Genomic DNA, 60948 nt, shown 5'->3' with positions numbered 1-60948 from the left:
GCCGTGGGCATTGCTCCCTTGTTTGCAGTATGGGGCTCCCTGGGTGGCTCCTTGCTGTGGGGAGCGGTGTATGGGGCAGGGCTCCTGGCTCATTGTTGTGGGGCGGTGTGTGGGGATGGCATGTGGGGCGGGGCTGGTGGCTCACTGCCGTGGGGTGGCGTGCGGGGCGGGGCTGCTGGCTCGTTGTGGGGGCAGGGGCTGGTGACTCATTGCTGTGCGGGACGGCATGTGGGATGGGGCTGGTGGCGCATTGCTGTGGGGTGGTGTGTGGGGCGGGGCTGCTGGGGAGTTCTGCAGGGGGTCGGTGCTAATGCCAGCAACATGTCCTGGCAGTGCCCGCTGCAGCGTCTGGGTAGGTGTGTGTGTGCGCCGGGCGAATGACACGCTCCAGTGTCCTCTGTCTTGGGAGAACCCCATGGACCAGAACCGCAGATGGGTCAGGACATGGGGGGCTCCCTCCTGATGGGCAGCTGCCTCACGGTGTCACCGCTGGCCCCAGGCTGGGACAGGGCAGCCGGTACTGGCTGGGGCTCGGTCCCTCCCGGGGTCGCCCCAGCCTCTCTCGCGGCTCCCCGTGCGGCCTGGCTCTGCCCGCAGCCCTGGGGCCCAGCACTGCCCTCCCTGCTGCGGCCTGGCTCCCAATGTGGCCGTGAGCGAGCTGGGGCGAAGGCCTAGGCTGCCTCGCTCTCCCCCAGCCAGCGTCTGCCCTCCTGGGGAGCTGCTTGGTGTGAGGCCGGTCCCAGGCCTGGGCCGTGGCCCCTCCGCCCTGTGTTGCTGGACCTGGGGGCTCCTCTGGGCACTGGCTCTGCTGCGCTGCCAGCCCCTGCTCAGTACGACAGGTGCAGGTTTGTGCTTCCATCCCCTGCCGGGAGCTGGCTGCAGTCCGGCACTGGCCCCGAGGCTGCTTGGCTGCCCGCCCTGGCGGCAGCCTCCTTTCATGGCTCCCCTGGGGTTTCCATGAGCCCAGCAGGGCCCGTGGGATCAGTCACTGCCCTTGTTTCCATGATTATTGTTTATGCAGGAGGATAGTTCCACACCAGGGGACCAGAAATGCCTTATTCAGCCAGGGGCCAAATGCTCTCGTGGCTCAAAACCCGCTGGAAAAGCCTAAGTAACCAGGCAGTGAGTGAGACTACCCCAGAGCGCAACAAACCCTTCTCACCTGTGACCGAGGTACGGCCAAAGCGGCTAACCCAGGGGTGCTGCACCCCTCTTGGGGGGCTCCAGCAGGCTCCGGCACGTGGAGCAAAGGACCCTCTCAGCGTTTGCTTCATCTGGCCCCTGCTGTAGCCGAGGTCCGATAATTGGTAATGACCCACTTGTTTGTTACAGGGTATGAAAAAGGAGTTCCTTATGGAGCCAATTCCTGACCGCACCTGTGGTTTAGTTCTGTTACGTCAGCCCACAGCTCAGCCAGCAGTGACATTTCACAGGGTCACTCCACAGGTAACACAATAACTCGGTGTGCTCATGAGCTCATCCTGTTTGGTCGCAAGCTTTGGACCCGTTCCTCGCCATAACGTGGCCTGTATTCTTCCAGCCCTCCTCGCTGGGCTCCAGGGGCTTGTGACCAGAGTCCCGGTGACTGGGCTCTTTGATATCAGCTGTCGGCCTCCCGGGGTGGGGCGCGGGCCTGTATCCTGGCCTCTGGGGCACCTCTGGCATTGGCCTCTTGGTTCTCGGATGTGAACAGCTGTGACGAAGTGGGACTGTTCTTAATGGTTCCTCTGAATAGTGTGAGGGTGCCTCAGTTTCCCCTCTGCAGTTCTTAAGTATCTAGGTGATGGGATAGGGGTGTATGATCATTGCAGAGCCCTAGAGGGCAGGTGTGTGCAGGGGTCTGGACACAGAGAATGGCCGACACCCTGTTTCCTGGCCACTGATGGCCTGGGCCCTTCCCCCCTGCAAGGTGAGAGCTAAAGGGTTGGAGAACAAAGGGATCAGGTGCCCTCCTGGCCCGGGAAAGGGACAGAGCCCAGAGGAGGAGGGGCTGGAGAGAGTTTCAGTTTGGGGCTGGCTGGGGACATGGAGTGAAGTGCAGAGGGGGTTGTCTGGCTCACTGCCCCCCAAAATGGACCCAGCTGAGGGGTCCTGTTCTCTGCACCTACAAGCTCTGGTTTAGACCATGTTCCTGTCGTCTAATAAACCTTCTGTTTCCCCGGCTGGCTGAGAGTCCCGTCTGACTGCGGAGTTGGGGGCAGGACCCTCTGGCTTCCCCAGGACCCCGCCTGGGCGGACTCGCTGTGAGAAGCGCACGGAGGGGCAGAGGAGGCTGAATGCTCCGAGGTCAGACCCAGGAAGGTGGAGCCGGGTGAGCTGTGTGTCCTGCAGACAGGCTGCTCCCAGAGAGGAGACTTCCCCAGAGTCCTGCCTGGCTTCGTAGGGAGCCCTTCCAGAGCATCGCCCGGGGACGCCGTGACAACAGCCCAGTGAAATCCCCTGGCGCAGGTCGCTGGGGCTGGGCCCGGGGCAGCAGAGGTGGAGGGTATGTTGTTAAATCCATCCAGGCAGCGGCTCTGGCTGGGTTCTGGGTTCTGCCCCAAGGCCCAGGAGAGCTGGAATCACTTTAAAGAGCCTGAAACAGCGAGTTGAACGGACCTGGAAAGGCCTCTTGTCCTCCAGGGCTGCACCCTCCTTGGTGGTAGCGCCGAGTTGGCCCGGCCTGACCGTGCAGGGGCAGGGTCTCTGCGGCGGGAATACAGGCCTGGCTGCAGGGCCCATTAGACAGTCCCATGGAGCAGTGTGGGGCATGCCTGGGGAGAGGGGGCCCATGTGGGATTCTGTGAGCAGCCAACCGCGCCCGGTGCAGTTGGGGATCCCCAGCTGGTCAGTAATCTCCAGGAACTACCTGTGCCAAGGTCATCCGCACGGGTACAACCAGCTGTGGCTGGAGTCTGAGGCAGTGGGGTGGGGGAGGGATTCCCTCCCACAGCCATTTCACACTAGACCTGGGGTCGCAACATACAGATCCTGGCACAGCCCAGTCCCGACTCCCAACCAAGCCTGGTTCCCAACTGACCCCAGTTCCCACGGTTCTTGCTCCTCTCGGATCCCAGCTCCGTACAGCTCCTGTGGTCTCCAGCCCCGTATGGCACGCTGCGCTGGGTGCCCGAGCGTGAGCCACGTGTCTCGGCTGCGGTGGGGGGTGAGCACGGCTCTGCCAGGCCAGACAACAGCCCAGCAGCCTTCGGGATGGACGGGCCGGGATCCCTCGTAACCGCCCCGGCTCCCACGTGCTGCGGGATGTGTGGGACACGCCATGTGCACAGAGCTCCGCTAGCGGCCGGGGGCTTGTTGCTCCAAGGGGTTTCTCCGGCACAGGGCCGTACGTTTCCAGAAACGTACTGCCAGGAATGGGGTGAGGGCTGGCTGGGTCGGCAGGGACTGGGAACACGCTGAGGCTGGATCGGTGACTGGCGCTGGGGCGGGGCCCGTGGCCTGGGATGTAGCAACAGCGTGGGGAGCTATGGCCTCTTCTCTGATGTGTCCAGCATGGCTGGCCGCTGCTGGAGCCAGGGCAGGGGCTCCCTGGGCCAGGCCTGGCAGGCTGCAGCCTGGTCCCTGGCATTGTGTGTGGGGCCAGGGAACAGCTCCTCGCTTGCGTCGCCTGAACAGACGCCTGCCAGATGTGGCGTCGGCTCCGGGGGCTCTGGGGAGCAGCAGGGGGGAGGCACCGTCCGTGGGCAGGGGGGCTCCAGCACCACAATGTCTGTGGGTCAGAATCCGATGTCCAGCCTCCAGCTCGGGCCCCGGCTCAGCAACATGGGCACTCCCCAGGCCCTGGAGCCGACGCGTGGCACGTCCCTCACTGCAGGGCCCTGCCAGCCGCGCCAGGCCCGCTCACGCTGTGAGGTTCCCCAGGGCAGTGCCCTGTTGGCAGCCGCGCCTGGTGGTGGCTGGCCAGCAGTGCAAGGGTTAAGGTGGTGAGTGTGGTTCAGGTCCGGTTACTTCCCCTGGAGCATCGGGAGGAAACTTTCTTTTGCTGCTGGTTTGGGGCCAGCCGAGGGGAGGCGGAGGCAGATTCCGCAGCCCTGTGGCTCCACATCCCTGCTCAGGGGCTGGGACTGGCGGCAGCAGCCCCTGCGGAGTCCGGAGCGCGCACCCTGGGGATGAAGCCACAAAGGTGAGTGGGAGCCTCCTGCTCTGGCTGGGTTTGCTGCATCCCCAGCACCGCCCCCGCTTCCCCACACCCCCTGCACAGCCCCTGTGCACCCCACACCCTGCACCCCCCCACAATCCATCTCCCCTGCACACCCCCTATGCACACCCCACCGACACCCTGCACACCCCCTATGTACACCCCACTGGCACCCTGCACACCCCCCACAATCCGTCTCCCCTGCACACCCCCTATGCACACCCCACCGACACCCTGCACCCTCCACACAATCCATCTCCCCTGCACACCCCCTATGCACACCCCACCGACACCCTGCACACCCCCCACAATCCATCTCCCCTGCACACCCCACCGACACCCTGCACCCTCCACACAATCCGTCTCCCCTGCACACCCCCTATGCACACCCCACCGACACCCTGCACACCCCCACAATCCATCTCCCCTGCACACCCTCTGTGCACACCCCACCGACACCCTGCACACCCCCACAATCCATCTCCCCTGCACACCCTCTGTGCACACCCCACCGACACCCTGCACCCTCCACACAATCCATCTCCCCTGCACACCCTCTATGCACACCCCACTGGCACCCTGCACACCCCCCACAATCCATCTCCCCTGCACACCCCCTGTGCACACCCCACCGACACCCTGCACACCCCCCACAATCCGTCTCCCCTGCACACCCCCGTGCACACCCCATTGACACCCTGCACACCCCCCACAATCCATCTCCCCTGCACACCCCCTATGGACACCCCACCGACACCCTGCACACCCCCCACAATCCATCTCCCCGGCACACCCCATTGACACCCTGCACACCCCCCACAATCCATCTCCCCTGCACACCCCCATGTACACCCCACCGACACCCTGCACACCCCCCACAATCCGTCTCCCCTGCACACCCCCTGTGCACACCCCACCGACACCCTGCACACCCCCCACAATCCGTCTCCCCTGCACACCCCCTGTGCACATCCCACCGACACCCTGCACACCCCCCACAATCCGTCTCCCCTGCACACCCCCTATGCACACCCCACTGGCACCCTGCACACCCCCCACAATCCATCTCCCCTGCACACCCCCTGTGCACACCCCACCGACACCCTGCACACCCCCCACAATTCGTCTCCCCTGCACACCCCCTGTGCACATCCCACCGACACCCTGCACACCCCCCACAATCCGTCTCCCCTGCACACCCCCTATGCACACCCCACTGGCACCCTGCACACCCCCCACAATCCGTCTCCCCTGCACACCCCCTATGCACACCCCACTGGCACCCTGCACACCCCCCACAATCCGTCTCCCTGCACACCCCCTGTGCACACCCCACCGACACCCTGCACCCTCCACACAATCCGTCTCCCCTGCACACCCCCTGTGCACACCCCACCGACACCCTGCACCCTCCACACAATCAGTCTCCCCTGCACACCCCATCGACACCCTGCACACCCTCCACAATCCATCTCCCCTGCACACCCCCTGTGCACACCCCACCGACACCCTGCACCCCCCACACAATCCATCTCCCCTGCACACCCCCGTGCACACCCCACCGACACCCTGCACACCCCCCACACAATCCATCTCCCCTTCACACCCCATCAACACCCTGCACACCCCCACAATCCATCTCCCCCGCACACCCCCTATGCACACCCCACCGACTCCCTGCACACCCCCCACAATCCATCTCCCCCACACACCCCCTATGCACACCCCACCTACACCCTGCACACCTCCCACAATCCATCTCCCCTGCACACCCCCTGTGCACACCCCACCAACACCCTGCACACCCCTATGCACACCCTGCACACCCTCCTACACACACACCATGCACCCTGCGCAGCCTGTAAATTCCCTACACTCTCCGTACACCCTCTTACACACACATCATATCCCCTGCACAGCCCATACACCCTTACATGCACCATATACCCTGTGCACACACCCTGTACATCCCCCATACACACCCCTACACACCCATAGGCTCCTTACTCCCCCCGCATATCCCCTACAGACATACATCCTGCATACCCTGTACATACCTCCTTCACACACACCATACACTTTGCACACCCCATATGCCCCCGTACATCCCTACACACATGCCCCACACCACACATACATTCTGTTACACACAGCCACACACCATATACCCCACATATTCCATACCTTCCTCTATACCCTACCTACCCACCCCATGCCCTGCGCACCCCCCCCCCCCACACACACACACCATAACCCCACACAGTCCTACGCACCCTACACGCACCTTGTACACCCCCTACAGCCTGGACACATGCTTACACCCCATCCACTCTACCCACCTCCCTACACCTTGCCCCCACATATGCTCTCCCTACACACACACAGCCTACACAACTCAGTCTCTTCCCCTCCTAACCCCTGCACACACTTGTTTTCACCTAGCATGACCAAGTACCTTCTCCCTTTGAAAGCCTGGAGTAAATTAGGGTCAAGTGTTTGGGGCTGATGGGGGGTGGGTGTCACGGAGTCCCCGGGCGATGCTCTGGAACTGCTCCCCATGAAGCCAGTCAGGACTCTGGGGCAGTCGCCTTCCTGGGAGCAGCCTGTCTGCAGGACCCACAGCTCACCCGGCTTCCACCTTCCTGGGTCTGACCTCGGAGCATTCAGCCTCCTCTGCCCCTCCGTGCGCTTCCCACAGCCAGTCCACCCAGGCGGGGTCCTGGGCGGGCCAGAGGGTCCTGCCCCCCAACTCCGCAGGCAGACGGGACTCTCAGCCAGCCAGTAAAACAGAAGGTTTATTAGACGACAGGAACATGGTCTAACACAGAGCTCGCAGGTGCAGAGAACAGGACCCCTCAGCCGGGTCCATTTTGGGGGGGCAGGGAGCCAGACAACCACGTCTGCCCTTCACTCCATGTCCCCAGCCAGCCCCAAACTGAAACTCTCTCCAGCCCCCCCTCCTCTGGGCTTTGTCCCTTTCCAGGGCCAGGAGGTCACCAGATTCCTTTGTTCTCCAACCCTTTAGCTCTCACCTTGCAGGGGGGAAGGGCCCAGGCCATCAGTTGCCAGGAAACAGGGTGTTGGCCATTCTCTGTGTCCAGACCCCTGCACACATCTGCCCTCTAGGGCTCTGCAATGATAATACACCCCTACCCCACCCCCTAGATACTTAAGAACTGCATGGGGGAAACTGAGGCACCCCCACACTATTCAGAGGAAGCCTTAAGAACAGTCCCGCTTTGTCACCGGGGGGCAACCCCCAAACAACAAGTGATCTGTGGGTGTGGAGGTGTCCTTGCCCCTGACACAGACCACAGGGTTGGGCTTTTCCCTGCACTTTGGCAACACTTGTTGAATTCATCCTGCCAGTAAAGTTTCTTTGAATGGAACTGAACTGACTGGGTGCACATGGGGGAAGTGGGGAGTGGGTGCATATGGCTATGGGGTGTGTGACCTGGGTTGCTGTGCATGGGGCACATGGCAGTGAGTCCATGGCATGCATGGATTGTAGGGCAGCGTGTGCACGGTGGTGAGGTGTGTGTGTCAGGTGTGTGTGTGAGGCGGGGCGGAAGGGGTGTGATGGGTGGAAGGGAGAGTGTGTGTGACGTTGGGGGTATGGCGCAGTGGAGACATGTGCGGGGTGGGCAGCGAGGGTGTGTGTGACAGAGGGGTGGGGATTATTCTGTGTGAACAAGTTGTGGGAGGTGTTTATGTGTGTTAGCTGGCTGGGAGGGCTGGGGGTGGTGTGAGCTGAGCGGGGTCGGGGGCTGGCCTCGGTGTGCGAGCTGGGACAGTGTGTGGGGCTGGCCTGGGCATGTGAGCTGGGAGGTGGAGCTTGGCCTGGGCATGCAAGCTGGGGGGTGAGCCTGTGGGTCCCCACCCTTCCCAGCCCCAGAAATCGACTCCAGAGATAGCTCTGGCCAGGGTTATTTGCAGCCTAACCTTGCTTCTGTCCCCCCAGCTAATCTCTGGCGTGAGCTCCACGCCTGCGGAAACATCTGGGGCTGGTTCCCGGGCTGGGGGGTCTGGGGCAGCAGCAGGGGGGCAGAGAGCTGCTTCCCAGCTGGGGATGGGGTCATGATATTTTGCTTTTGGAAACTGTCAGTGTCTTTTGCCAAAGCAAATCTTCCCCTATCTGAACACATCCTTCCAGCCTGCGCCCAGCTCCTGCCGTGGGAACCGCTGCAGGCCCTTGAGCCCAGCCCGAGTGCTGGGAACGGCCCCGCTCCCCAGCTGAGCCAGGCAGGAGAGAGCCTGGCAGAGGGGAAGGCCATGGGTGTGGCTCCACCACGCAGCAAATAACCAGGGGAAGCTGGGAAGGTTCCCCCCCAGCGTTCACTGGCTCATTCGCAGAGCTGCCGAGTGCCCGAGCCAAGCTGCAGGCCGGGGGCGGCCCAGGAGGGCTGAGGCTGCATGGGTTTGCCATGTGCTATAAGGTGCGACGTTTGCTCCGCACGACACCCTCTCCCGAGTCCTGCTGGCCCTGCACTGAGGTCTGGCGCCACTTGCTCCCCCCTGCTGCCCTCTGCCCCATGCCAGCTGGGGCAGGTGGCAGCCCCAGGACCTCAGTGCACTCCCTGGGGTGGCTCCCAGCAGGGCCCAGAATGGGGGTGTGCCTCCGGCTGCCTGGCTCGAGGGGCCATGGCCCCATGGCCTGCACTGTCGTGCTGCTGTCCTAGAGCTCGGAGAGGGTCGCTAAGCGCCCCGGCTTCCCAGTGCAGAGCTGCCTGGCAGACACCTGACTTCCCAGCTCCTGCACCCGGGGGTCCGGCGATGCAGGCTCACAACTCTGCACGGACTCAGGATGTGGGGCACCAGGAACCCAGCACTTCCTGCTGAGGAGATGGCTGTCCCAGCGTCCCCGGGCGATGCTCTGGACCTGCTCCCTGCGAAGCCAGTCAGGACTCTGGGGAAGTCTCCTCTCTGGGAGCAGCCTGTCTGCAGGACACACAGCTCACCCGGCTTCCACCTTCCTGGGTCTGACCCCAGAGCCTCCAGCCTCCTCTGCCCCTCCGTGCGCTTCCCACAGCGAGTCCACCCAGGCAGGGTCCTGGGGAAGCCAGAGGGTCCTGCCCCCCACTCCACAGTCAGATGTGACTCTCAGCCAGCCAGTAAAACAGAAGGTTGATTAGACGACAGGAACATGGTCTAACACAGAGCTTGTAGGTGCAGAGAACAGGACCCCTCAGCCAGGTCCATTTTGGGGGGCAGTGAGCCAGACAACCCTGTCTGCACTTCACTCCATGTCCCCAGCCAGCCCCAAACTGAAAACTCTCCAGCCCCTCCTCCTCTGGGCTTTGTTCCTTTCCCTCCTGGGCCAGGAGGCCACCTGATCTCTTTGTTCCCCAACGCTTTCAGTCGGCACCTTTGCAGGGGAAGGCCCAGGCCACCAGTTGCCAGGAAACAGGGTGTCGGCCATTCTCTGTGTCCAGACCCCTGCACACACCTGCCCTCTAGGACTCTGTGACAATCATACACCATTACCCCACCCCCTAGATACTTAAGAACTGCATAGGGGAAACTGAGGCACCCCCACACTATTCAGAGGAACCATTAAGAACAGTCCTGCTTCGTCACAGGGCCTGCACAGCAACAGTCACTCAAGGTCCTTCACCTACAGACCAGCCTAGGCTTGCTCTGGGCACTGCCCAGGGCCCCTGAGCCTGCGAGCATGCCCCTTGGCGTGGCTTCTCTCTGCCTAGGCCCCTGACTGGCACTGGCATGCGGGAAGTGAGAACGCACTTCCAGGAGCCCTTGTTCAAGGCCTCTGCAAGTTATTCGCTCCCCCAATAAGCTGATAAACTTTATTACACGATGGAGCAGATCATGGACTTTGGAAGCCTCACAGGTGGCTGGCAGAGCCCACAACCACCCCAGCCTGTCTTGAGCGCTCCCACACCTGTCCAGCTCCACAGCAGCCTGCAGATGCTGGACCCCCAGGATCCCACGTCAGGGCTGCCAGAGCAGGCAAGGGCTCCTGGTGTCGTGGTGGGTGACACTGGCCTGAGCCTGCCCCTCAGTGTGGGCAGGTGCGCGCACACAGATGCACACCAGCCAGGGAGCTGCACACACTGACATCCTGACAATGCATTGTGCTTTCCCTGGGCCTCCCCCCGGGAGCGCGAGGTACTTTGCAGGCAGCCAGGTGGTGGCCTCAGCACTGCCGAGGTAGGTGTCTGTGGCACCGCAGGGCTGGAAGGCCCCCGAGAAGTCACCACGTACATCTCCCTGCGCTGAGGCTGGACCAAGTGACCCTAGACCAGCCCTGACGGGGGTTTGTCCAACCTGCTCTTCAAACCCTCCCCTGACGGGGATTCCACCACCGCCCTTGGCAGCCTGTTCCGGAGCTGAGCTACCTCTACAATTCCAAAGTTTTTCCTAATGTCCAACCTAAATCTCCCTGGCTGCAGATTAAGCCCATCGCTTCTGACCCTACCTTAGGCAACATGGAGAGCAAACGATCCCCAGCCTCTTTAGAGCAGCCCTTCACAGCTGTGCAGGCTGTTCCTAGCTCCCCTCTCAGCTTCTTTTCTCAGGACAAAACATGCCCAGGGTTTTAACCACTCCTCACAGGGCAGATTTTCCAAACCATGTGTCATGTTCATTGCTCTCCTCTGGACTTGCTCCACTTTCTCCACATCTTCCCTAAAGCCTGGGACACAGCACTCCAACTGAGGCCTCACTAGTGCCGAATAGAGTGGGCCAGTTACCTCCTGTGTCTTCTATATGACACTATGGAGGTGACTGTAAGCATGTCACATGGGGGAAACTGAGGCACAGAGAGGTTAATGGGACCCAGGGTCCCAGAACAAGCCAGACATGGGTCTAGAACCCCGGAGTTCCGATGCCCAGTCCTTCCTGCTTTATCCACTAGCACCCACTCCCCTCCCAGCACTGAGGATAGAAGCCAGGAGTCCTGACTCCAGTCCCCTGCTCTAACCATTAGCACACATTTTCACATGTGGTGGGAGACCTGTGCTGGTCCTGTTGGAAGGAGACTGATCCTGCAGGTGCTGTGCACAGATGCCCTGTTTCCCATTAACTTCCTCTTGGAGCGGGTAGGGCAGGTGGGGGGGTGGGGGGGGTGCTTGTCCCAGATGCTGCGAAGCTGCAGTGACCTTTGTGAGCCTCCCAGCCAATTAATACTTCATCCATTAACCTGAAGAGCAGAGAGCCCCCAGGGAGCGCAGGATAAAAGGCTGCTGTGAACCTGGCCCTGTGACTGCCCTGCCTCTCCCTCCCCAGCAGCGCACCATGGCAGCCGGCTTCTTCATCAGCAAGACCCTGGGCATCGTGAGCATCGTCCTGGGCGTGGGCGCCGTGGCCACCATCATCGCCCTCTCTGTCGTGTACTCGCAGGAGAAGGAGAGAAATGCAGCATCCCTGCCCAGCGTCACTTTCCCGCCGGCCAACGTGATCACCACCACCCTGGCCACCCCGGCCAACGTGACCACCACCCCCCTGGCCCCACCGGCCAACGTGACCACCACCCCCCTGGCCACCACGGCCAACGTGACCACCACCCCCCTGGCCACCACGGCTGGCCCTGCCAACCCCTGGAACAACTTCAGACTCCCCCAGTCCTTGGTCCCAGAGCACTACGCCGTGACCCTGCAGCCCTTCCTGACCCTGAGCGCCTCCAGCCTCTACATCTTCAAAGGGAACAGCACCGTGCGCTTCTCCTGCCAGAATGCCACCAACCTCATCCTGATCCACAGCAAGAAGCTTAACTACACGCTGCAGGGCACCTTCCTTGTCTCGCTGCAGGGGGTGAATGGCTCCAGCCCCCCGCCCATCACAAATACCCGGCTGGAGACCGAGACAGAGTATCTGGTGGTGCAGCTCCAGGGGCAGCTGGAGAAAGGCAAGAGCTATGAGCTAGTCAGCAGCTTCACGGGGGAGCTGGCCGATGACCTGGCTGGCTTCTACCGCAGCGAGTATGTGGAGGATGGAGAGACCAGGTATGGCCCCTGGGTGCCCCCACAGTAGGAGGTGGGCAGCCGGCTAGTGGGGGCAAGGGAAGGGGCAAGACTGCAGCAGAATTTGGGGTGACCTGCAGCACCGGGGGTGTGCCAGCTGTCCAGGGTTCCCTAGGCACGGGGCTGGCTGCAGGCTCCGGGTCACTCGCTTCCCATTGTGATGATTCTGCAGGCTGCAGCTGAGGGGGTAGAATCAATGTAAATGCCTGAGGGGCAGGGTGTCCCCACGCCCCCCCCAGTCCAGCTTCCCCCCATACGCTGCCACGGACCTGTGCCATGTCCAGGAGGAGAGTTGCAAGGTATTTCGGGGCTGGGCACCCCCATCCTACAGACCGAGTATGCCAGCCTGACAGCAGCTGCTGGTGCCAGCTAAAGCCTGGTGAAATTTGGAAACAAAAATCCTACAAGCTACAGCTGGCAGCCTGGGGCCCCAGGACTCCTCCCCCCACCATCCCTAATGTCACTGGGGGGAGCTCTTTGGGGTAGGGTCGCCTCTCCTGCTGTCTGTGCCCTTCCTCTCATCCCCCCTGGGCTGGGTCCTTCCTCCCGCCATTGCTCCCCCCTGGGCCCAGCCTGCCTGGCCAGGTCCTTCCTCCCCCCATTCCCCCTCCCCGGGCCCAGCCTGCCTGGCCAGGTCCTTCCTCCCCCCATTCCCTCTCCCCAGGCCCAGCCTGGCTGGCTGGGCACCTCCCCCACATTGCTCCCCCGGCCCGGGTGCAGCCTGCCTAGCCGGGCTGTCTCTCCCTAGGTGGCTAATGCCCAGCCAACTTGACCGGGGCTAACAGTGGTGGCCAGGCCCAGTGCAGGGCAGGCAGGGTCTGCAGCTGCCCCCGTGGCTCTGCCATTGCCCTTCAGGCCTGGCTCCCCTCCCCAGCCCGCAGCGCTGTGTGGTTCCAGGCTGCGGCTCTCCTGTGCGGACAGACCCCGCCGGGGGCTCTGAGCCGGCCCAGGTGTGAGCAGCCCCCTTGGGGCGCCAGCGACAGGAGGTCAGGGGAGTCCTGGGCCTGCCTGCAGGACCCCCAAGCCGGGGCTGCAGAGGGTGGCAGGGCTGGCTGGGCTGAGCGGGCTGCCTTTGATTGCAGGATCGTGGCCACCACGCAGATGCAGGCGCCCGACGCGCGGAAAGCCTTCCCCTGCTTCGACGAGCCCGCCATGAAGGCCACCTTCAAGGTCACGCTGATCCACAGCCCCAGCCACACGGCGCTGTCCAACATGCCTGTGGAGAGTGAGTGAGCCGGGGCTCGGCAGCTTAGGAACCGTGTGCCCTGCGCCAGCAGCCTCCGCCCTGCCTCCTGCCCCTCCCCAGGGCTGCGCCCGCTGGGCTTCCTCAGCCCCCAAGGCTCCAGCAGGGCCCTGGGCTGAGTCTGCACCCCGGGACCCATGGGGATGTTCCCTGGCTAGGCCGGGTCACTGGGCGAGATGGAGCCGCCGGGAGATCAGCCAAGCACTGAATGCACCCAGGGTCCCAGAGCAGCTGGAGCCCCCGGGGGGCAGGGGGGAGCAGCCAGCAGAGAAGAGGAAGGGGCTGCTGGGGATGAACTCTCACGCAGGCTCAGCACCGGGCTGCCCACGGGCTCCCCTGAGCCTGATGCCCACGTGCAGGCCCCGGTGAGAGCCCCTCCTTGCTCATCACAGGCTTGGGGCCGTTCTGCTCTGAGCTCGGCAGCGTGGCGGGGCAGAGGGACCGGAGCACTCGTCCCCAGCAGTGGAGGGGTGAAGTGGGGTGTGGAGGGAGAAGCATGAGGGAAGCAAAGCAGGAAACCAAACTGGAGTCAGGGGGAGAGATCCCCCAGGGGTAGGGCAAGGAGAGGGCCATGCAAGGGGCCCACTCTCCAGCCATACTAGGGGACTGCAGCCCTGCTTCGGGGGCTGGAAGGGGCCTGCCCGCCGCGGAGTGAGCTACACACCCGCTATGGGGGAGGAAGGGGCTCCCAGGAGAGACTGCGCCCTGCTCCAGGGTGGGGATGGAGGCGCGTGAGCCTCGATGATGGAGCCGTGGCTCTTCTTTCAGGCTCCCGGCAGCAGACCATCGATGGCACCACCTGGAACGTCACTGAATTCCAGACCACCCCCAAGATGTCCACATACCTGCTGGCCTTCATCGTCAGCCAGTTCCAGGCAGTGGAGCGCATGCAGGAGAATGTGCTGGTAGGTTGCTGCACGTGGTGGGGGCGGCCTGGCTCGGCTGTGGGGTAGGGGAGCCTTGGCTGAGCCTCGAGTCTCCCCCTGCAGATCCGGATCTGGGGCCGTCCGAAGGCCATCGCAGCGGGGCAAGGGGACTATGCACTCCAACTGACCGGGCCCATCCTCAAGTTCTTCGAAAGGCATTACAACACGGCGTACCCACTGCCCAAGTCTGGTGAGTGCCCGGGCGACAAGCCAGCTGCTGTGCGCTCGGGGTGCGTGTGCCGGGTTCTGCTGGGCTCTCCCGTGGGGATGGGAAGGTGTCAAGCTGCCTGCAGGGACCCCAAGAGTGGGTACCAACCTCAGGGCAGGCTGGTAGGAACCAGGGCACAAACCCCAGGCTGGCGGGGAGTTCTGTACTTAGATTGCACCAGCCAGTTATCTCGTGTGAACCCCTCAGGCGCTGTGACAGCCTGAACATGGAGCCACGGACAGTCCCCTTGGGTGCGCCGATCCACCTCACCACCCAGGGGAGCTGCACTTTAGATGGCCCTTAAGCCAAGAATTACAGTAATATTACAGTAATATTCAGGACCAGACCAGACTTACCCCAGGGCAGCTGCATTTTAGATCTCACTCCAAAGACTGCGCTTGTAGCCAATTCAATAATAAATTCCATATCGACATATTAATAGGAAAAAGAAACCGGAGAGTTCTTTTCAAGGTTAAAGCAGGTAAACACAGAGACACCAATGAGTTACAATCTTAATTTTCAAAAGGTAATAGAAGCTTCTATAATGAGCAAGCTCTAGCTGGGCTTTAGGCCTAAGCAGCTGGGGATCCCTTGCTTATGCCTTATAAACCTTGCCCCCCAGAGTCCAAGCTGCACAGAGATCCAGTTCCTTCTTGTTGGTGGTTTTTAGTTCCCTTCTGTCTTGTGCTCTGGGCTGTGAACTCAGCGGATGGGAGGAATCCACTTGCACGACTCGTTTTCATGGGGGGATAAGAGGGACAGCAACCAACAGTCTTTTGTCCTTTTTAATGTTCCACTCTAGTCCGTCTGGTGTCAACGGCCCGTCCCTGCTGGGGACGACGTGACGCCTGCTGTGGGGGGTCAGCCCTGCGCTCTGGTTCAGGTCTCTCTCCTGTCTGGTCATTCGCACAGTCACAGGTGCTCAGGTTGCAAACGCTCGGCTGCCCCTGTACAGGGACAGAATGGGACCATACTGCAGTAGCTCACAAGCCTACACACAATGCACATTCTGATCATTCTAGTGCCTGTTTTACAAAACACCCTGCTCAGCCCGACTGGTCCCAGCTTGGCACCTGGCAGCGTGAAGCTGAGACATGGGCACCGTGGCATGAGCTGGCATCTGGGCTGCCAGCATCACTCTCCCAATGCCCAAAGGGGCAGAAGGGGGGTCTCCGGCACTCCCTAATAAGCCTCAGGGTCCCCCTTTTCTTTACAAGGCATCAGGATGCAGAGCTAGGCTCCGGCGTAATAGTCTGGAATTGGTCTCTTTGGCTCGCTGCACCCATATTAGCAGGGAGTGGCCCGTTAAAACCTTAAATCTTCTCTTATACAGATAAGGCTTAAGTTGTTGAATAGCCCAAACAATGGCCTAGCATTTCCTCTCATTGCCAGCACAATCCTGTTCAATGGGGTCAGTTATTTACCCAGGAAAATAATGGGGGCCCCTTGCCCCCGCCCCAGCCTGCATTAGCATGTGCCTAGCTCAGTGTTACACGCCTCAGGGCGCAGCTGAAATCAGGGCTGGCTAAAACTGGCTCTTAAGACAACGCCTCTTTTATGTCCTTTAAGCCTTTCTCCCAGGCCTGGTCCATACCAGCCAGGCTGGCTGCCCCTTTTTGGTAAGGTCTGTTATGGGGGCCACGATACCCCTTTGCAAACCTCCGGTGATAGCTGGCCAGAGCAATAAAAGATTGGACCTGTTGCTTGGTTCGTAGGGCTGGCCAATTCTTAATGAGTTCTACTTAGAAAGGATCAGGATGAACAAACCCACTGCCCAACCTGTGTTCCAAATAAGTTACCTAAGAGGGCCCCATTTGCATTGGGACACCTTGACAGTGAGGCTGGCTTCTCCAAGCCTCTGCAGTACAATTCCCACCTGGCTCAGGTGGTCTTGCCAAGAGTCACTCAAAATAGCCAAGGCATCTCCAGAGGCTTTGGTAAAGGTCTGTAAGCCCTGCAGCACCTCATTGACAGGCCTCTGAAAGGGAGCCCAAAAGGTAGAACCTTACAGAGGCCAGATTCCCCTGGGAACACTGACTTTCCCTGGGCATCAGCATCTGCAGGAATTTGCCAGTATCCTTGAGTCAAATCTAGAGCACTTATGAATTTTGCACCCACCCCAATGGATCCAGTCAGCCCCTAGCTAGGCTGTCACGGAGTCCCTGGGAGATGCTCTGGAACTGCTCCCTACGAAGCCAGGCAGGACTCTGGGGAAGTCTCCTCTCTGGGAGCAGCCTGTCTGCAGGACACACAGCTCACCCGGCTTCCCCCTTCCTGGGTCTGACCTCGGAGCATTCAGCATCCTTTGCCCCTCCCTGCGCTTCCCACAGCGAGTCCGCTCAGGCGGGGTCCTGGGGAAGCCAGAGGGTCCTGCCCCCCAACTTCGCAGTCAGACATGACTCTCAGCCAGCCAGTAAAACAGAGGTTTATTAGACGACAGGAACATGGTCTAACACAGAGTTTGTAGGTGCAGAGAACAGGACCCCTCAGCCTGGTCCATTTTGGGAGGCAGGGAACCAGACAACCCCGTCTGTACTTCACTCCATGTCTCCAGCCAGCCCCAAATGGACTCATCCTCCACCCCCTCCTCCTCTGGGCTTTGTCCCTTTCCCGGCCAGGAGGTCACCTGATTCCTTTGTTCTCCAACCCTTTAACTCTCACCTTGCAGGGGGGAAGGGCCCAGGCCATCAGTGGCCAGGAGACAGAGTGTCACCATTTATGTACCCTGGCCCTTTGCTCTGCAACAATTACATCCCCTTATCCCACCACCTAGAGACTTAAGAAATGCCTAGGGGAAACTGAGGTACCCCTACATTATTCAGAGGAAACATTAAGAACAGTCCCACTTCGTCACACAGGGTCTGGGGTAAGGGTCAAGTTGGGTGATGGCATTGACCCTTCTAAAGTCCAGAGTAAATTTCATGGTTTTATCCCTCTTGGGTACCATTATAACAGGAGATGCTCCTGGGCTTTTTGACTTAGTATTCACCCCATCCCTAGCATGCTCTCCACCTCATCCTGACTCTGGCTGTATTTCTCCTGTAGCAGGATGTGCTCTGCTAGGAATGCCCATTTTTGTTCGTTGAACCTGGCACGTTGGAAAGTACCTGCCTGTGGTCTTTCAAGGGGGCCAACATCCAAACCCTCCCAGATACCCGTGCTTTCTAGAGGCGTTTCTTCCTTCCTCTGCCTTGCCAGATCAATTAAAGGAGCAGGAAATCGTCCTTCATCAGCCCAGCAAATTGTATTCACCCCCATTTCTCAGTTGTGGGAAGCTTTCAATCTATTGCTATGTGCTGTTTGCACAGCTCTCCTGCCATGGGGTGTCATTGAATCGTAAGTGACCTAATTCATTCACTCTCTCTGTCACCTCGAAAGGGCCCCCCCCAACAATCTCGCACCGTGTTCTTCCTCACGGGGATCAAAGCTAGCCCCAAGTCACTCTATGACAAGACCTTTCTCTACCACGCCCATCAAACTGAGCTGTCTGGGGCACCTGACTCTTGTCAAGGCTCTGAGGCACTAAGTCCACCATAGCCTTTCAATTCTCTTTAACAGGAGTGACAGACCCCCCCAGGCTGTCCTGCCTCCCCTGTCCCGCCCTCCAAAGAGCCTCGGATCAAATTTAGGGGTCCCCTCATTTGTCTCCCATAAAGAAGATCAAAAAGGGCAAGCCCTGAGACCCTGGGGCACACTCCTATATATGAATAACAAATAAGGGACCAACACATCCCGTTATACCCCTGCTGGGTAACACACATCCTCAGCATAGACGTCAGTGTCCCACTGAATCTTTCTGCCAGCCCGTCGGTCTCTGGATGATGGGGAGGGGGCGGAGGGCAGTCTTTATGTGTCCCACTCCACACAGCTCCCATCACTTTCTGAAAACTACAGACATGAAATTTGCACCATGGTCTGACAAGATTTCCCTGGGAAACCCTACTCTGCGAAAATGGTGATGAGGGCAGTAGCCACGGTTTCAGCTTCTGGGGTAGACGAAGCTGTGGCTTTGGGCTGCCTCGTGGCAGAACCCACCACAACCAGTAGATATGCCTCCCCATTTCTGGAAGGTCTGGGTAGGGGTCCCACAATGTCCGCAGACACTCTGGCAACACCTCGTTAATGATGGGCAGAGGCTGCAAAGGTGCCACGCAGGGTCCCTTTAACCTCTGATGCTTCTGACATAAGACACGACTCTTACAGTCATTTCTTACTGCCTCACACATGTGAGGCCAATAGCAATTCTGTCGGAGCCTCTCTCCGCTCCTAAGTGTCCAGCAAAGGGACAGTCGTGACCCACCTGAAGCACCTCTGCCCTGTGCTTATTGGGCACAGACACCTGTTTGCCAACCTCAGCAGGGCACCTCTTTTCCCTTGTGGAAGCCTCCCTGGACAACTAACCACCTCCTAGGAAAAAGGGACCCTTTCCTTCCCTGGTTGGGGTGTGATTCCTCTCCTGGGCCAGGGAAGGATCAGCCTGTTGAGCCTCCATAATGGCCTTTGGAGGCTCCCTGAAGTTAAGAACAAAGCAATGGTGTCTTCCAACCCCTCTGTGACACACCCAGGCTACAGTCCAGACTAGTGAGTAGCTGTGTTGCCCCTGCTCTCGGACCTGGGGTGCCCTGTCCACCACTTTGCTACTGTAGCTTCCAGTCCTGGGCTGCTCACAAACAGCCTCCAGCATGTAAGTCTCTCCCCACTTGGACTGTGTGCTGCAGCCAGCCACCCCTTGGCGCTTACCAGCCGGGTTTGTACTGCAGGGTGACCCCAACACATCCCCAGTCCTGGATTCCACCCAGAAATGTGTGTGCTGCACTGCCCAGCCCTCTCCTGGAAAGGACAAGCTTATACAAAGCCTGTCTTTTTATTAATAGCAATGACAATGCACAAATCCTAGGGCTGCCAAACCCCAAACTTGTCCTGGAGCCTCCAGGAATTAAAGATGAATCTTTAATTAAAGAGTAGGTCATGTGATGAAATTTCCAGGAATATGTCCAACCTAAATTGGCAACCCTACCAAATCCTGTTATCCCAAATGGACTTTGCCATACACTTCAGTTCAAACACACTGGATTAGCTAAAACAATAAAACAAGTTTATTATCTACAGAGTGGGCGATTTTAAGTGAATGAACCATACAAGTCAGAAATAGTTACAAGAAAAATAAAGATAAAGCACAGCTAAGGACTAACTCAACAAACTAGGTTAAATTCAAAGCCAAGGTTTTCTCACCACATGCTCTCAACAGTCTTGCTGGCCAAACTTTTTAGGCCAGGAGCCCTTTCCCAGCTGAATGGCTGCTTCCTTTTTCCCTTCTGGTGCAGTGAATCAGTGGGTAGAGAGAAAGCAGGGGGGTACACTGCCTTGTCTGCCCCTGTTTTTATAGTCCTTTCCCCCCTCTGAGAAGCATTTCCAGCTGGGAACGAGGTAACAGGCAGGCTGTGTGGATGGGAACTCCAGACTGTATCTTTGCTAAGATGTAGATTTTTCGCCCCTGCCCCCTGTCCTGCCAAAGAATGGCCAGGTAGCAGGTAAGGGCCCATTGGCCTTGTTTATACCTGGCTGAGGCACCACCTGGCCCTTTGTCTCTGAGGAACTGGTTTGGCTGCTCCCCAGCCTTGGAACATGTGTTAGGCCACGTCTACCCTGCACTTTCATCATTAAAACTTTTGTTGCTTATGGGTGTGAACGACAAAAGTTTTACCGACGAAAAGCACCGGTGTGGACAGCGCTGTGTCGGTGGAAGCTGCGCTCCCATCGATGGAACCACCAGCCCTCGTCGGGGGTGGTGTTATTTTGTCTCTGGGAGAGCTCTCTCCCCTTGACCGCGCACCTTACAATGGAGTGGCTGCACCGGGGTAAGGCGTGCAGTGTAGTAACAGCAGACAGTGGAATCTTCCCATATTTGACCAGGAAATTAGGAGTTTTCGAGTGATACCTCCCAGGGCATCCCTTGTACAAAGCTTATTACAACAGTGGACACACCCCCGTCACCAGGGCCAGCTCTAGGCACCAGCAAACCAAGCACGTGCTTGGGATGGCACTTTTCAAGGGGCGGCATTCCGGCCCTTTTTTTTTTTTTTTGCTTCGGTGACACTCCGCTTGGGACAGGAAAACACCTAGAGCCAGCCCTGCCTGTCACACCCCTTACTCCCGGCTGACAAAGGACTGAGGGCCCCCCCCCGCAGCCCTCCCTGCCGTCCACAGACAAGCCAGGCGAGGCAGAGCTGTGCTCTTCCTGGCTGTGAGTTACAATATGTCTGCTTGGGCAGGGCTAGAACCTCCTACCCTTGTCAAGCCTCAGCGGGCAGCAGATCCGAATGCCCACAGCACAATCTCCTTTACAACCCTCACGCTGCAGGTGGAGCTTGGCCAAAGGTCCAGTTCCTGGGGACTCAGCCAAAATTGGTTTACGTACATTTTTACCAGGAGGCCTGTCTTCCTCCCTTACCCAGCTCTCCTTGACCAAACTGACGTGGGACATGGGGTCCCTCCAGCCTGGGCAGGGTAGGCCATTGACCGTGGTGTTTTAATAAATTCTGCACCACCCTCCACAGGCTCAGTCCTAATCCAGCTCACCAGGGTTCCCTGCTGCTCACCGCTGCTGCTGGGGCACCGGGAGTGGTGTCCGCTGTGGCAGGTGGGGCGTGGATCGTGCAGTTACCTTGTTTTGGCAGGTTGGTTTTAGATGACTGGGAGGTCCACAGGGATGTCAGACTGCCTGCCTGCCTTCCCTTTTGCTCTGGGCTCTAAACCCTAGGCTCCCTTGGGGTTTTTATCGAAGTTGGGGATAGGTTTATTTCCAGTCCCCTCTTAAGCTGCGTGATGGGGATTTTCCTTCCCTGGGGTAACCCCTCCCCCACCTCTCATGGACCCTTGATTCAACATATTCATCCACAATTTCTGCAGCCTCTAAAACGTGGCCGGTTTTGGTCCCAGATGGCCACCTTTACCTCATCTGTGACTACCTTAACAATTGCTCTGGGGCCATCTGATCAAAGATTTTCTGTCATCACCTTCAGCCCCACCCCCATTGTCCATTTTCTCATGAAATTACACATTTTATGTGCATATGCCACGTGAGTGACATCGTCAAAGAGTCGGCGGTTTCTCCACTTCAGCCGACGGGGCTCAGGGGTGATCTTACACCTTTTCAGTGCTTTGCTTTACATTTCTGGTACACGTACATCACCCTCCTCCATCTCATAACCGACTTGTCTGGCTTCCCCAGCTCCCTGGTTCAGAGGAGAGGCGGCTGTTTATCTGCTGGGATATTGTGCATCCCACGTAGTCTCCCAAAGGCAGACAGGAACCCTTTTATGCATCTCTTTGGGTATCAGTTGGGCAGGCTTGCTCCCCTGCCCGTGTGTCATGGTGGGGGCGCTCCCCAGATGAGGACGAGCTTCTATCAGCCTCCTGTGCGCCGTCTGCTCAGCGTCTTCATTCGCTTTGCCTGCTGCTGTTTGTTCCATCTCCTTGGTGGCTGCAGTCTCTGACCCGCAGTTCTGCCAGCAGTCACTGGGGCTCGCTTTCTCCCTGGGCTCCCAGGTGCTGCAATCGGCCCGTTCCACTGCGGTGGTTCCTCTGTGGCACGTGGGTCTTCTCCTCCCCTGGGCACCAGATCAGGAGCGAAGCTCTCAGCTCGGGAACTGGGACTTTCTTTGGACAGGATATGCCCCTCTGCAGACTTGGCTGGCTAGGGGCTTTTCTCACAAGACCAGCGGAGCCTGGGGCTCACTCATTGTGTCTGTTCTTTAACCTCCAAAACTCTCACTGCTGAGTTTAAATTTTAACAGCGCTGGGGTTCTGGTCTATGAGCTTAATTGACCTCCAGTATGTGAATCCTGTCAAGCTGCCTGCAGGGACCCCAAGCGTGGGTACCAACCTCAGGGCAGGCTGGTAGGACCCAGGTCACAAAGCCCAGGCTGGTGGGGAGTTCTGTGCCTAGACTGCACCAGCCCGTTATCTAGTGCGAACCCCTCAGGCGCTGTGACAGCCTGAACATGGAGCCACGGACAGTCCCCTTGGGTGCTCCGATCTGTCTCACCACCCAGGGGAGCCTGCCTGTGTGGTAGATGGGCCCTTATGCCAAGGATCTCAGCAATACTCAGGCTACTCCCAGTCCCAAAGGACCAGTAATTTACCTTGGGCAAATGCACCTCAGGTCTCTCACCAAAGACAGAGCTTGTAGTTTATTATAGGACTGGCTATCTAAAGATTTATTAATAGGAAAAGGAAATCAGAGAGTTATTTTCAAGGTTAAAGCAGGTAAACATAGATACACAAATGAGTTATAATCTTAAATTCAAAAGGAAGTAGAAGCTTCTATAATCCACAAGCTGTATTTGTCCTTTAGAGCTAATCCCAGTTAAGAAGCTGGGTATCCCTTGCTTATGGCTAGAAACCTTGCCTCCCAGAGTCCAAGCAGCACAGAGATCCAGTTCCTTCTTGTTATGGTTTTCAACCCCTCCTGCCACACGCCCTGACCTGGGCAATCAGCTAATGGAAGGACTCCACTTGCATGACTCGTCTTCACAGGGGGCAGGGGGAGGGCAGAACAACACATGGCTGTTGTCCTCTTTATCGTCCCACAAGAGTCCATCTGGTGTCAATGGCCCGTCCCTGCTGGGCAGGATGCGAGACCTGCGGTTGGGGGTCAGCCCTTCGCACTGGTTAGTCTCTCCTGTCTGGTGATTTACACAGTCGCAGGGGCTCACCATGCACCCGCTCAAATATTCCCTGATGACATGGGAGCCAGCTGCTAGAAGTGAGATTAATGCTGCAGCCACTCACCAGCGATCCATAGTCTGAACCCCAAACACATCCTTATCGCTCTCATACCTGCTTTAACACCACTAACCCACAGCTGAGCCGGACTGATCCCAGCGATGTTATTTGTCCGTGTTCAGTGAGGCATGAGGACCTTGGCATGAGCTGGTCCCTCATGGGACAGTATTACAGGGGGTCCTGTGGTCTTCCAAGGGGGTGGGAGGGGGTGTTCCGTGCTCTCCCATGGGGTGGGGGGTTCCGTGCCCTCCCACAGGGGCAGGGGGTTCTGGGCTGTCCCACGGAGGTGGGGGTTTTCATGCTTTCCCGGGGTGAGGGTGCAACCCTGCTAACGAGGCCTGTCCCTCTCCCAGACCAGGTTGGCCTTCCAGACTTCAACGCAGGTGCCATGGAGAACTGGGGGCTGGTGACGTACCGGGAGAACTCGCTGCTCTATGATCCTCTCTTCTCTTCCATCAGCAACAAGGAGAGGGTGGCGACAGTGATCGCTCATGAGCTTGCCCACCAGGTACCCAGTGTATCCCGCTCTGCCTCCCTGCCAGCCCTCAGCTGGGTGTAGAGATACTGAAGGGCTGGAACTAGTCCAGGATTCCCTGGGCTCGGGGGCTCCCTGGCTGTGTGTGTGTGTGTGTGGGGGGCTCTGTCCTGGGGCTCCCTGGCTATGTGTGTGCATGTGGGGGGCTCTGTCCCTGGGTTCCCTGGGCTCGGGGGCTCCCTGGCTGTGTGTGTGTGTGTGGGGGGCTCTGTCCTGGGGCTCCCTGGCTATGTGTGTGCATGTGGGGGGCTCTGTCCCTGGGCTCGGGGCTCCCTGGCTGTGTGTGCTGGGGGGCTCTGTCCCTGGGTTCCCTGGGCTCGGGGGCTCCCTCGCTGTGTCTGTCAGGGGGGCTCTGTGCTGGGGCTCCCTGGGCTCGGAGGCTCCCTGGCTGTGTGTGTGTGTGAGGGGGCTCTGTGCCTGGGCTTGGGGCTCCCTGGATGTGTGTGTTGGGGGGCTCTGTCCCTGGGCTTGGGGCTCCCTGGATGTGTGTGTTGGGGGGCTCTGTCCCAGGGCTCGGGGCTCCCTGGCTGTGTGTGTGTCAGGGGGGCTCTGTCCCTGGGCTCGGGGCTCCCTGGCTGTGTGTGTTGGGGGGCTCTGTCCCTGGGCTTGGGGCTCCCTGGATGTGTGTGTTGGGGGGCTCCGTCCCTGGGCTGGGGGCTCCCTGGCTATGTGTGTGCATGTGGGGGGCTCTGTCCCTGGGCTCGGGGCTCCCTGGCTGTGTGTGTTGGGGAGCTCTGTCCCTGGGTTCCCTGGGCTCGGGGGCTCCCTCGCTGTGTCTGTCAGGGGGGCTCTGTGCTGGGGCTCCCTGGGCTCGGGGGCTCCCTGGCTGTGTGTTTCTGTGGGGGGCTCTGTCCCTGGGCTTGGGGCTCCCTGGATGTGTGTGTTGGGGGGCTCTGTCCCTGGGCTCGGGGCTCCCTGGCTGTGAGTGTGTCAGGGGGGCTCTGTCCCTGGGCTCGGGGCTCCCTGGCTGTGTGTGGGTCAGGGGGGCTCTGTCCCTGGGCTCGGGGCTCCCTGGCTGGGTGTGGGTCAGGGGGGCTCTGTCCCTGGGCTCGAGGCTCCCTGGCTGGGTGTGGGTCGGGGGGCTCTGTCCCTGGGCTCGGGGCTCCCTGGCTGGGTGTGGGTCAGGGGGGCTCTGTCCCTGGGCTCGAGGCTCCCTGGCTGGGTGTGGGTCAGGGGGGTCTGTCCTGGGGCTCCCTGGCTGACCCTCCCCTTCTCACTCTCTCCTCAGTGGTTCGGGAACCTGGTGACCCTGCGCTGGTGGAACGACCTGTGGCTGAACGAGGGCTTTGCCTCCTACGTGGAGTACCTGGGGGCGGACTCTGCTGAGCCTTCCTGGCACATTGTGAGTAGCCCCAGGAGGGGTGGTGCTACCCAGCGGGCTGCAGCGGCAGGAGCTGGCCTTCCCTTGTCACCCGCACGGCCCCTTGGGCCACTGGTGGGCTCGCTGAGGTGGCAGGCTTCGGCCCAAGCAGGATCACCTGGCCGGAAGGAGCTCCCTGCTCTCTGCTTGGCTGCAGCCTTTCCAGGCGCTGGGACCCGGTGACGGAGGCCAGTGGGTCTCGGTCATCCCTCCAGAGGGGCAGCCTGGCGCTGCCGGCAGCAGTGAGCGAGAGCTGCTTGCCGGGGCAGGGCCCACCCAGCTCCTGGTGCTGCTGGGCAGGGAGGAGGCAGCCCCCTCCGCAGGCCCATCCTGCAGGGCGTGAGAACGCCGAGCCCTAGGCTGGGCTCAGCCAGGCTGGGGGCAGGAAGGGAAGAGACGGCGCCGTGTCTGGGCTGGTAGCAGTCCCCACACGCCCACGGAGGGGTGGGCCGTGGCTGGGCACTGACCGCCGGCACCGCCCCGGGCAGGCTGTAACCTGCTGCCTTTGCAGAAAGACCTGATCGTGCAGAATGAGATGTACCGTGTGATGAAGGTCGACGCGCTGGCCTCCTCGCACCCGCTCTCCTTCCTGGAGAACGAGATCAACACGCCGGCGCAGATCAGCGAGGTCTTCGACGCCATCGCCTACAGCAAGGTGAGGGACCCGCTGGGACTGCCCAGGGCCCGGGTTGGGGGCAGCCCCTCCTGGGAAGCGAGCCGGGTGGGCTGTGCTGCGCTCTCGCGGCTCCTGGACCCTCGCTCAGCGCCTCTCTCTGGTCTTCCTGCAGGGGGCGTCGGTGCTGCGGATGCTCTCGGAGTTCCTCACCGAGAACAGCTTCAAGAAGGGGCTGCAGGTGAGGCCCTGGCCGGACCCGCCTTGCCAGGGGCAGGGGCTGCGTGCCCAGCAGAGGGCTCAGCCGGGCGCTAGCTGCATGGCCCCTGCTCCGAGGCAGGCGTCAGCCTGGGCTCCCTTGGGAGGGTGCTCTGCTGAAGGGGGAACCTGCCAAGCCCCCCCAAACTCTGGCAGTGCTCACCGGACCCGCGGCCAGTCTGTCCAGGAGGCAGTGCCACGGGGGAGGCGCTGGAGGGGCAGAGGAGCGGGTAGGGCCTGAGGGTGAAGGATGGTGCTGGGGGTGTGCCCACGCGCACATGCAGTGCCCTGCTCTGTGTCAGTGCCGAGGCTGCAGGGCTGGGGCAGCCCCTGGCTACAAAGCCTGGCAATTCAGTCAAGTGGCAGGCTTTGGCTTGCAGGTCCCTGGTCCAGTCGAGCGTTGGCCAGCATGGCGGCCATCATGCCCATGGTGGCTGGGCCCTTCCCCACACTCGCTCCCACTGTCTCAGTGCAGCACCCGGTGGCATGGCCCTGCGGTGCCCACTCCTGCCCAGACACTCTGCAGGGGAAGAGTGTGGGTGAGCAGTAGGGAGGGCACTGCTGCTGGGAGCCATGGGCCTCTGCCTTTGAGAGCCATGCCCAGAAAGTCTGGGACTTTGCTCAATGCAATGCCTCTGCCTTCGCCTGGCAGCAGGGGCGCAGGATGTTCTCTTGGGGAGGCGGCTCCTCTGCTGAGCCCCGATGCAGGGATCCCCATCTCATCCCGAGCGAATAAGAACATAAGAACGGCCAGACTGGGTCAGACCAAAGGTCCATCCAGCCCAGTGTCCTGTCTTCCGACAGTGGCCAGTGCCAGGTGCCCCAGAGGGAATAAACAGAACAGGGAATCATCAAGTGATCCTTCCCCTGTCACCCATTCCCAGCTTCTGGCAAACAGAGGCTAGGGACACCATCCCTGCCCCATCCTGGCTAATAGCCATTGATGGACCTGTCCTCCAGGAACTTATCTAGCTCTTTTTTGAACCCTGTTATAGTCTTGGCCTTCACAGCGTCCTCTGGCAAGGAGTTCCTCAGGTTGACTGTGCGCTGTGTGAAGAAATACTTCCTTTGGTTTGTTTTAAACCTGCTGCCTGTTAATTTCATTGGGTGACCCCTAGTTCTTGTGTTACGAGAAGGAGTAAATAACACTTCCTTGTTTACTTTCTCCACATCAGTCATGATTTTATAGGCCTCTGTCATATCCCCCCTTAATAGTCTCTTTTCCAAGCTGAAAAGTCCCCATCTTATTAATCTCTCCTCATATGGCAGCTGTTCCACACTCCTAATAATTTTTGTTGCCCTTTTCTGAACCTTTTCCAATTTCAATATAGGTTTTTGAGATGGGGCGACCAGATCTGCATGCAAGATGTGGGCGTACCACGGATTTATGTAGAGGCAACATGATATTTTCTCTCTCATTATCTATCCCTTTCTTAATGATTCCCAACATTCTGTTAGCTTTTTTGCCTGCCGCTGCACATCGAGTGGATGTTTTCAGAGAACTATCCACACTGATTCCAAGGTCTCTTTCTTGAGTGGTCACAGCGAATTCAGACCCCATCATTTTATACATATAGTCGGGATGATGTTTTCCAATGTGCATTGCTTTGCATTTATCAGCATTGAATTTCATCTGGCATTTTGTTGCCCAATCACTCAATTTTGACAGTTTTTGTAGCTCTTCACAGGCTGCCTGGGACGTAACTATCTTGAGTAGTTTTGTATCATCTGCAAATTTTGCCACCTCACTGTTTACCCCTTTTTCCAGATCATTTATGAACATGTTGAATAGGACTGGTCCCAGAACAGACCCCTGGGGGACACCAGTATTTACCTCTCTCCACTCTGAAAACTGACCATTTATACCTACCCTTTGTTTCCTATCTTTTAACCAGTTACCAGTCCATGAGAGGACCTTGCCTCTTATCCCATGACTGCCTGCTTTGCTTAAGAGCCTTTGTTCAGGGACCTTCTCAAAGGCTTTCTGAAAATCTAAGTACACTGTATCCACTGGATCCCCCTGGTCCATGTGCTTGTTGACCCCCCTCAACGAATTTCAGTAGATCGGTGAGGCAGGATTTCCCTTTACAAAAACCATGTTGACTCTTCCCCAACAAGTTACATTCATCGATGTGTCTGACAATTTCGTTCTTTACTAGAGTTTCAGCCAGTTTGCCCGGTACTGAGGTCAGGCTTACCGGCCTGTAATTGCCGGGGTCACCTCTGGAGCCCTTTTTAAAAACTGGGGTCACATGAGCTCTCCTCCAGTCATGTGGTGCAGAAGTTGATTTAAATGATGGGTTACAGACGACAGTTAGTAGTCCTGCAATTTCACCCTTGAGTTCCTTCAGAACTCTTGGGTGAATTCCACCTGACCAACCTTCCCTTTCCCTGTGTTTTCACAGTCCTACCTCCAAGCCTTCAGCTACGGAAACACGGTCTACGACGATCTGTGGAATCATTTGCAAAAGGTGCGAAGCTCCTCCCACCAGCTGGAGGAGCATGACCAGGGGCTGGGGCTGGGGTTCTGTTGCATGACGCTTCGTGGCACTTTCCTGTAAGAAGCCCGTTACTGTCAGGGACAGGGGGGCTGGGGCCCACCCAGCCGTGATGCAACTGAAATTAAGGTCCCGCAGCCACCTTCCCTCTATCTCCATTTGCACGACACGCTCCCACACAGGGCACAGTGCTGGCTGCATGCCTGGGCCCCAGCAGGCACGTGGGCGGGCTTGGCGCACTGCTCCGCTGGGCACAGGACAGGAATCGGTGCCGTTCCCTGGCAGGGGCCTGATTGGCGCTTGTCTTGCCTCGTCCGTGCTGCACGAACACAGAGAATGGCATGGCCCCTGCCCCAGAGAGCGCCTGATCCTGCCAGTCCTTGCGCCCGGCTCATGCGAACGGCGCCAGGGAACCCTGCTGAGGCCGGCCAGGACAACCGTACGATACCGTTCTTTCCAGAGCTGGTGAACGGAGTCCTCGTCGCTGGGGGAGGCTGGCGTGATGCCGCCGGTGACTGCCAGAGCTCTCGACAGGCCGTGGCGGGGAGTGTCCCTGTCACAGCGCATGAAGCCACTGTGGGGGTTCAACCGAACCTTCCCAAACACCAGCTCTGGGCACTTCTCTCTGCCCCCAAAGGTGCCCTGTAGAAGGGCAGGGGGTGGGGATGGAGCTGGGAGTCCCCGGCCTAGCCTCTGCGGGAGCCGATCCACCGAGAACAGCAGCCAATAGCCCCTTCCTGCCCCCTGCACAGGTGGTGGTTGAAGACAACATTCAGCTCCCCACCACCATCAAAGGCATCATGGATCGCTGGACACTGCAGATGGGCTTCCCCATGGTGACCGTGGACACGAAAGTTGGCTCCATTAGCCAGAGACACTTCTTACTGGACACCGACTCCGTTGTCGAGAGGCCCTCGGAGTTCAAGTGAGTGATCGAGCGGCCCTTTTAGCCCCCTGAGGTCCCACACTGGAGAGGCTGGCTGTCCTAAGCACGGTGGGGCGTGAGCCCCTCCCCTGCCACCACAGAGCCCCATGGCTGTGCCTCTCAGAGGGGGCCCTCTGCAGGATCGTGGCCAAGGCTGCACTGCGGCACCCCCAGGTAGAGCTGAGAGAACTGAGACCTTGCGGTGCTGGGTCCCCTGGAGCCCCATGGGCCTTCTGCCTCCGAGGCCAGCCCCGTTCCTCCGTGCTCCTTGCAGGGCCCTCCCCGTGGGGCGTCACCGTTTTGAGGGGTGAGGGTGAGTGTGTGATTTGGGTGAGGCAGCAGTGATCGCCGGGGGGGTGATCCCTCGCACTGGGGAGCTGGGACTCTGCCGGGGGCAGAACCAGGCAGAGTAAGGAAGAGCAGGAGAAGACCCCAGTGTCTGTCTGTCTGTCTGTCTGCAGCTACACCTGGATAGTCCCTGTCGCTTGGATGAAGCAGCAGGATGGGACAGAACAGATGTACTGGCTCACCGAGACCTCAGGTACTTGCTGGTCCCTGGCCGTGTCCCAGGCTGCCGGTGTTGCGGCAGGAGCAGGATATGGTGCTGGCAGTTGCCAGGTTTGCGATGCCGGTGCCATGGTCAGTGCCCTGGGGAGATTTCAGTGCGGTTACTGGGGGTGTCACTACCCCCTCTTCAGCCCAGACAGGTCTGCGGGGGAAGAGTCTTTATCAGGGAGCAGCCCCCAGAGGGGCTCAGTGGGGGAGTTCTAGGGGGAGACCCCCGGAGGGGCTCAGTGGGGGGTTCTAGGGGGAGACCCCCGGAGGGGCTCAGTGGGGGGTTCTAGGGGGAGACCCCCAGAGGGGCTCAGTGGGGGAGTTCTAGGGGGAGACCCCCGGAGGGGCTCAGTGGGGGGTTCTAGGGGGAGACCCCCGGAGGGGCTCAGTGGGGGGTTCTAGGGGGAGACCCCCAGAGGGGCTCAGTGGGGGAGTTCTAGGGGGAGACCCCCGGAGGGGCTCAGTGGGGGGTTCTAGGGGGCAGTCTCCGGAGGGGCTCCGGGGGGGGGTTCTAGGGGGTGGCCCCCGGAGGGGCTCAGTGGGGGGTTCTAGGGGGAGACCCCCGGAGGGGCTCAGTGGGGAGTTCTAGGGGGCAGTCTCCGGAGGGGCTTCGGGGGGGGGTTCTAGGGGGTGGCCCCCGGAGGGTTCTAGGCTCAGGCACTCTCTGCTGTAGACTTGAAGGGATGGGCCCCACTAACGTGCTTCCTTTTCCTTTCTCAGCCACCAGCCCATCGTTTGTGGTGGCTGGTACCCCCAACTGGCTCCTGCTCAATATCAACGTGACGGGGTATTTCCGGGTGAACTATGACCAGGAGAACTGGAACAAGCTGCTGAGCCAGCTGGTCACCAATTACGAGGTACCCGAAAGCCCAGCCTCTGCCCCCGCACCAGCACTCTCAGCCCAGGGGACCAGGCCCCTGCCGTGGGGCGGCCGAGCCCCAAGCTGGCCCAGGGACCCCACAGCCAGCCCAAGCTGAGTCGCCCATTCCAAGGCTCTTCTCCCCGACCCGGTCTGCTCCTGCCCCTTGTAATCGTGTTTGCTCTTTTCCAGGTCATCCCGGTGATAAACCGAGCCCAGCTCATTGACGATGCCTTTAACCTGGCCAGGTGAGTCGCCCGAGCCACTGGTTCCGCCGCGGGGTGACAACCAGCCTCTGGCCTCCTCCCCCAGCCCCACGGCGGCGTCCTCTGCCCACGGCGCCGGAGCGCGGCTGGCAGGCCAGGGAGGAGTCTGTCCCCGCACCCCGCTCAGGCAGCGAGAGGGAGGCCCCCACACGCTCCGGTTCCCCCTCTCTGGGCTGGGCAGGCCGGGAATCATAGAATCATAGAATCATAGAATATCAGGGTTGGAAGGGACCCCAGAAGGTCATCTAGTCCAACCCCCTGCTCGAAGCAGGACCAATTCCCAGTTAAATCATCCCAGCCAGGGCTTTGTCAAGCCTGACCTTAAAAACCTCTAAGGAAGGAGATTCTACCACCTCCCTAGGTAACGCATTCCAGTGTTTCACCACCCTCTTAGTGAAAAAGTTTTTCCTAATATCCAATCTAAACCTCCCCCACTGCAACTTGAGACCATTACTCCTCGTTCTGTCATCTGCTACCATTGAGAACAGTCTAGAGCCATCCTCTTTGGAACCCCCTTTCAGGTAGTTGAAAGCAGCTATCAAATCCCCCCTCATTCTTCTCTTCTGCAGACTAAACAATCCCAGTTCCCTCAGCCTCTCCTCATAAGTCATGTGCTCTAGACCCCTAATCATTTTTGTTGCCCTTCGCTGGACTCTCTCCAATTTATCCACATCCTTCTTGTAGTGTGGGGCCCAAAACTGGACACAGTACTCCAGATGAGGCCTCACCAGTGTCGAGTAGAGGGGAACGATCACGTCCCTCGATCTGCTCGCTATGCCCCTACTTATACATCCCAAAATGCCATTGGCCTTCTTGGCAACAAGGGCACACTGCTGACTCATATCCAGCTTCTCGTCCACTGTCACCCCTAGGTCCTTTTCCGCAGAACTGCTGCCTAGCCATTCGGTCCCTAGTCTGTAGCGGTGCATTGGATTCTTCCATCCTAAGTGTAGGACCCTGCACTTATCCTTATTGAACCTCATCAGATTTCTTTTGGCCCAAACCTCCAATTTGTCTAGGTCCTTCTGTATCGTATCCCTGCCCTCCAGCGTATCTACCACTCCTCCCAGTTTAGTATCATCCGCAAATTTGCTGAGAGTGCAATCCACAGCATCCTCCAGATCATTTATGAAGATATTGAACAAAACCGGCCCCAGGACCGACCCCTGGGGCACTCCACTTGACACCGGCTGCCAACTAGACATGGAGCCATTGATCACTATTGAATCCCACCCCCCCCGGTTCCCCCTTTCTGGGCTGGGCAGGCCGGGAATCCCGCGCCCCGTTGTCTGGTCCCTGCCACAGCAGGGGACGAGGGGCCGGCAGAGGCTGGGCACTGACATCCCGGCAGGCCCACGGGCAGGGGACTGGGCTGCTGAACACCTGAGGCGTAGCGCCTACCCCAGGTACACAGCCAGCCTGCACCAGGCTCTGTCCTACCTGGCACCCTGGGTCTCTCACTGCCGTGCCCTGGTGCAAGGGGGTGAGGGGAGCGTCCGGATGGGGGCTTGTGTGGGGAGATGGGCTGCACGTCCTCCTCGCCAGGCCAGGCTGGCCCCTGTGCGTGGGGCAGCAAACATCCAGGGGGCAGGCGGGTGAGGGGGAGTAACTGAGCAGGCCCTGCAGGGGCTCTTCGGGGTGGACTGGCCACTCTGTTGGCAGGCAAGCAGGGGGTCAGTCTATGGGGTATTAGCAACAGGGGATGGGGAGGGGTCCATTGCTGGGGGGGATGGGAGGAGGCAGCCAGGTGGAGATGGGGGGGTCCATATGCCGAGGGGGATGGGAGGGGGTGGGGTCCATTGCCAGGCAGGGGGTGGGGAGAGGTTTAATTGCCAGGGGGTGGGATGGGAGGTGGTGGCCAGGCGGGAATGGGTGGGGGTCCATTGCTCTGGACGGGGGGGGGCGGGGTCCATTGCCGGGCAGGGAGGGCGCAGAGGGCACGGAAATGCCAGCACATCTGGTGCTGTGACAGGAGGACGTGAGCGCTGCGATTGGCTGTTTAGGGCGAAACACGTCAGCATCACGCTGGCTCTGAACACCACCACCTACCTGAAGGAGGAGCGGGAGTACCTGCCCTGGAGCGCGGCCCTCGACAACCTGGCCTACTTCCGCCTGATGTTTGACCGCAGCGAGGTGTACGGCCCCATGCAGGTGAGCCCCCACCTGCCCCGGGTGCGGGGGATTGTGGGCAGCATGGCTGGATGGTGCTCGGATGGGCACTCTGCCATCCCCGCCGGTGCTGGGGTCAGTTCAGCCGTGGGCCTGGCACAAACGCAGGGCATAGGGTGCGCTCTGCAAATCGCCCCCTGCGAGCCGGAGAGACGCCGAGGCGGGCCCCAGAGGGTGGGAGCTGCTCGGGGAAGGGCATGGGGTGAGGGAATGGAGGTGGCAGGAGCCGTGGGCGCGCTGGGTGATCGGGGCGTGGGGGGGGAAGGCTCAGAGCTACTGACCCTTCTGGCAAGCAGCGCTCACCCTGCCCGTCCTCCCCCAGAAATACATCCAGCAGCAGGTGATCCCCTTGTTCCAGTACTTTGGAAACATCACCTCCAACTGGACCAGTCTCCCGGAAGGCTTGATGGCGCAGTGAGTCCCAGCGCGGTGTGTCCTCTGGCCAGCCACAGGGCCGGCCCTGCGCCCCCGGCGCCCCCACAGCCTGGAGAACTGCTCCTCCCGTGACCACGGCTACCTCTCTGGGTCCCCCCTTCCTTGCCCCACCCCTCAGCCAAGGGGGCGCTGGGCATGGCTCCCAGAGTGCGGGCACGCTGGGGCCGGTTTGGGTGGCTCTGTGTTATGGGCATATGCCACTCTTCCAGACCCCGCCTCTCCTCCCGCTCTTCCTCCCTCTGCCCCACAGGACCCGAGAGACAGGGCATCCCCTCCCCACTGGTGGGATGGCTGAGCTGGGCAGCAGCACCCGCTGGGGAGGAAGCAGAAGCAGCTGCCACGCGGTGCCCGGTGGGAGCGGCCCAGGGTTCACCCAGGCCAGCACTGTCCCCGAGAGTGCCCACTGCTCACAGCCTCCGAGCGAGGTGACCCCCACCCAGCCCGTGCTGCGCCTGGCAGATGGGGCAGCCGGAGAGACGCCTCCTGGGCCCGGCTGGTGATGGGCCGGTGGGCGCCTGCCTCGGTCACGGCCATTCTGCCTGGTCTCCCTGCCCCCTAGGGCCCCTTCGCCGGGTCCAGCCGCTGACACGGCTCCTCTCCCCACTCAGGTACAGCGAGATCAACGCCATCAGCACGGCCTGTTCCTATGAGGTCCCTGAGTGCAGCCAGCTGGCCACTGCCTTCTTCGACCGGTGGAAGCAAAACCCCAGCAACAACACGTGAGCCCTTCCCTGTGGCCTCTGGGATGGGGGGCTGGGCTGGACCGGGCCGTGGTACCCCCTGGGATGGGGGGCTGGGCTGGACCGGGCCATGGAGCCCCCTGGGATGGGGGGCTGGGCTGGACCGGGCCGTGGTACCCCCTGGGATGGGGGGCTGGGCTGGACCGGGCCATGGAGCCCCCTGGGATGGGGGGCTGGGCTGGACCGGGCCGTGGTACCCCCTGGGATGGGGGGCTGGGCTGGACCGGGCCATGGAGCCCTCTGGGATGCGGGGCTGGGCTGGACCGGGCCATGGAGCCCCCTGGGATGGGGGGCTGGGCTGGACCGGGCCGTGGTACCCCCTGGGATGGAGGGCTGGGCTGGACCGGGCCATGGAGCCCTCTGGGATGCGGGGCTGGGCTGGACCGGGCCGTGGTACCCCCTGGGATGGGGGGCTGGGCTGGACCGGGCCATGGAGTCCCCTGGGATGGGGGGCTGGGGCAGGCCATTGAGGGAGCTCAGGCAGAATTTGCCTAGTTCCAGCTGGTAAATACCCAGCTCCCCGGCGCTGCCTGGGCCCTTGGTGTCCTGGTGAGATGCTAGCCCTACTCACGGGCCCGCTCTCTCCAGGTGGGGGGCGCCCCCCAGCACTCCTCCGTGGGAGCCTCTCCCCATGGCCTGCGCCAGGGCTCTGCTGAGTGGGGCCGGGTGCCTGAGCTTCCCCGGCACGGCCCCCATGACAGGCATGTTCCCCCCCCAGGATCCCCCCGAACCTGCGCTCCTCCATCTACTGCAGCGCCGTACAGATGGGCAGCGAGGCAGACTGGGACTTCCTCTGGCAGATGTTTAAAAACGCCACCGTGGTGGCCGAAGCCGACAAGCTGCGCTCGGCCCTGGCCTGCAGCAAGGAGCCTTGGATCTTGAGAAGGTGGGGGCGGGGAGGGCACACAGCTGCCCTCGGGGAATGGGGGCCAGGGGCCTGTGGGCGTGCGGATGGGGAGGGTCCAGGCTGCCATGGGCACGGGGAAGGAGAAGGGCCTGGGGTTGCCTGCAGCGGTTGGCGGCCCTGCGTGTACCAGCCCTGCCTGCCCCCTCCCCAGGTACCTGCAGTACGCCCTGGATCCCACCAAAATCCGGAAGCAGGACGCCACCTCCACCATCAACAGCATCGCCAGTAACGTGGTGGGGCAGAGCCTGGCCTGGGACTTCATCCAGAGCAACTGGAAGACCCTTTTCACGCAGTGAGTACCATGGAGGGGCAGCCCGGGGGAGCGGGAGGGGGGCTGGGGAATGCGGGGGAGCAAGGGGGAGTGGAGGAGCTATGGGGGATGGGGGGTAGGGGGATGGAACAAGCAAGGGGGAATGGGGGGGCAATGGGGAGTGGAGAAGCTAAGGGGGATGGTGGGAAGGGGAGCAAGAGGGATGGGACAAGTAAAGGGGGATGGGGAATGTGGGCGGGCAATGGGGAGCCTGGGGGAGGGGGAGGAGCAAGGGGGGATGGGGAACGGAGGGAGGCAATGGGGAGCCTGGGGGAGGGGGAGGAGCAAGGGGGGATGGGGAATGGAGGGAGGCAATGGGGAGCCTGGGGGAGAGGGAGGAGCAAGGGGTGATGGGGAATAGGGGGCAATGGGGAGCCTGGCTGGGGAGGGGGAGGAGCAAGGGGAGAGGGGGAATGGGGGGGGCTCTCAGTCTCTCCCCGCACGTTCTGTGCCCTTCGTGCCATCCCGGGCTCCTGTGGCTCCTGGCGAAGGGCAGGGGGTGCTCCCTGCCCCCATGCCCTGAAGCTCTTCCCTCTGCTGAGTCCTGGCAGAGACACGGCCCCGGGGCGGCTGTTTCTGGGATGCTGCCCCTGTGGGAGGAAGGCACCTGCCCCACGCCCGCCTGCTCACCCCACCCTCCCCTCTGCAGGTACGGCGGGGGCTCCTTCTCCTTCTCGAGCCTGATCCAGGCGGTGACGCAGCGCTTTGCCTCTGACTTCGAGCTGAAGCAGGTGAGGCCCGTCCCAGGCCTGTCCGTGCGCTGGGGTGGCGGGGCCCCTCGGGAAGGGAGAGCCCCGACAGGTCTGCTCTAGCCCCCCCCAGGGCCTGGCCATGGCTCCCCGCAGCCTGTTCTCGGGGCCTGGCCCAGGTGGGCTGTGAGCCGCCCGAGTGCTGGGGCTGGCACCATTTCGTGTGGGGTCGTCGGAGCTTTGCAGCCCCTCTCCGTTAGTGTGGCTCAGCCGCCAGGCCGGAGCTCCTTGCCTGGCCACCCTGCAACAGAGGGGTCCTGCCTCCCTGCCGGGAGGGTGAGTCCATCAAGCCCCCGTCACTTGGGGGCAAGGCAGGGCAGATCTAGGGAGAAGTCCAGCTGTGATGCCAGCCCCAGGGACGCCAGCGCCCCGCTACCTCCAGACACACATGCCCCCTGTCCCGTTTGCGGGGCCGCAGCCGAGGAATTGGTGCTGCAGGAAACCTCGTGTGTTACCTAAGCACCCCTAGGCCCAGCCCCATGGGCCGAATGCCTGTCCCTTGGTGTTCACATCCTGGCTCCCGCCCTGCGTGGCCAAGCTGCTTCCCTGCTCCTCCTGAGTCCATCCCTCTGGCCCTGCAGGCGTCTGGGGCTGCTCGGCACCCTCCCCAGCTCTGAGGTGCCCGGGTGGGTGCCAGGGCCGCAGGAGGGCACCGCGGTGCAGAGGTGCTGTCCTGCTGCCGCCCTCGCTCACTCTCGGGCCGCTCTCTCTCGGCAGCTGGAGCAGTTCAAGGCGGACAATGCTGACGTGGGCTTTGGGTCGGGCACGCGGGCGCTGGAGCAGGCGCTGGAGAAGACCGCAGCTAATATCAAATGGGTGGCAGAGAACAAGCAGACGGTGCTGACGTGGTTTGAGACGGCAAGCAGCTGAGTGGGTGAACTCAGTAACACCGAACCCCCCCACGTCTGCCTCCTCCCGCTGCTCGGGGGGGGGGGGGGGGGAGAGGGCTGAGCCCCGGGCTCCCGAACCCCACGCCCTGGGCATGCAGCCTCCTGAACTCTCCTGTCACTGGGCCCAGGTTCCCTCCCCACAGAACCCCACACCCTCACCCCACGCCCCATTCGGCCTACACCCCCAGTGTGCTCTGCACAGTCTGGGGCTCAGCCTGGCCGGGGTCCCACAAGGATTTGCACACTGGCCCCACTGACAGGGCCTCGCCACAGCCCGTGTTTCCGTGACGGTCCCAGGGAAGCCCAGGTGCCCGTGGGCTGGTCAGGGGCAGACAGGAGGGTGAGGGCAGCGGGGCTGCTGACTGGGGACCCCCCAGCCGCGCCGTGGGCCAGGACATGTGCGTGGTGTATAGTCCTTCTCAGCCCAGACATTGTAAATAAAGGCTTAATGTTAAAAGGTAGAGCTGTGGGCTTGGGCTTGGCCCGGCCACACCCACGTCTCGCTCCCACGCTCAGCTTGGGCAAGTGCACGGGCTGTTTCCTTTGCCGCCGGCATGGTCAGCGGTGGGGGAAGGGCGGGAGAACTGGCGGGGGAGGATGTGAGCCGGAGGCAGGGGGACTAGGGAGCGGGGGACCTGGGAGAACAGGAAGCGAGCCCGCTGAGGCTGGTAGGAGCCCGGTGCTGGGTGGTGGCGAGGCTTGGCAGTGCTGCGGCTGTCTGACGGCCTGTGTCAGCGATCCCCTGGGGTGACGCCGGCCCCAGCTCTGCTCCCAGACAGGGCCGTGCAGGCTGGTGCAGAGTGACGGGGGCGAGGGGGAATCCGTGCGAGTGCCAGCGCCGGGGGCACGGAGCAGGCCCCCTGAGAAGGCACAGGAGCAGCGGGCCCTGGGGGGAGGCAGGGGGAGCAGGCCCCATCACAGAAGATAGAGGAGAGTTCCCTCCATCCAGTCCAACCCTCTCTCTGTGGTGCCCTCGGGCACAGCCGGAGCCCGGCCCAGCCTGGCTGGGAATCTCCCTCCGTGCTGGGGCTCCTGGGGCGTGAGGCTCTGGCGGTGCAGCCCTGGGAGCCCGGCCCTGCAGGGACACACTGCCCGGCCCTGGCTTTGCAGCTTGGCGATGGGGTCGGTGCCCCGGTCTGACCTGGGCGCAGCGACCATTTGGAGAACTGGCCGGGGCTGCAGGCGTCTCTGGCTGCGTCGGGGGCAGCGCGGCAGCCCTGGGCTGAGGCCAGAGCTGTGATGTGGCACCTGGGTGGGCACCATTCGCACGTCCAAGCCGGGGAAGGGGCAGGCAGTGGGGTGGGAAACCAGGGGGGCTCGGAGGCAGAGTCAGGCCTGTGTGACCCATTCACGTCGTGCCCTGCGTGGGTCTGGAGTCACTTGGATAGCAGCCCACTTTCCTTGCCAGGAAGGTGGCACCACCTTCTCTGTGTCCCCCCCTGAGCTCCGGCCCCAGGAGTCCCCTTGACCGCCCTCTGCCTGTGACCCACTGTGATTCGCCTGGCCCCATTGCCTCATGACCCCCATCCTTGTGACCTCCATGATTCCCCTGAGTCCCTGCCCATCTCCCTGAGCACCCAGGTCCTCTGGCTAAGTCGGGGAGCAGGGCCCGGAGCTCCCGGCTTTGGGGGGCTCAGGCCGCGTCAGAGGTGCGCTGGGCTGCTATCGCTGTTTCTCCAGGCTGCCAAGGGGCCCCAGGGCTCGCGGGGTGAGATGGGTCCAGTTCCGCCCGCGGTGACTTCGGGCCCTGCCCGGTTGCCCCCAAGAAGCGCCATGGGCAGGGGCTGGCCATGTGGGGAGCGCGCTCACCCGCGTTCTGTGCCGCACCAAGGGCCCTGCTCCAGGCCACTGCCCGGGGCTGGAGAGACCTGTCAGCCCTACACAGCCCCGCGCCGGGCCCCACACAGCCCCAGGCCCCGCCCAGCCCCGCGCTGGGCCCCCCTCAGCCCCACACAGCACCAGGCTGGTTCCCCCATGTCAGCCCCACACAGTAAGACACCGGGTCCCCCTTGGCAGCCCCCTGGGGGGCAGTGTCGGGCCCTGCTCCCAGACTGGGTCATTCTCATGCAGGCAGAAAGCCCAGCGCTGCCCACACAGCCGGGTAGGGAGCTGACAGCACCCGTGGGGGCTCTCCCCCTCCTGGCAGGCGGCTAATGAAATCTGGGCCTGCTGGAGAAATGTAACCGAGCATGAGCCACATCAGAGCACGGGAGGAGCAGGGACCCAGGTCATGCGGCTCCGCGTCCATCACCGTCCACCCACCCTGCCTTCAGAAACCGTGTCTGCCCGTTCCCAGAGACGCCCCGCCTCCCCCAGCACCCGCCCGCTCCCAGAGACTCCCCGCCTCCCCCAGCCCCCGCCCGCTCCCAGAGACACCCCACCCCAGCACCCGCCCACTCCCAGAGCCAGGCCTGCCTAGCACCCCCCCGCTCCCAGAGACTCCCCGCCTCCCCCAGCACCCGCCCACTCCCAGAGACATCCCACCCCAGCACCCGCCCACTCCCAGAGACTCCCCGCCTCCCCCAGCACCCGCCCGCTCCCAGACACACCCCACCCCAGCACCCGCCCGCTCCCAGAGACACCCCACCCCAGCACCTGCCCACTCCCAGAGCCAGGCCTGCCTAGCACCCGCCCGCTCCCAGAGACTCCTCGCCTCCCCCAGCACCCGCCCGCTCCCAGAGCCAGGCCTGCCTAGCACCCGCCCGCTCCCAGAGCCAGGTCTGCCTAGCACCCGCCCGCTCCCAGAGACTCCCCGCCTCCCCCAGCACCCGCCCACTCCCAGACACACCCCACCCCAGCACCCGCCCGCTCCCAGAGACACCCCACCCCAGCACCTGCCCACTCCCAGAGCCAGGCCTGCCTAGCACCCGCCCGCTCCCAGAGACTCCTCTCCTCCCCCAGCCCCCGCCCGCTCCCAGAGCCAGGTCTGCCTAGCACCCGCCTGCTCCCAGAGACTCCCCGCCTCCCCCAGCCCCCGCCCACTCCCAGAGACACCCCACCCCAGCACCCGCCCACTCCCAGAGCCAGGCCTGCCTAGCACCCCCCCGCTCCCAGAGACTCCCCGCCTCCCCCAGCACCCGCCCACTCCCAGAGACACCCCACCCCAGCACCCGCCCGCTCCCAGAGACTCCCCGCCTCCCCCAGCACCAGCCCGCTCCCAGACACACCCCACCCCAGCACCCGCCCGCTCCCAGAGACACCCCACCCCAGCACCTGCCCACTCCCAGAGCCAGGCCTGCCTAGCACCCGCCCGCTCCCAGAGACTCCTCGCCTCCCCCAGCACCCGCCCGCTCCCAGAGCCAGGCCTGCCTAGCACCCGCCCGCTCCCAGAGCCAGGTCTGCCTAGCACCCGCCCGCTCCCAGAGACTCCCCGCCTCCCCCAGCCCCCGCCCGCTCCCAGAGACACCCCACCCCAGCACCCGCCCGCTCCCAGAGACACCCCACCCCAGCACCTGCCCACTCCCAGAGCCAGGCCTGCCTAGCACCCGCCCGCTCCCAGAGACTCCCCGCCTCCCCCAGCACCCGCCCGCTCCCAGAGACACCCCACCCCAGCACCCGCCCACTCCCAGAGCCAGGTCTGCCTAGCACCCACCCGCTCCCAGAGACTCCCCGCCTCCCCCAGCACCCGCCCACTCCCAGAGCCAGGTCTGCCTAGCACCCACCCGCTCCCAGAGACTCCCCGCCTCCCCCAGCACCCGCCCACTCCCAGAGCCAGGTCTGCCTAGCACCCGCCCACTCCCAGAGACTCCCCGCCTCCCCCAGCACCCGCCCACTCCCAGAGCCAGGCCTGCCTAGCACCCACCCGCTCCCAGAGACTCCCCGCCTCCCCCAGCACCCGCCCGCTCCCAGAGACACCCCACCCCAGCACCCGCCCGCTCCCAGAGCCAGGTCTGCCTAGCACCCCCCTGCTCCCAGAGACTCCCCGCCTCCCCCAGCACCCGCCCGCTCCCAGAGAAACCCCACCCCAGCACCTGCCCACTCCCAGAGCCAGGCCTGCCTAGCACCCGCCCGCTCCCAGAGACAGCCCACCTCCTCCAGCCCTCGCCCGCTCCCAGAGACAGGTCTGCCTAGCACCCGCCCACTCCCAGAGACTCCCCACCTCCCCCAGCACCCGCCCGCTCCCAGAGACACCCCACCCCAGCACCCGCCCGCTCCCAGAGCCAGGCCTGCCTAGCACCCGCCCACTCCCAGAGACTCCCCGCCTCCCCCAGCACCCGCCCACTCCCAGAGCCAGGCCTGCCTAGCACCCGCCCGCTCCCAGAGACACCCCACCCCAGCACCCGCCCGCTCCCAGAGCCAGGTCTGCCTAGCACCCGCCCGCTCCCAGAGACTCCCCGCCTCCCCCAGCACCCGCCCGCTCCCAGAGCCAGGCCTGTCTAGCACCCGCTCCCAGAGACGCCCCACCTCCTCCAACCCTCGCCCGCTCCCAGAGACGCCACACCCCAGCACCCACCTGCTCCCAGAGACACCCCACCCCAGCACCCGCCTGCTCCCAGAGACACCCCGCCTCCCCCAGCCCCCTGTCCACTCCCAGAACTGGGCTTGCCTAGCACCCACCTGCTCCCAGAGCTGCCCTCCTCCCAGCACCCGCCCGCTCCCAGAGCTGGGCCTGCCTAGCACCCACCCGCTCCAAGAGCCGCCCCCCTGCAGCGCCCACCTGCTCGCAGAGCTGCCCCCCCCAGCACCAAACCTGGCTGAGTGACCCTACAATAACAAACCAGCACGAGCCAGGGCAGGATGGAAAGGGTTTAATCAGAAGGCATTTCCCTGCCAGGCACGGCCAGAGTGAAGTGCGGGGCCCTGGCAGGGACCTGCCGAGAGCAGAGCTGCCGCACCGGGCGCTAGTCCATGAAGAGCCCCGTATCTCCGCACCCCAACGTGGCCAATGTCCTGCTTCTCATCACCTCTTCAGTGCCAGCGGCCCCCCATTCCTGCTGCTGGGCCGGCTCGGCCGGGATGCCCCGGTGGTGGCTGCGGGCTGGCTGGGGGCTGGGGTCAGTGGACCAGTCCAGGGCTGGAGACATGGGCCCTGCCTTGTGCCAAAAGGAAAGCCGTGTTTAAACAGGTGCCAGGTGGGCCGGCCAGGGCGAAGCGCACTGCACCTGCGCCAGACTCCACCAGCCCCAGTTCTCAGGCACCCCCTTGCCCAGGGCGCCGCGGGGACAGACCCTGTGCGCCTCAGCTGCGTTCTGAGGGAGCATTTCCCCCTCCCCGCAAGGCTCTGCGTCAGCCCCAGCTTCTGGCTGAGGGGCCCCGTTGCACAGCCCCTCGGAGTCGTGTGCGGGGCACACTCGGGGCGCTGCACATTATACAAAGCGATGAGTAGTTCCCCTGGCTGGGCCTCCTGCTCTGCAGCATGGGAGGGTCCAGGTGGTGTCCCTGCAGCAGCCCGCCGCGGTTGGCCCTGGCATGGAGAGCGGGCCCTTGTTTCCAACCAGATGCCCCCCCGTCCAGCCGGGGAGCGGGTGTTGCAGACCCCAGCACCGTCTGCGCGGCAGCGTGCTATGCCCCCGTATTGCCCACATCCTTCCCTGGGCTCCCGGCGCAGAACCCGCCTCAGGCCCGGGCAGGGCACAGCACCAGGTGCCCCGGTAGCACCTGGCTGTCATGGCAGACCCTTGGGGCCCCATGCCCAGCGGCACGGGTGGCTCAGCCCAGGTACTGGGGGGGTGCTTTCTGCCCAGCCACCCTGCCAGGTTGCTTGGGCAGAGTGGCCCCGGGAACGCCAGGGGGCAGAGAGAGGCACATTAAAGGGAGGCTCCTGGCTTCCAAGCTGCTGCTGCTGGAGGAGTCCGAGGAGCCAGCCCAGATCTCTCCTGCATGGCATTCCAATCGGAGCCGTCGTGCCAGGGTCCAATGCCCCAGGCTTGCCCCGCGCAGAGCCCTGGACTGCAAGCAGGCACTATGGCCCACCGGCTTGGATCCCCTAGGGGAACTTGGCCCGGTGTGGATGCTGCTGGCCTCCTGCATATGGGGCAGGGAAGGGGCCCCCCAAGCTGCCTGCAAGACAGAGTGCAGTGTGTACCTGGTAGAAAGCAGCCAGCAGGGGGCAGTGCGTGGGCGATGTCCAGTGCCTTGTGTCCGTGGCTCCGATCCCGTTGGGCTCAGGGGGGGCAGCCGGGCCAGTGCAGGATCCCCAGGATGCTGTGCCATGGGGCTCTGGAAAGCTCCCTGCCTTGGGGCGGGAGGTGGGCGAGCCCCAGGCCATTAAGTCTGAGATCTGGGACCCCCGGAGCTCCGGGGGAGTCCCTGTTTCAGAGCAGGAGGTGGGTGTCATCCAGGATGCTGCTCCAGCACTTTGAGTCCAAACCAGCTCCGGGGACGTCCCTGCGGCAGGGCAGCAGGTGGGCGACACCCAGGACGCTGCGGCCGGGGGGGACCCCTCCCACGGGGCTGGAGATGCTGCCTGGAGGCCAGGGGTCCTGGCCTGGCAGCAACCCAGCCCCTCGGGGCACACCTGGCAGCGCCGGCGTGGGCCCTCTCTCCTCTGGGCCAGCGTCTCCTCGCTGAGCCCCAGCAGCTCCGACAGGTGGGAGATGTAGCGGATGGTGAGGCGCAGGGTCTCGATCTTGGTCAGGCTCTGGCCGGCCGGTGCCACCGAGGGGGGCAGGTAGCGTCGCAGGGTGTGGAGAGCCTTGGACAGGTTCCTCATGCGCAGCTTCTCCCGCTCGCTGGCGCTCTGCCTCTGCCCGCCGCCTGCCCTGCCCTGTGCCCTCTGGCTGCTGCGGCAGGGATCCGCCCGGTGCTTGGGGGGCAGAGCGGGTGCTCGCCCCGGGAGGCAGCCGTGGAGGGGCTCCTGGGAAGCCAGGAGTGCAGAAGAAGGGGACAGGCTATAGGAGTCTGAGGAGGAGGTGGGAGAGGTGGAGGCTGAGTGGGCCCAGCCCCACTCCTGCAGCAGGGCCTGGCTCGGGAGCAGCTGGAGATCCTGGGCTAGGAGCTGGGCAGGACAGCTGGCCATGGCGTCAGGGCTTGGGGCTTCTCAGGCTGCGTGTGGGGAGAGTGCAGCAGTCCCGGGCTTTATGCTGAGGCTGGAGGTGTGAAGTGGCACCTTCCCAGGTTGCATGGAGGTGTCAAAACCCACAGAGCCCTGGCTGGGGCTGAGGCAGGAGGCCCCTGGGAAAGCCAGCCCCATTTGCAGAGGTGTCAGTTCTGACTCCTCTGCCCTTTAATTGGTGCTGCCCTGAGCTGGGAAGTGTGCAGGGGCCAATTCACATGGCAGTGAGAGCTACTAATTTTCTTACCATCCCTCCTCAAGTCAACCGGCACAATCCCACAATGCCCCGGGCTGGACCAGCGGGAGCTCCTCAGTGTGCCGGCTACGCTGGGACCTTGACCTTACCCAGGAGAGAGACCCTGAGCGCTTGGCCATCGTTAATGCTGGGCGTGCTAACCTCCTAGAGTGCAGTGCTCAGAGGGCCAGGCTGGGCCGGCGGTGAAAGCCCAGGACGCCTGGGTCCTATTCCCAGCTCCATCAGAAGCATACTGCTGGAGCAAGCAGATTGGTAGATTTAAGGCCAGAAGGGACAGGGTGGTCACCTGTCTGTGTGACTCAGGCCAGAGACATCCCTGAGTTAATTCCTGGCTGAACGGAGCAGGTCGGTTACATCAAATTCAATGATGGGAATCCACCAGACCCCTTGTAAGTTGTTCCAGTGCTTAGTTACCTGTCCTGGGAAGCACCCACGCTGAATTTCCAGGCTGAATTTACCAGACATTAGATCATGTTAGACCTTCCTCTGCTAGATTAAAGTAAAACAAGCACTGGAACGTGGGGTCTGGGGGGCACCTGACCTGGCTTTCCCAGCCCCAAACCTGGGGTCCACATGGCTCCTGGCCTGGCCTCCCCTAACTCCCAGAACCCGGGGTCCGCGGCTGGTCTCAGTGCCCACCCAGTAGCCCCGGCCCTGCTTTCCCTGTTCTCCTGGGAACTTTCCCCAGTGCGGCTCAGCAGTGGTGGATCCAGGGGGCCCTGGGCCCTGGTGTCACCAAGGTAGCTCTACGTCAGCCCCCGGCAGTGCCAGCTGGGGCCAGGGGCCCTCGGGCCTAGCTCTCCCACTGGGGCAGCCCCTGCCTGTCTCGGGGGAGGTTCCTGGGGCCCATTCTAGGGCTTGCGCTCACACTGTCCTGGGGCGTCTCTGCTCGGTGGGGTGATTCCTGCGTGAGCCGGGACAGTGCGGCCAGGCTGCTACCCCCATGGGTGGCCTGGCTTGTAGTCCCTGTGAGTGCAGAGCAGGGCAAGCAGGGCCTGGCTGTTCTTGTGTTGCTGCCTCGCACACTGCTTCGCACGCTGGGCTCAGCTGTTTGCACAAGTGCCACCTTGCTGGGCCCGCGGGCAGTGTTGCCAACCCTCCAGGACTGGCCTGGAGTCTCCTGGAATTGGCATCAATCTCCCGGTGAGTGTTGAAAGCAATCGGGAGATTTTAATATGTACAGTACAATTAATCTCCCAGAATAGCTTCAGTCGGAATTAGCAACCCTACCCGCGGTTTCAGCTGGGCCATGGGGCAAGACACAGCCCTCCCACCACCTGCAGAGCTGGGCCACGGACCTCCTTCCGGGGCGCTCCCGACCCCCGCTGCCTCCCCCTCCACACACCCATACCCCATTCCAGCCTGGCACAGGACGCCGTGGGGCGCTCCTGGCCCCCACTGTACCCCCCCACTTCACACAGCCAGCGTGAAGCTGTGCCCCTCACCAGCCTGGCACATGGCGCAGAGGGGCACCCAGGGGAAGGCTCTGGGCTGGAGGGCAGGTCAGGTGCCCCAGCGGTGGGTGGGGTACGAGCCCCTAGACTGAGAGGCTGGGCAGGCAGCGGCTGCGCCTCCCGCTTCGCAGCTTTTCCAAACTGGATTTTAGGGATGTCTCCCCTCAACCCTTCCCCTGCCCCCGGGCTGGGAACAGGCGTCTCCCACCCCTGGGCGGGGCACAAGCATCTCCCACCCCCGGGCTGGGCACATTTCTCTGGGTGACCAGTACATTGCCTGGCTTCCAACCCTCCTGCTGCAGCGCAGGGGCCCATCACTGCCTGCACCCACGTGCCCTGCGACGCCCCCTGCACCCACGCGCTCTGCGACATGTTCTGCTCCTGAGCTGCCCAGAACAGTCCAGGCCCTGAGGGGCCCAAAGGAATAGGCAGGCATCAGTTCCTGATCATGCTGCTGGGAAGGGGAAGCTCCCGTGTGCGAGCCAGGGGGCAGTACTAGGTGGGAGCGAAGGGGTGAAGCCCAGACATCAGCACTGCGCAGTCCCCGCACAAATCCTGGAGCAGGTCCTCAAGGAATCACTTCTGAAGCACTTCGAGGAGAAGAAAGTGATCAGGAACAGTCAGCATGGATTCACCAAGGGCAAGTCATGCCTCACTAATCTAATTGCCTTCTATGACGAGATAACTGGCCCTGTGGATGAAGGGAAAGCAGTGGACGTGTTGTTCCTTGACTTTAGCAAGGCTTTTGACACGGTCTCCCACAGTATTCTTGCCAGCAAGTTAAAGAAGTATGGGCTGGATGAATGGACTATAAGGTGGATAGAAAGCTGGCTAGACTGTCGGGCTCAACGGGTAGTGATCAATGGCTCCATGTCTAGTTGGCAGCCAGTATCAAGTGGAGTGCCCCAAGGGTCGGTCCTGGGGCTGGTTTTGTTCAATATCTTCATTAATGATCTGGAGGATGGTGTGGATTGTGTGTTTTTGCAAGTTTGCAAGTTTGCAGATGACACTAAACTGGGAGGAGAGGTAGATACGCTGGAGGGTAGGGATAGGATACAGAGGGCCCTAGACAAATTGGAGGATTGGGCCAAAAGAAATCTGATGAGGTTCAACAAGGACAAGTGCAGAGTCCCGCACTTAGGACGGAAGAATCCCATGCACCGCTACAGACTAGGGATCGAATGGCTCGGCAGCAGTTCTGCAGGAAAGGACCTGGGGATTACAGTGGACGAGAAGCTGGATATGAGTCAGCAGTGTGCCCTTGTTGCCAAGAAGGCCAATGGCATTTTGGGATGTATAAGTAGGGGCATTGCCAGCAGATCGAGGGACGTGATCGTTCCCCTCTATTCGACACTGGTGAGGCCTCATCTGGAGTACTGTGTCCAGTTTTGGGCCCCACACGACAAGAAGGATGTGGACAAATTGGAGAGAGACCAGCTGAAGGCAACAAAAATGATTAGGGGACTGGAACACATGACTTATGAGGAGAGGCTGAGGGAGCTGGGATTGTTTAGTCTGCAGAAGAGAAGAGTGAGGGGGGATTTGATAGCTGCTTTCAACTACCTGAAAGGGGGTTCCAAAGAGGATGGCTCTAGACTGTTCTCAGTGGTAGCAGAGGACAGGACAAGGAGTAATGGTCTCAAGTTGCAGTGGGGGAGGTTTAGGTTGGATATTAGGAAAAACTTTTTCACGAGGAGGGTGAAGCACTGGAATGGGTTCCCTAGGGAGGTGGTGGAATCTCCTGCCTTTGAGGTTTTTAAGGTTTTTGACAAAGCCCTGGCTGGGATGATTTAGTTGGGGATTGGTCCTGCTTTGAGCAGGGGGTTGGACTAGATGACCTCCTGAGGTCCCTTCCAACCCTGATATTCGATGATTCTATGAGAACGCTCCCTCTTGCGAGGGGCGGGGGCTAGCGCCGGCCGCCCATGGGAACAGACGGGGAGACAAACCTGCCCAGGAGTGCAGGGAGCGGGGGGCGAGGAATGGGGCAGGGGAGCCCTCAGCGGCCCACTCGCCAGCCCCTCCTGGGCACACGCTGCGTTTGCTGGGAGGTGTTGCTGCACGCAGCCCCCGTCCCGCTGGGCTCGGGCTGGGCGCATAGTGAGGAGCTTCCCGGGGAGCTCCCCAGCTTGGGGAAGAGGGACGAATAATTGATTCCATATGGTGCTGTAGGCCTGGGGCTCGGCATGCTTCCTCCTGAGGCGGGGCAGAAGCCACGGGGGCAGGGGGTTGCAGCTGAGGCCAGGGGCCGAGCCCCAGCAGCATGCAGGATGGGGGGGGCTCAGCACTCCCTGTGACTGTGTTTGCCAGTGGGGGGCGACTGAACAGAGATGACCGAGCGGCCAAACCCCAGAGACTCCGGGAGGTTCCCGGCGCTGGCGAGGGGCATCCCAGGCGTGATGGGCCAGGACCTCCATTCCCTGCCCTGCCCCGTTGAAATGGCTCCAAAGTGCAGTGGGTAGGGAAGGCTCAGAGCGGGCAGGGTGCTTCCCGCTCTCCCTGTCTGCTCAGCTCCCTGCTGCCCCTCTAAACACCCCCCCAGGGTCCCCATAGCACGGATGGGATGGATGGTGGATGCTGGAGCCAGGATCACACCCCTGCAGGGACCTCCCCTCCCATTGCAGGGGGTAGGGGGCTCTGATCTTTCACCTCCTCCTGGGACAGCTCGGGCTAACCCTGGGTTCCCAGCGCAGGTGCGGCCGGGCAGAGCCCAGCAGGGAGAAACACCAGCACTTGCCAAAACCCAGGGGAGAGGAGGTGAGAAAGGCCCCCCCAGCTCCCTGCCCATGGAGTCACCAGCCAGGGCATCCACTAACGGGATACAGGAGGTGGGACGGGGGCGGAGAAGGGGGCAAGTGGAAATGAGAGAGGGGAACAGGCAGGAGACCCTGAGCACTGGAGCTGGCACAGGAATAAGTCAGGATTCCTGGCCTGGCCTCCCCTAAGCCCTAGAACCTGTGTGTGTGTGTGTGTGTGTGTGTGTGTGTAAACACACCTTTACTAGTGCAAGGCAGGGCTCTGGACATGCCTGTATTACTGCAAGGGCTATGTACACTCTTGTATTAGTGTGAGGTCCAAGTACACACCTGTATTAGTGCAAGGGGGAGCACTGTCCATGCCTGTCTGTTACAGGCCTGTATTTGTGCCTGGGGTCCATATTCATGCCGGTATCCATGTGGGGGTTGTGCATTCCAGTATTCATGGCTGGGGCCCGCGTCCACACCTGTATTGTGCGGGGTTGCGTGTGTGTGTACAGATCTGTGTCAGGGCAGCGGGTGCGTGTGTGTCTGTGTGGGGACCCTGTATTTTGGAAGCATGTCCCACGCTGCATTCCCTTGAGAGCCTCTCCCGCTTCTGTTTTCTTTTCCAGAATTGCAGCACTGGGTTTCCCTGGTAACCTTTACACCAGTCGTGTCAAGTGCCAGCTGCACTGGGCCTGGGAACGCAGCCCGGGGGTCCCTCCCAGCTCTTCACACCCTCCCTCCCTCCCCTTAGTGAGAACGCTCTGGCTCCAGGGGGACGTGTGGGGGGGGAGCAGGGGGGGCATTCCACCCCTGACACTGCCTTGGGTCTGGACGTCTCATTATAAGAGAGGGGCCCAAGCTGGTCGGGAAAATCATGGCGTAGCCCAGCCTCAGAACTCTCCAGCAGGGGTGCCCGGCCCCCCACTCAGGCTGGGGTTTGTCATATGGTTGCTTTGGGGGACCCGCCAGGGATCAGTGCCCCACAGTGCCAGGTGCTGACAGACACCTGAAGGGGGACACAGCCCCCACCCTGAGGAGCTTACAATCTAGCGCCATGTCACAGATGGGGAAACTGAGGCACAGAGCAGAGACATGCTGTGCTCAGTGAGTTAGTGGCAGAGCTAGGAGCGGAACCCAGGAGTCCTGGCTCCCAGTCCCAGGCCGAACTGCCCAGCTGCCCTGCCCGTCACATCCCTGTGCCAAGGCAGATTGGGGGTGTGAGTGCCAGGGAAGAAGAGGGCTGGCCAGGCTGCTCCAAGGGAGGGCAACTGAGCAAGGGGAAATGGTGCTAACATCAGCCCCTGCCCCCCAGCTGGCACGTCAGCCTGTCGGGTGCCCATCCTTCTGGGGAGAGACACTGGCAGGGGCATTAGCCTCGGGAAGGGCTGGGAGCCCCATGGCTAGAGGCTCTTACCCCTGGATTAGCCCTGGGGACAGACCTGGCCTGGCCCATGATGGCCTGGCTGTGACCCCAGAGCTCCACATTTGGGGGTTTATCTGGGGGCCTGTGCACCGGGTTGGGCTGCCGGGGGCACCTTGTTTCCCTCTTGTCACCCTCTCACAATGCACTGCTTTGGCCCCTTCCCTGCTGAGGCCCCTCCCGACCCCCCGGGAGTGTCCAGCGGGTGTGTGTGTGTGTTGGGGGTGTGTGTTTAATATTCTTGCTTCACAAGTGCTCCAGTTCCCTGGGCACGGGGTCCCTGCAGCTGAGCTGTCTGCCTGGGATGGCCGCAGGCTTTGGGGCAGCATCTCCGAACAGCTGGGCCCAAGCCCACTGCTGCCCCCAGGGTCGGGGGCTCCTGGATCCTTCCAGCGCTGCTGTGTGGTGGCTGCCCCCTGGGCACGGAGGGCACAATGAGCCCCTCGCTGGGGCAGGTGCTTGGTGGCGAGGTGCCCTCACGTTCCCAGCCCTGGGGAGCTGGGTCTGCCCCTCCCCATGACAGCTACCACTGCAAAGGGCCTCTCACCCCATTGCCCCCCCACACGTGCTGATGGGCAGCAACAGACAGACAGACCGACAGACCTGGCCCCCTGCAGCCAGCAGGCCCGGGTGGGGGCAGAGCCCCTGAGCCTGGCCTGGATGTGATAATGCGGCTGCTGGGCTCATTAGTGGCAGGGTGTGAAATGCCATTAGCCTGGGGCCGGGAGGGGCAGGCTGCTCTGATCCCTCGCTGTCTCCCGCCCCCTTGGCCCAGGCTGCCTGGCGCCTGCAGGGCAGCAGTGCAGTGGTGCCCAGGGAGCGGGCGCAAGGCCCCTGCCCAGGCCCGTGCAGGGGGAACGTCCCTGGGTTGCTGGACCCCTCCCCAGAATGTCGGGGGTTGGGCTCAGGAACCGGCTGGGGAATCAGGGCCTGGAGCTGGAGTTGGGCCCGATGCTCCAGCATCCGGGAGGGATGGGTTTTGGTTCAGGCCCTGCTCTAGGAGGCACCTGCCCCACGCCCCTCTGGCCCAAGCTCTGCCCCCAGCCCACAATGAGTGAGGACGAGTCTCCTGCCCCATCACTCAGGGCAGGGCCTGGCCAGGTTTGAGTAGTGTGGGATAACGGTTAGCACCCGGGCGTGCAGCCCGGACTCCTGGGTTCTTTTCCTCTCTGTGTGGCTTTGGACCTCTGTCCCCCACCCAGTAACATGGGCTGCTGGCACTGCCCCTAGGAACACATGCACACAGCCTCCGGGACGCCCTCCCACGTATGGCTTCATCCTGCCCTTGGCAGTGGGGTGCAAGCTACCCCCTCTGAGCGAGTGGGGACCCAGACCAGTCACACAGAGCCGCCCATGCCCTCGCCAGCTGGGCATGGGGACCTGGGCAGGCTCTGTCGCAGACCGGCAGCTGGGGCTCCGTGGGGTCCGTGACCTGTCACACAGCTCCACCCCAGCTGGGGTAAAATTCAACACCAGCCTGTTCAAAGGAGCTCTCTCCCCCAGCCCCCAGCCCCCCAGGGCTTTGATGTGCTGATGGTCCCTGCGAAGGTGCCACTTCACACCTCCGGCCTCAGCATAAAGCCTGGGGCTGCTGCGCTCTCCCCACACGCAGCCTGAGAAGCCCTGACGCCATGGCCAGCTGTCCTGCCCAGCTCCTAGCCCAGGATCTCCAGCTGCTCCCGAGCCAGGCCCTGCTGCAGGAGTGGGGCAGGGTCCAGCCCAACACGGAGGGGTACAGCAGCTGCTCCCCAACACCCTCCACAGACTCCAGCGGCCTCTCACCCCTCTACCCCCTCTGCCCAGCTCCCCAGGAGTCCCGCAGCAGCTGCCCTGCAGCCCTGAGCCTGGTGCTGACGCCAAGACACAGGGCTGGCCTGCGCCCAGCCTACGGGAGCAGGAAGGGCAGCCGGGGCAGGGCAGGTGGCGGGCAGAGGCAGAGCGCCAGCGAGCGGGAGAAGCTGCGCATGAGGAACCTGTCCAAGGCTCTCCACACCCTGCGACGCTACCTGCCCCCCTCGGTGGCACCGGCCGGCCAGAGCCTGACCAAGATCGAGACCCTGCGCCTCACCATCCGCTACATCTCCCACCTGTCGGAGCTGCTGGGGCTCAGCGAGGAGACGCTGGCCCAGAGGAGAGAGGGCCCACGCCGGCGCTGCCAGGTGTGCCCCGAGGGGCTGGGTTGCTGCCAGGCCAGGACCCCTGGCCTCCAGGCAGCATCTCCAGCCCCGTGGGAGAGGTCCCCCCCGGCCGCAGCGTCCTGGGTGTCGCCCACCTGCTGCCCTGCCACAGGGACGCCCCCCGAGCCGCACGGGGCACTCGGCACAGACACAGCCGCTTGGCTTTCGCTCCCTTACTGCCCTGCCGCGGGGACGCCCGCCGAGCCGCACGGGGCACTCGGCACAGACACAGCCGCTTGGCTTTCGCTCCCTTACTGCCCTGCCGCGGGGACGCCCGCCGAGCTGCACGGGGCGCGATCCCTGGATGCGGGGCCAATGCTGCTGCCAGCTGAGTTTGCAGGCGTGGGCCTGTCCTCCCAGGTATGTTCGTGCTCTGCCCTCCCGTCAGCCTAGGCTGCGTCCTCGGTTTACCTGCCAGAGTAACCCCCGTGGTGCGTATTCGGTGCCACAGATCTGGGGAACCCGCCTGCTGCCTGGCCTGGCGCTGCGACTGCTGCAGTTGGCAGGGTTCTGCCTGAGTGGCGCTAGGGGCTGAGGGAACCAGGCACTCCCCACGTTCCCGGCCCCTTGCAGTGGCCCGTGGGCCGGGTCCTGAGCGGAGGGCAGCGTGCACGGCCCGGGGAAGCGGGGGGACAGCGGGGAAGGGTTTTCCAGGGTGGGCGCTGAGGCGTGGGGAGCTGGGAGGGACATGCTCAGGGCTACTCAGCCGATCAGCACAGCAGAGCCTGTGGGGGCTTGACACAGACCACCCCGCTTCCCCGGCCCTTGTGGGAGTCGCTTCGGCTGACAGGGCAGCGCGAATGGCTCAGTGCCCTCGCTCCAGGGTCTCGCTGGCCCTGCCCTGCTTGCAGCCTGTCTGTGCCCTCCAGGGGCAGTTTGTGGGTCCCGCTCCCGGAGTCAGCGCCCAGGGGGTCTGGCCATGGCTGTGTGGCTCCCCTGATCCCTGTGCTCCTCTCTGCAGGATCTCTCCAGCGAGCTCCTCTCCCTCCTGGAGGCCCTGCTTCCCCAGGACTGATCTCCACTGCCCAGCCAGGGGGAGAAGCCTGAGAAGCAGCCGGTGGCAGAGCAAGTCCTCATGAGCCCTGGCAGCCCGGCTGGAGAGGGCCACACGCACGGGAGGAATGAGAGGGACGCTGTCGCTGTCGCTGGCTGACGGACTCTGCCCTGGATCGTGTGCCCCCTTCTGAGGACAATGCAGCTGTGCATGGCCGTGCAGGCGTGGGGCACGCTGGGGACGTGCAGGCGTGGGGCACGCTGGAAATGTGCAAGCCTGGGGCACGCTGGAGATGTGCAGGCCTGGGGCACGCTGGGGATGTGCAGGCCTGGGGCATGCTGGGGACGTGCAGGCGTGGGGCACATGCAGCGGTGGGAGGGTATTTATCGAGTTATTTCCAGGCCAGGGGACAATAGCTGAAGAGATCTGAAAGCTGGTGTGATGCTGTGAATGAATAAACCTGTGTCTGTGACCTCCTGCTTCTTGCTGCCGTGGCGTCCGGGGGAGCTGGGGGTGGGAAGGGGGAACCATTATGGATCAACAGGCATCTCTGCTTCGGCCTCCTAGCCAGAACTGGACCTGCTGCTTGGGAGGAGGCTGCCCTGCTGTTAGGGCACTGGTCTGGGAGCCCGGACTCCTGGGTTCTATTCCTGGCTTGGCCACAGAGCTCACGCCCCAGCGGTGGGCTCCATGATAAGGCCGTGGGTGGGTAGACATCGATTTGGTGTGGGGGCTTGTTGGGCAGGTCCCTTTGCCCACCCTCTGGGCCTCTGTCTCCCTCGGTCCCACTTGGGGAGGATGCTACACAAGCCCTTTGCCTGCAGGAGGGATTCTCCTGAGCTGTGCGGGGGGAGGACCCAGGGTTCCCTTCCTCCCTCACATCCCTGTGACCCCATGGGACCAGCACCATGCTGGGGCACCCCCAGGGCAGGGAAGGAGACTCGAACCAGCCAGTATGTGAGGTCCCTTGCCTGGCGCCCACGAGGAGCCGCTGCCTTAAGGAGCCATGGAGGCCACTGCCCCGGTTGGGGGAGGGATGGGCCCCTGCTCTCCTCTGCCCTCTCCTGCATGCACAGGCCTGGGAGAGCTCTGCACAGCCCCAGAATCCCAGCTCTGCAAGGGGCGTGAGGCACCCCTGTGCGGTGGCTGTCCTGCCTTCCCCAGGGCTGGGTGCAGGCTAGTGCTAAGTGCCCCCAACACATGGCCTGCCTACTGGGGCTCATTAAAGATCCCCTGGGGCTTAGCCCTGGGGTGGGTGAGCTCAGCCCCTGTCCTGCCCCTGTTCCTGTGTGGCTCATTTCACTTGGCCTCACTAGAGTCCACTGAATGCAGGATGCTTCTGAGCTTCCTGTTCTAACATGCTGTGTCATTTTGCTGCTGCATCCCACCCCAGAGGTGGCTGCATTTCCACAGGGGGTGAGTGATCCCAGTGTATGGGCTGGCAAGCCCTTTGCGATAGACGGTGCGGTGTTAGTTACACATGGTATCAATGGCGACTCTGTGGTTCTGTGCCCGATTATCTCCCAGCTCTGTCCCCCTGTAGGAAAAGGGGTGTCACAGGCCCAGCTCGTGGGAGTGGGGGGAACGACACAACAGAGAGGATCAGGATTCAGCCCCGGATAAATAGATGGAGATCCCTGTCACAGAGTCCCCGGGCGATGCTCTGGAACTGCTCCCCAGGAAGCCAGGCAGGACTCTGGGGAAGTCTCCTCTCGGGGAGCAGCCTGTCTGTAGGACACAGAGCTCACCCGGCTTCCACCTTCCTGGGTCTGACCTTGGAGCATTCAGCATCCTCTGCCCCTCCGTGTGCTTCCCACAGCGAGTCCACCCAGGCGGGGTCCTGGGGAAGCCAGAGGGTCCTGCCCCCCAACTCCGCAGTCAGACGGGACTCTCAGCCAGCCAGTAAAACAGAAGGTTTAGTAGACGACAGGAACATGGTCTAACACAGAGCTTGTAGGTACAGAGAACAGGACCCCTCAGCCGGGTCCATTTTGGGGGACAGTGAGCCAGACAACCCCGTCTGCCCTTCACTCCATGTCCCAGCCAGCCCCACACTGAAACTCTCTCCAGCCCCTCCTCCCCTGGGCTTTGTCCCTTTCCCGGGCCAGGAGGTCACCGGATTCCTTTGTTCTCCAACCCTTTAGCTCTCACCTTGCAGGGGGGAAGGGCCCAGGCCATCAGTGGCCAGGAGACAGAGTGTCGCCATTTATGTACCCTGGCCCTTTGCTCTGCAACAATTACACCCCCTTATCCCACCACCTAGAGACTTAAGAAATGACTAGGGGAAACGGAGGCACCCCTACAGTATTCAGAGGAAACATTAAGAACAGTCCCACTTTGTCACAGTCCCATGACACCTGGACCCTGGGCAGAGCGGAGTCCCAGTTCAGAGCACTCTCCAATGCCCTGGTAGGGAAGGCGGGGCTCTGCCTGGTCGTAGGGAGGCTGGGCTCAGCTGCTGGGGCTTTGGCACATGTGTAAATGCAGCCAGGTGCAGGGTGTGAAACCTCCCAGCCCAGGAGGCAGCAGCCTGTGGGGGCTTGTGGGTGGGAATTGGGGAAAGTGATCACAGCTGTTCCCTGGGGAGTCCCCGCCCCCGTCAGGCAGTGGGGCAACAGGCCTAAGGGGCTGGGCGGGTCCTAGCCCAGGGCTCTCGGCAGAGCTGTATGGCTGCGTTTCCCACCCCAATGCCCAGGGCCAGGACCTGTTGCTCTCTCCTGAGAGCCGAGACTCTCCCCATGGCTCCAGGCGTGAGGGGCATTGCGGGAGTGGTGGTGAGCACTGTGCTCAGGAATGGGGCGCTGGGGATGTGGGGCAGAGTGGGGCCTGTGTCCACGGGGGTTGGGATCCCTGCCTGCGCTGGCTCCTGACCCTGGCTCCCAGCATGGGGCCCGCCGTGGGGCGGCTCCACTCCTGGCACGTGTGTGGGGCCTGTCCTGGGCAGCTGGGAGAGCCCATTACAGGGATGTTGCTAATTGGGATTGACAGGGAGATGCTAATAGACCAGAGGAGGCTCCATCTCCTCCCCCTCCCCAGGCTCTGGGGCAGGGGCTGGGCAGCTAATGAGCCCCACTTAGCTGTGAACTGACTTGCTAATAACATTAATTCCTTCTGCCAGAGAGACACGGCCTTTGAGATGCAAAACACCCCTGTGGTGCCCAGGCCTGTCTCGGCATGGGCCACGCTGCCCCCCCCAGGCCTGTGCTCCTCTGGGCACCATCGGTTCCCCTTGGCGCCGGGTTAAATGGCCAGTAGCCCCGTGGTGCCAGCCTGCACCTCTCTCTGTGGCTGCAGCAGCCTGAGTCTTTGGGCACCTTCCATACGGGAACGGCCCTTCGCCACGGGGCGCTGGCCTGCAAGGGGCTGTGCAATGCACAGGGCCGCGGGCCATGGAGGGGGGGGTGGAATCTCACGGCAAGGCTGGGAGGTGGGGGCTCCAGGGCACTCAGCACCCCCAACAGATGGAGGGGCTGAGCCTCTGAGAGCCCCAGAACTGCGCTCTGGAGCCAGCATGACGCTCGGTTTGTCTCAGTGGATCCTGGCTCTGCCCTGCTTGGTTCCCTGCTCTGCCACCTCAGGTCACCTGCGGAGACAAACAGCAGCCCCCTGTCTGGGCCCGTCTGGGCAAATCACGGGGCAGGGGCCACATGCTGCTCCGCTGAATGCGAGTGTGTGCGATCCCTGCACCCTGACGTGTCCAGGCAGTGCCATGATGCACACGCAGAGCACATCCCCGGCCCGTGTGAGGTGAGCGTGTGACAGCACCATGCTCCCTGTGAGGTCGCACAGTCCATGGGGACTCAGCACCTCACTGTGTCCTGCGGAGACTCCTGCTGGCAGCTGGGCTGGGGGGTGGGGACCCACCGTGGGGTAGCTGGATTGTCCTTCCCCAGGCCTGTCCCGTGGTGCAGCCAAGCCAAGCGCATCAGCCACAGCAGCGGCTCAGACCTGGGTCCTGGTTGATTGAATCCGGTGTGATGAAGTGGGATTGTTCTTAATGTTTCCTCTGAATAGTGTGGGGGTGCCTCAGTTTCCCCTCTGCAGTTCTTAAGTATCTAGGGGGTGGGATAAGGGTGTATGATCGTTGCAGAGCCCTAGAGGGCAGGTGTGTGCAGGGATCTGGACACAGAGAATGGCCGACACCCTGTTTCCTGGCCACTGATGGCCTGGGCCCTTCCTCCCCTGCAAGGTGAGAGCTAAAGGGTTGGAGAACAAAGGAATCCGGTGACCTCCTGGCCCGGGAAAGGGACAAAGTCCAGGGGAGGAGGGGCTGGAGGGAGTTTCCGTTTTGGGGCTGGCTGGAGACATGGAGTGAAGTGCAGACGGGGTTGTCTGACTCCCTGCCCCCCCAAAATGAAGCCAGCTGAGGGGTCCTGTTCTCTGCACCTACAAGCTCTGTTTTAGACCATGTTCCTGTCGTCTAATAAACCTTCTGTTTTACTGGCTGGCTGAGAGTCCCATCTGACTGCGGAGTTGGGGGGCAGGACCCTCTGGCTTCCCCAGGAGCCGCACCTGGGCGGACTTGCTGTGGGAAGCGCACGGAGGGGCAGAGGATACTGAATGCTCCGAGGTCAGACCCTGGAAGGTGGAAGCCGGGTGAACTGTGTGTCCTGCAGACAGGCTGCTCCCTGAGAGGAGACTTCCCCAGAGTCCTGACTGGCTTCGTAGGGAGCCATTCTAGAGCATCGCTCGGGGACGCCGTGACACCTGGGTCCAGACATCCGGCAGGCTGTCTGTGCTGGTGTCTGCCAGCTTTCCCCAGGGCTGGACATGTGCCCCGGCCGGCCACGGGGTGTCACTGGAGAGCTGTGTCTGAGGAGCGAGGCCCGGAGGCTGTGGGGCAGGTGCTTTGCCTGGGCCAGGCCTGCAGCACGGGGGCAGGCTACTGCCAAGGTAGCACTGGGTGGCCCCCTGCCCAGCACCGCTGCCTCCTATCAGGCAGGGACATCCAGGCTTAGGGGCGCCCCTTGCACCAGAGGGGAGTCAGAGGGTGCCGGCGGGCACCAAGCCGATCTGTGAGTCTGGCAGCGATGGGGTGGATGTCCAGCCCCCCACCCTGCCAGCCTCTGGATGCCAAAGCGTTGCTTTTATGGGTCTAGCCCTGCACCACAGAGAGCTTAACAGACCAGCAACCACATCGGTTCAGTGGCTCCTGCTGAAAACGGCCAGGATGTGCTGTGGCCGCAGAGGCCATGCCAGGTTGCCAGCAGCTCCTGGGCTGCTCCACCCCAATGCCAGGTTCCACCAGCACCAGAGACAACCCTGGTGCTGCCGGCTGGGGAGACAGCCCAGCCAGAGGGGAATCCCGGGCACAGGGGAGACAGGCCTACAGCTCACCCCACAGCCCTAAGGACCTGGTGCACCCCAGCCAGAGTTCCCGGCTGTCCTGTCCACTTGGTCCCCGTGGGCAGGGTCTGTACCTGGCACCTGGGCCCAAGCGGATCCAACATCCCCAGATGTGGATCCAGCCCCTCATCTGCCCAGGGCTTTGGATGGAGGAGCTGCAGAGAGAGGCAAGCTGGGGTAGGGCTATTGTGCTTTGTGATGGGGTGCCAGACACCCCTCCACAGCGGAGACAGGCTGCTTGGCAGGGCTGTGTGCCCCATGCCTGCCCCGCTGTCCAGCAAGGGAGGCTGTCCGGACAGACCACCGCACTCATGGCAGCTCTTGGGGGGAGCACATGTGTGTGTGAGAGTGTGGATGTGAGTGTGTGACCGGGCCTGTGATGCCGTGTTAGTGCACGTCTGACTGGGAGTGCATGAGTGCATGTGAATGAGTGTGTGGGTGTGACTGCATGTGACTCAGGAGTAGTGCATATCTGTGTGTGAGTGTGTGTAAGTGCATGAGTGCACGTGAGTGTGTGACTGTGCCAGTGATGCCATGTTAGTACACGTCTGACTGGGAGTGCGTGAATGCACGTGTGAGTGTGAGGGTGTGACTACATGTGACTCAGGGTTAGTGTGTGTGTGAGTGCGTGTGACCATGTGTGTGGGTGCCACATGGGGGATGGGTGAGCAAAGCCTTTTAAACACAAGTTTATTCCATCAAGAAGCAACCTGAGCCGTCAAGGGCATCTCATCGATCAGCTGCGTCAGCGTCCAGCGAGTCACGTGACGGGGCAGGTGGCAGTGACAGCAGCTTCTCCCCCTCCCAGCCCTGGGACTGGTGGGACTGGAGTCCGAGTGGGGGCTGGCTGTGGGGGGGGCCCACCGGCTGGCTCGCTGCCGCGGGGATGCAGTGCAACCGCTAATGCCGAGGGAGGCTCCGGACACTGAGCGGGAACCAGCAGCACCAGCTCTGACCCACGCAGAGCAGTGGGAGTTTGTGGCCAGAGGTGAGGAGGGGGGTGGGTGGCTTGGGGCCCTGCTCCTTGTCCTCTGCTGTCCCAGCTGGGAGGGATGCATGGGGCAGGGGAGGCTGGGCAGGCATCCCCTTGCCCAGGGGCCGGATGCGCCTGGGGGCTGCGGATTGGTGCAGGCTGGGTGCGGGGGCTGCCCGGCCCCACAACCGCCTCAGCAGGTGTCTGGGTGGGACCGGCAGAGGGAACATCTCCCACTGTTAGCGACAGCGCGGATTCTGTCAGGACGTCCACTCCCCGGGCACGATGGAGGGACGTCCCCTCCCCGGGTATTGCTGTGGGCACGGCATGCACCTGTGTCCCAGAGAGTGTGGCATGCGGCACGGACGCTGACCTGGCATTAGAAAAGTTACAGAAAAGGGCAACTAAAATGATTAGGGGTTTGGAACGGGTCCCATAGGAGGAGAGATTAGAGGCGAGGACTTTTCAGCTTGGAAAAGAGGAGACTAAGTGGGGGGGATGTGATAGAGGTCTATAAAACCATGAGTGGTGTGGAGAAAGTGAATAAGGAAAAGTTATTTACTTGTTCCCATAAGATAAGAACTAGGGGCCACCCAATGAAATTCATGGGCAGCAGGTTTAAAACAAACAAAAGGAAGTTCTTCTTCACTCAGCACAGAGTCAACCTGTGGAACTCCTTGCCTGAGGAGGTTGTGAAGGCTAGGACTATAACAGGGTTTAAAAGAGAACTGGATACATCCATGGAGGTTAAGTCCACTAATGGCTATTAGCCAGGATGGGTGAGGAATGGTGTCCCTAGCCTCTGTCTGTCAGAGGGTGGAGATGGATGGCAGGAGAGAGATCACTAGGTCCTTACCTGTTAGGGTCACTCCCTCTGGGGCCCCTGGCGCTGGCCACTGTCGGCAGACAGGACACTGGGCTGGATGGACCTTTGGTCTGACCCCGTCTGGCCGTTCTGATGCTCCTATAGCTCACAGACGCCTGGGACCACTCCGTGCCCGTTGCCAGCCTGGGGGTGGGGGAGGACTGGGAGCTCCCTGTGGGGGGAGGGGGCACCTGCCTTGCTCAGCAGAGGCTGATTGCTGGTGACTCCACTACCCCCCACAGCCCCTCAGGGGCCAGCCTGGGCCCACTGCTGAGAGCGGCCCTGGAGCGGAGATCGAATGGGGCGTTCTCTCTTTAAGGGAGCTGCTGGGGCCAGGGATGCTGTGGGAGCAGCTCTCTGGCCAAGGCAGGCCGG

At 62.1% G+C, this 60948-nt stretch overlaps 2 protein-coding genes across 5 annotated transcripts in view; both read left to right on the top strand.

The window, feature by feature from the left end:
• Positions 1-1021: 1021 nt before the first annotated feature.
• On the top strand, positions 1022-37811 carry LOC102939786 (alanyl aminopeptidase, membrane). 4 transcript variants are annotated; one of them, XM_037910718.2, is made up of 22 exons: positions 1022-1173; positions 1333-1446; positions 11384-12099; positions 13200-13342; positions 14129-14265; positions 14350-14476; positions 23635-23789; positions 25045-25158; positions 25688-25831; positions 25965-26030; positions 28453-28518; positions 29298-29470; positions 29932-30011; positions 30746-30882; positions 31077-31132; positions 33154-33301; positions 33642-33733; positions 34363-34473; positions 35213-35380; positions 35553-35693; positions 36361-36442; positions 37178-37811. In XM_037910718.2, exons 1-22 carry the CDS (start codon positions 1051-1053, stop codon positions 37328-37330), a joined length of 3246 nt encoding a protein of 1081 aa, XP_037766646.2. In that variant the 5' UTR covers positions 1022-1050; the 3' UTR covers positions 37331-37811. The 4 variants fall into 4 exon arrangements, with proteins under 4 accessions (XP_037766646.2, XP_043379791.1, XP_037766647.1 ...); XM_043523856.1 differs by lacking the exons at positions 1022-1173; positions 1333-1446 and adding an exon at positions 3691-4123 and having other exon boundaries at positions 11304-12099; XM_037910719.2 differs by lacking the exons at positions 1022-1173; positions 1333-1446 and adding an exon at positions 3982-4123.
• Positions 37812-52182: 14371 nt separating this feature from the next.
• LOC102939355 (gonadotropin-releasing hormone II receptor) overlaps positions 52183-60948 on the top strand; it is a 12975-nt gene continuing 4209 nt past the window's right edge. The window contains exon 1 of the mRNA XM_037911058.2: positions 52183-52377. Within this exon, the coding sequence (XP_037766986.1) occupies positions 52183-52377 (195 nt within the window). The remainder of the gene's footprint in view (positions 52378-60948) is intronic.

The sequence above is a fragment of the Chelonia mydas genome, chromosome 10 (genome assembly GCF_015237465.2).
Source record: "Chelonia mydas isolate rCheMyd1 chromosome 10, rCheMyd1.pri.v2, whole genome shotgun sequence".
Lineage (NCBI taxonomy): Eukaryota > Metazoa > Chordata > Testudines > Cheloniidae > Chelonia > Chelonia mydas.
This window is presented reverse-complemented; position numbering and strand designations above follow the sequence as displayed.

What these genes read in the sequence shown, in the direction of transcription:
- LOC102939786 (XM_037910718.2), top strand. Translation starts at nt 1,051, where the DNA reads ATGCCTTATTCAGCCAGGGGCCAAATGCTCTCGTGGCTCAAAACCCGC. An exon ending in GTACCCACTGCCCAAGTCTG is followed by an intron (nt 14,477 to 23,634) that starts GTGAGTGCCCGG and finishes TCCCTCTCCCAG; the next exon opens with ACCAGGTTGGCCTTCCAGAC. An exon ending in TGGAAGACCCTTTTCACGCA is followed by an intron (nt 35,694 to 36,360) that starts GTGAGTACCATG and finishes TCCCCTCTGCAG; the next exon opens with GTACGGCGGGGGCTCCTTCT.